At 46.0% G+C, this 71811-nt stretch overlaps 1 protein-coding gene across 1 annotated transcript; it reads left to right on the top strand.

Annotated features, from left to right (window-relative positions):
• Positions 1–31052: 31052 nt before the first annotated feature.
• CBLN4 (cerebellin 4 precursor) lies at positions 31053–36289 on the top strand. Its single transcript, XM_008141194.3, has 3 exons — positions 31053–31334; positions 34223–34339; positions 36092–36289. Exons 1-3 carry the CDS (start codon positions 31053–31055, stop codon positions 36287–36289), a joined length of 597 nt encoding a protein of 198 aa, XP_008139416.1.
• Positions 36290–71811: the final 35522 nt, after the last annotated feature.

Here is a 71811-nt window from a genome sequence, read left to right on the forward strand (position 1 = left end):
TTTTACTGTGAGTTTTACTACTGGTCAGCTTATCCACTAATCTTTAATTAAGGAAAGGGAATGTCTATTGAAAAAATATGGAGGTGCATGTCCTACTGAAGAAAAATCAATTTTTCCATTTGGTATGTAAAAAGGATAGTGACTCACTTATTATTTTGATTTTATCATGTGCTTTTAATGTTCCTTTCATGCATTCCACATGGATCCAAAAGTTCTGTGATGCTGAAGCCTCTTCACTCACGCCTTCTTCGATGTGCCTTCCCCAGACTTATTGTTTGACCTAACACTAGCACCCATATAATTCTAGCTGATTGAAATGGCCTCAGAGTGTTTGGGTTAGTTGCCTAGGACAGACAGAAAAATCACATACAAAATTAAGAATCCCCCTCCCCCTTTTTTTTTCCTGAAGAAAATTCCATCTAATAGTGGACCCTGGGTTGTGGAGTCCAAACCCTTTTTAATAGGATTTTTTTTTCCTTTGGCTAAGAAGAAAGTTTTTCTTAGGGTAATAGTATCCTTCATTTTCTTTAAAGAGCCAGTCCCCTCCCCCAATAAAGGAGCCCTGTTCTTTACTCCAAGGGTGGAGCTGGGGGGCCAGATCTAACCAATCTTGGACTCAAACTCTCCTGGCCACAGTGACTGGTCCAGGGGAGCCACATGATCCTTGATGGCCCATTTGGAGAGAATCACAGGACTTGTGAAGGAAGAACCAGCAAGAGAATCTATTTTTTACTGTCTGTAACTTGGGATGATGTAAGTCTGGAGCCACTGGGGACCACAGTGTGAACCTGAGGTTGGAATCCAAGACAGGGCAGAAAGGGAGAGAGGAGCCAAGTCCTGCTGCCATCACGTGAGTCCTAGACATAGCTGTCCAGCTGCCTCTGGATGTATTAGTTATGTAATAAATTGTCTCTTTTGTTTAAGACAGTTTGAACTAGGGTTTCTGTCACTTACAATGAATAGCAATGCTGAATTCTCTAAGCAAAGATGGCCAGCTTTGTAGAAGTCGTGATCCTGGAAAGTAATTCCAGTATTATTCACCTTAGATTTGCCCTCTCTGTGGAGCTTCCAGAGTATTTCTGTTAAATTCATTAGTCCTTTGGTGTCCCTTGTGAAAAAGATCAAGCTGAAAAAAGATGTGGAAATCCAATACAGTAATCAACGCTATATAGTTTTTTAACTTGCTGGCAATTTTCTGTGGATCATTAAATCCCCCAAATATGAAACTCCTTCATTGATATGTGGATCATGTAAAACAGCCTTGAATGCAATTGCTATTTCCATGGTATCCAGATCCCTGAGGCCCTGGACAGAATTTGCGCTGGTCATAATAATTTTTCTGTTTCTACCTCTGGTTTAACTCTTTAGCATGGGGTGGTCTAGTGCATTTAATGAAATGATTTCTGTAACACTGTGTGTGTATACACATGCAAACCCACAAATATTTTGTTTTCTTTTTCAGACTGACTTGGCGGCAGCCAGAAAATGTAAATGTCTTGTCACAGTTGTCAATGCCAACATCTGCACTGATATACCACCAGGTTGTTCATTTACAGAAGTCATTGCTCTTTGGGATCTTGGAAAAACCCAAAAGATAGATGATCAAGATGAATTGCTTTTGTAGTGACATGGGAATTTTTGTCATCTTACAGCACCCAGGGAGCCACAGGGAAGGTGGGGCTATGCCTTAAAAGCTGTACCATTTCAGGAGTTATGGTAGTTGTAAGACCGCCGTCGCCCAGCACAAGCCTGCATTCCTCCTTCATTTTGTCTCTGTTATGCACAGTGACTTTGTATTATGCAATTAGAAATGGTGGTCAAGAAAAATGGGGTGAATCCCTTACCCACACATCTCTAACTATTCTGCAGCTCCTTCCAGTTCTGTTCTAATTTCTCGGTATCTTGAGAGAGCCTGTCCATAAGCAGTGTGGTGGCTTTCTGATGTTTTCATCTGCCCAACACTTGTTTTGTCTTACTTTGGCAACAGCGTCTTTGCACATTGCCTCTTCCCACATTCCATCCACATGGATGACCCCACCCCACAAGGCCTTAGGATTGGTCACATGATCAAGTCCTGACCAATCAGCATATTTTATGCCTTTGGTCATGGAGATTGGGTCAAGGATAGACTTGTGTTCCAAATCAGTCCATTAAGTAAATCCAGGACTTCTCTTGAAACTATTGAGAAGGAAATTTACATTTTGATAGAAATATAAGCATAGTGTTCCTGTGTGCCATCTTGCTACCATCAGAAGACACCTGAGAATTGAGTCAATGCAAAGGAAAGTAGAATGAGTCAAAGAGACCTGGTCATGATGACATCATTTGAACCCCTGGGTGTAGCTATTCCTGAAGTCAGCTTATCGCCCTAGATTTTTCAGGTAGGTGAGTCAATAAATATTTTTTCCCTTAAACTAGTCTGAATTGGATTTCTGTCACTTGTGGCAACAAGAGCCCTGAGTTATACAAACAATCAGAGAACCAAGCTTTATTTGCTAGGGTCTCTCACCTGTGTCCAGCATCAATAAGTCGGCAAATGAAATACTCAGGATTACATAGACAGGAACTAGAGGAAATGTGAAAAGCAATTTAACACAAAAGGAGTGGAATAATTCCACAAAGGGGGGCTCCATTTAATAGGGAAGGAAATGAAGGCAGAGTGCTGTAAATTGCTTACTTGTAGAGCAAGTGGAATTCTACAGAATAACTGGGGCACTCAGCATATAAACACATTCTTCCCAAAGATAGCCCACGCTCAGGCTTTCATTGTGAATCTACATTAGTGGATGCTTCATTGATGGAGCTTTCCAATTCTTTCAGTTGTTGCAATGGTTTGTTCTATTGGAGGTACGTCCAAATTGTCCTCAAGTAGCCTCCCACAGCGGGCTGGGAGCTCCTCTAAGGTGGGACCATCCCTCACTCAACTTAGTTTACCAGCTGTTTATGCAAGACCATTTCTTAATGTTTAAGAGCAAGAGCTTGAGAGCTGAAGAACCAAGTTCAAGACCCTCCTCTGTAACTTTGGGTAAGTGACTTAATTAGTCTGAGCCTCAGTTTTCTTCTCTGTGAAACGCAGGTGGTATTAGCACCTACTTTGTGAGTCTTGGTAACAATCAACAGAGTTAATTTACTCTTTCAGTCATAGGGGTGATACATATACAGTTCTCAAGCCATTACTGGCACAGAAAGATGCTCAGTAAGGGAACCGAGGGCACTCATTTGAAGGCACTTGGTATTCCATTCACATCTTTGACTTTAACTCCACCATCTTTCCCATTTTTCCCCCTCAATTTTAAAAGATAACCCTATCTAATAATAGACAAATATGCAAATTGACCGCACCTTCGCTATGCCCAAGCCACGCCCACCAGCCAATCAGGACGAATATGCAAATTACTCCAACAAAGATGGTGGCTAATTTGCATATCAAGACAGCGTAGAAAGAAGCCAAGAGCTGCAGAAGGGAGCAAAGCTGCAGAGAAGCGAGCAAAGCTGCAGAGTAGCAAGCAAGCTGGGGGGGGGGAGGAGAAGGGAGGAGCAGAGGTGGGGCCGGGGGAGAAGGAAGTTGAGCAGGCGGGGCCGGGGGAGAAGGGGCGGGGCCGGGGGAGAAGGGAGGAGCAGAGGCGGGGCCGGGGGAGAAGGGATGAGCAGAGGCGGGGCCAGGGGAGAAGGAAGGAGAGCGGGCTGGCGGAGAATGCGGGGCGGGGGACAAGGGAGGAGAGCAGGCAGGGCAGGGTAGAGTGCAGCAGGAAACCCTATTGCAGGATTTTTCCTGCAATGGGAACGCTAGTAAGCATTATAAATATTAACACAATAACATGCATTATTATTGGGATGGCTTCTATTTATTGAATTCCCACTCTTTTCCAGGCACTGCATGACACTCTTCTGGGTTCTGTCGCATCAGGCACATTTGACAAATGAGGAAATGTTGGCTCAGAGAATATGGAGATTTGTTGAAGGTCATACAGCCAAGCAGAGATTGGGTTCAAACCCAAGTCTATCTGATTTTAATGCCAGTGATTTTCCATAATGTAAGTTTTATATTCAAAATGTGATCCATTGTCTGGAATGTAAAATCAAGACTTACTGAATTAGAATTTGTCCCCAAAGGGGACTTCTGTGGACACTGATTTTGTGAACCTCTTTGTACCTGACCTTTCAACTCTATGTCGATATTATCTACAAAATGTAGAATGTTTCAGTATTGCTTTTCATCATGACATGGGAGTATTTTGACAATTTCCAATTATTTTCAGATGGCAATGGGACTGTGCTTAAGATTATGTTTAAAGACATGAGTTTCATAGTTCATCCCCTATGGTCAACATTTTTTGATTTCCAAAAAGTTTCTCTTCTAATTGTTGGTGGCAAATGAGTTGAGGTGCTCTGGAGGCACTTGTCAGTTACTGTCCAGTTGATGAAGTGGATTAAAAAATAAGACTTTTGACCATTCCATGATGGATCCAGTTCTAGCATGTGGCTTATGGGTCAGAATTCTTGTCAGGTTCAGAATTACTTTAATGATGTGAAATTGGAGGTTATCGATTGAACCTAAATCTCTCCCCACCACCCAAATATAAAAACTTGTTGTTTGTAAAATTCCATGCCAATTGAAAATGCTCATATGAAGGGGAAAAACACCCTTGATTTATAGGAACCATTTCTCCTTCCTGCTCCCCTATTACTTTCTGCTGTTGTAAGTTTTAAAGAGCATTCATGGCTTAAAGGCTTCTTGCACAGTTTGTCTCTTGAGCTTTTTAGATGAAAAAAGGAAAAAGGGTAAGGAAAAAGTCACCACAAAGTATTGCATCTTAAGAAGAAGCTTCAGTCTGTTAAGGACGAGGCGGTGGGTGAGGAGGTGGATTCTGGAGCCATCCACCCAGGGTTGACTCCTCACTCCCCTTCTAACCAGCTGGACAAATTTGGACAGATGACTTAATCTTTCCTTGCCCCTATCTCCCTTAACATAAAATGAGCATAATACCACCTGCCTCTTAGTTGTTGGTGTGTGTGTGTGTGTGTGTGTGGGGGGGGGGTGTCAAAAGACTACGAAATGTAAGCACTCAGAAAAGTACTGAATAAATATGAAAACTCAAGATGCATCTCACATTGACTTGCGGTGTGTCAGACCTCCAGGTCTGTCTATTCAGATCCACCTACATTTATGAATTCCTGAAGGATAACTGTACTGAATCCGAGGGACAGATAACTGGCAGCAGCTCCCAGCTGCACCAGTGCCAGTTACATAGCAGACTACCTGAGTTCAAATCCTGCCTCTGCCACTTACTTATCAACAAGTTTTCCAACTCTTGGGCTGGTGTCTTCATCTGTATGTGGGAATGGTGGGACTTAGAGCGTTGTTGCGAGGATTCTACAAAAACACAGGCAAAGCATAGATAACATTGCCTTGTAAATAGTATGTACTCATTAACTGGCAGCTATCATCCTTACTGGTGTTTTTGTTATGAATTATATCCCCTTGTGAAATTTCTATCATAGCTTCTACATACCATCAATTCTCATTGAATGCAGTGTTAAAAATATGCCAACAAAATTTGGACATAAGATTATAAATGAAAACAAGGCTTAGGGAACATATCACATTTTAATATTTTTGTAGATTAATTTTTAGTTAACTCTGGCATGGAAAATGGTGCTGATAGCAATAAAAGAAGAAACAAAATAATAAATGTCCACCAGTCAAAAAGAAAGCAATAAAATGTTCCATAAGGGTGGCGAAGCTGCTCACACGCCTTCAAATTGGCATCTTCTATTATCTCCTTAAACCATATCAACGGGCAAATGGAAAAATGTCACTTACAAACACAAAACAAATGGGGGGAAACCCGAGAGCTACAAAATTAAGTCATCTAAAGCCAGGCGACAAATGTCTTGAATTCTAAAATTTTAGGAAATAGTTGAGCTGAAGATGAGTTGCATAATGTAACATACATATAGGTAGCAATACATGTTGTAATGAGACATAAAACAGGAAACAGAAATCAAAAGTGACCCAGAGAAAGAAGGAGTTTTGAGTAGAAGACTCAGGAATAACCTCTCTGAAGAAATGACACGGAGAAGTGGATGACAGGAGGAAGTGAGTATAGATAGCTGGGACAAACAGCCTTCTAGGCAAAAGGAAATGCAAATACAAAGGCCCTGAGGTAGGATGATGCTTGGAAACACTCAGGAGGCCAGGTTAGCAGCAACAGAGTGAGCGATAGTGTGGGATAGAGGCAAGAGCTTTGAGCTTGGCAGTCAGACAGCCTTTTTGGAAGCTGAGTAATTTGGGAGAGCTATTGAATTTCTCAAAGGCTCTGTTTGTTTTTGTCTTTTGGTTTGTTTGTTTATCTTTTGACCTCCCTGACAACTAAGAGGCAGGTGGTATTATGCTCATTTTACGTTAAGGGAGATAGAGGCAAGGAAAGACTAAGTCACTATATCACCAGCATGATTCTCATCAATGAAATAATTTGTGGAACATGTCTGATAAAGCTCTTGCAGGGTAGCAGGTGCCCAAAAAATTATAGCTGAAAAACAAACAAAATGGAAAATCCACAGATTTAGCAAGGGCAAGTAGCTGAACCAACCTCACATTCAGTTCCTCTGTGTTCATTTCATATTTACTATGTGCAACTTGTGTGGTCACAAAGGTAGGTCCATGGATGCCTTTGTTCTCTAGGAGCTCTGTCTGGCAAAGGTGACAGATGGACAGGGGGCTTGCCTAGGAAAAAAGGACTTGGGTTCCACATGGGACTGCAAATTCTCTGAGGCTCCTGTTTTATAGGGTCCTTTTAATTTCTTTATTTAAAAAATCCTCACTTGAAGATATGCTTTTCATTGATGAGAGAGAGAGAGAGAGAGAGAGAGAGAGAGAGAGAGAGAGAGAGAAAGGAAGAGGGAGAAACATCAATGTATGTGAGAGAGAAACATTGATCAGTTGCCTCATGCATTGGCCCTTGTCCAAGGATTGAACCTGCAATGTGGGTATGTGCCCTGATGGAGAATCGAACCTGGGATCCTTGGGTGCAAAGGATGACGCTCTAACCACTGAAAAACACAGGCCAGGATCCTTTAATTTCTGGACAGGGAGATCTTGCAAAGATGCTATTGTCATAGGAAGCTGAATATAGGTCTTAATAGAATTTGTATTGATGGTTTGAGGATTTGATAAGTAACCTTTTCATTTTTCTACCAACAAAGTGGGGAGGGGCATCTGCCAATACTTTCCATTTCCAGGTTTATCATGGGGTTAGGTGGAAAAATCAGAGGTATTGTAATACCACAGACTCGGTGAGTAAACAAAAGGATATCTGTGTGACACTGGAGGAGGGAGGCAGCTGAAGACACTCTGCAGAGCAGTAGTTAGTATTCATGAGTTTCTCCAGTGATCGGCTGATGCGCTTAATAAAAACAGCGCATGTTACTGAGGCTAGGAAATACATTTAATTCTTTAAAGTAGCCTGGGACCATGCAAAGGATGAGAAATGTGCTTTGAAAATAAACGTTCCCAGAAGCTCTAAGCATAAGAACTGTCTTCTCAAATGTCCTCAAATGTGTTGCCATTGTGGCAATAATGTGGGGCTTTGAGGCAATGTGACTGATTTTCAACAAGCATTCAATATTAGTACATGAAAAAAAAAAGCTAAGCCTACCAGAATAATCTTTGGGGGAACAGAACCTCTGCTCTTTGCCTCTCCATGGAGTGGTCACTGCATTTGGAAAATAGATGGGCTCTTGGCTCAGGGTGAATGAAACTGTGAGGTGTTTAAATGCATTTGCTGAGAGGGAAAGTCTGTAGGTTTTCTAAATTATCAAGGATAATTTAAAAACATTAAGAACCAATGATTTAGAAGCTGAGCATTGTCGATGGTGGATTTTTTTTTCTTTGAAAGTGGACTTGATGTTTAGAAAGATCTGGAAACCATTTAGGATCTTCTCTGATGACCTGAACACCTTGCAGGAGCCTAAACTCCCACATCTAATGGAACTCAAACCCTCCCAGCCATACTTAATTCTTTGACCACCTGTTCACCTGCTGTAGGTACATTGATGCTTTGAGGGGAAGATAGTAAGAGGTTTAGAGGGGTCTGAGGCTTACATAATCTGAGGGCATTCCATTTTAAAAAGTATACACAAATATCTTGCGTTTGCAAATGTTAACAACCATATGACCATGTGAGCTTATTAAGACCCTTACGAAAGCCTTGGATGGGGTCTCCCTGCAAGGAACCCCATCCAAGTTCAAGTGCCATAAACTTAAGATCCATGGCTTCATGGCACGCCCACTTCCACTCCCATCTTCAGCATCCAATTCTGCCTTTTTTATTTCAAAAATACACCTCGAATGCATACATTTCTCCCCACAGTAAGTCGAGTTCTCTTGTCCCAGCAGTGATCCTTTTGCCTGGGTCACTGTAATAGGTTCCTTTCTGGTATCCTTAGACCCACTTTTGTGCTTAGGGCTAGGGGTTGTGCCTAAGTACATGCCCTTTTTCCAAAGAGCATCCTGAATGCCTGGTTGAAAATGTAAATCCACGTTCCTCCCGCCCCAGCTTAAAACTCTGCAGCCATTTCCCTGTGCATTTAGGAGAGTATCGTCCACTGGGATCTGAGTAGGAGCGTTCCCTAAAATTATTCTCTATTACCATGTCATGTTCATCGCCTTTGTAGCATTTGTCAGAATGTGCAATTATCTATTTATCTGGTGTATTTTCTTGGCCACTTGTTATTGTTTGTCTCTCTGCTATGTTGTAAGTGCCAACATGTCAGGGAGCCTATCTATTTAATTCGAACGCATACTCAGTTGAGCATAGCTGTTCATACATAACATAGCAAGTGTTACATTGAATAAAGAAGGGATTTAACAAGCGGAGTGTGGCTGTATTGTTCAAAAACAAGGGTAGCCTGTAAGAAAAATGAGAGGTTTTCCAGGGTGAATGGTTGGACTGCTCTGAAAGCAGTCCCCAGAGTGAAGATTCAAGAATGACCTGACAAATGGTCTCACCCTTTGGAGGAAGTATGCAGCCTTTGTAAGTGGCCACGTGGAAAAAAAACAAAAACCCCAGCACAGAGCCTGGTGGTAGACAGGTTTCAGTGTGTGCCAAAAAGTCAGCTTCCTGTCTCTGCAGCCACACTGTTCATCATTTGAAAGGTTTTGAAAAGGGATATGAAACAGGAAACCCGAGCTAGGGCATATGTGGAGGAATAGGAGAAGGTTTGTGAAGGAGGACGAGTTCCATTGCAATGAAAATAATACGTAGCCCAGCCCGAATGGCTCAGTGGTTGAGTGTCGACCTATGAACCAGGAGATCATGGTTCAATTCCCGGTTAGGGCATCTGCCTGGGTTGTGGGCTTGATCCCTGGAGGGGGGTGTGCAGGAGGCAGCCGATCAATGACACTCTTTCATCATTGATGTTTCTATCTCTCTCCCTCTCCCTTCCTCTCTGAAATTAATACAAATATTAAAAAAAGAATGTGTAGTGTTTCTGAATGCTAACCACATGGTGGGCATCACACTGGTGCTTCATCCAATCTTTCACCAGCCCTAGGACGTAAGTAGCATTGTTTTCTCCGTTTTGTAGATGAAGTTGCTGAGGCTTTGATAGCTTAAGGACCTTGTCTGAAGTCCCAGAGCTAAAGTCCCAGGGTCTAAAGTCACACGCTGCAGAGCAATATTTAGTATTCATGGATTCAAGGAGCCAGAATTTAACCTGCAACTCCCCATAAGTACTTCACTTCAAAAAGAAACTTACATCAGTTAAGTTAAAAAAGCTGAACAAATAACAAGCATGAGTTATCTTAGCTTCTTTCAATTTTTTGAAAAGTTTAGACACATTTTTCTCTCTTGGGAGGATAGGTAGGCATGGCCAATAAACCTAATTTATAAAGTCTACAATTTCCCAGTTATCTCTTTGGCAACTTATTACTAACATAAAAATATCCTGCTCACCAAAATACTATTGCTCTCTTATTTCCAAAGCTGTTAACAAGAAAAATTGCTGCTATTTTAAGAACTTTCTTAAAATATTGTCAAGAATTCCTGCCTTCCTCTTCAACGTATAATTTTCTCATTATAAACACCCTTCAAGTTTTTTTTTTTTCTCTCTCTTTCAAACTTTCTTTTGCTCTTGGAATGACACATTATTGATGCTGATGATAATAACGACAAACAGATTGTGTCATTGCTTCCAAAAAAGTCCAGAAGGCTGAAAGTAAGTCAGGCACATCCAGTTATACACATTGACTTCCTAAATGGTCAGAGACCCGAGGCCTTTCACTTAAGATTCTCCAAGTGACCACATCTCTTTTCATGCCATTGGGCCTAGAAACCTTTGGACCAATGAATGTTCTGAGCATTTTGAGTTTTGTTTAAGATTCCTTTACGAGTGATAGCATTGTGATTTGGGCACATCTTGATTTCTTATTTGGCTGTCTAAATTTAAAAACTCAAATGGTGCTCTGGCCTAGTGGCTCAGTCAGTTGGAGCATTGTCCCATACACTGAAAGGCTGTGGGTTTGATTCCTAGTCAGGTCATATACCTATGTTTCAGGTTCAATCCCCTGCTGGGTTGCATACAGGAGGCAACTGATTGATATTTCTCTCTTACACCTCTCTCTCTTTCTCTTTTTCTCTCCTCCCCCCCTTCCTCTCCCTCTCTAAAATCAATAAAAACATCTTTGGGTGAGGATTAAAAAACCCCCAAAACACCTCAAATGGTAACAAAAACAACAACAAACAAAATATTCCTTTTTATTCTGGAGCTTCCATTGCTAGAGTCTCCTTATCAAAAGAGAGAATGAATGTAATATTTTCAAATGCAGCAGGTTTTATAGTTAGGGAAACACCAACTCAATAGTCTGGCTTATAAACAAGGAAGGTCTGGCTGATTAGCACCTCCAGAGCTTCTCTCAAGAGTCTTGTCTCTGTGTTTGTTTTCTTGAGAACCATGGCTACAGATGGCCTTAGGGCTAGGGGTTGTGCCTAAGTACATGCCAAACCTTTGGTGCCTTATTAGTCAGTTTAACAATTGCCTTCGCTTCCTCATCAAACATTGGTTGACTATATTTATGCAGGTCTATTTCTGGGTTTTGTATGCTACTCCATTGTTTTTTCACCAATACTGCACTGTCTTGGTTACTGTAGCTTTCTAGTAAGTCTTGAAATCGGGTAGTGTGATTCTTTAAATTTGTCATCTTTAGTATTGTGCTGGCTAGGCTTTTGTCTTTCCACATAAACTTTAGAATTAGTTTATCATTATCTATAAACTAGCTTGCTGGAATTTTGATTGAATTACATTGAGTCTATAGATCAAGCTGTAGATAATTAACATCTTAACAACCTTGAATCTTTCAATCCATGAACATGAAATATGTCTCCATTTATTTTGTTTTTCTTTGATATTTTTCATCAGACTTTTGTAGGTTTGTTGTTGTTGTTTTTTTGCATAGAGATCCTGTTTATATTTGGTTACATTGATCTGTAAGGATTTATTTTGGGTGCTATTGTAAATGATATTGCTTTTGTAATTTTAAATTCTAGTTGTTTATTGCTGATATATAAGAAAGAAATTGGCCTTTGTATATTAACCTCATATCTGGAAATCTTTCTATTTGTACTTGCTTATTAGTTCCAGGAAGGTTTTTCTTTTTTGTGTTTTTGGTTACTCCTTTCAGATTTTCTACATAGACAAGCATGTCATTTATGAATAAAGACAGTTTAACTTATCTTTTCCGATCTATATGCCTTTTATTTCCATTTCTTGTCTTATTGCATTAGCCAGGACTTGCAGTATGATATTGTATTGGGAGTGGCAAGAGAGGACAATCTTGCTTTGTTCTCCATATTAGAGGTGAAAGCATCTTCGCTGCTTTTCACAGTAAAGTATGATCTGAGTAGTAGATTTTTTTGTAGATGTTATTCAATCTGAATTGAGAAATTGACTTATTTTCCCTCTATTTCTAGTTTGCTGAGAGTTTTTATCACAAGTGGGTGTTGGATATTGTCAAGTGCTTTGTCTGTGTCAATTTATATGATTTTATGATTTTTCTTCTTTATCCGGTTAACGTGGTAGGTTACAATGATTGATTTTCAAATGTCAAACCAGATTTATATATCTGGAATAAATCCCACTTAGTTGTGAGATTTGTATACATTAATGAATATGATGAATATGATTTGCTGATATTTGATGAAGATTTTTGCAGATATTGGTCCATAGTTCTCCTTTCTTAAACTTCTTCATCTAGTTTTTGTATTAGAATGTGGTAAGAAATGTTTCCTTTGCTTTCAATTTTTTGAATAAATTATAGAAACTTGATGTCATTTCTTCCTTTAATATTTTGTAGAATTCACTAGTGAGACCATATATGCCTGGTGCTTCCTTTCTTAGAAGATAATTAGTTTTTGATTCAATTAGTAGATGAAGGCATACTGAGTTTATTAATTTCTACTTGTGTAAATTCTGGAAGTTTGCACCTTTTAAGGATTTGGTCCACTTTATCTATGTTATCAAATTTGTGGGCAAGTAGTTGTTCATAATAGGAAATCATATTTTTAGCACATTTAATTTTAGATTGATGTTCAAATGTGTTTTGTAGTCTACATGCCAACTTTTTGTTCTTAAATATTTACTTTACTTAGTCATCATGAAAAAGAATAGGACTTGAATAAATGCTGATACAATGGTGGAAAATGAAGAAATATTTAACAAAGATATTCAAAGTCCAAAGTGATGTGAGTTTTTTTAAAAGGACATCTCTATGAGGATACATTTTATATTGGGAAATTAGTCAATTTTTGACCATAATCCTCTCTGACTCTGTTCTTATCAGTTAAGATAGAGCAATTTCCCTTCATTTAGAATATTTTTGAAAGAAATGGCCACAGGAAAAGGGCCCAGTTAATAACCTAGTTGTTATACAAGCTGTAAATTTAGATTAGCTACTGGTCTATACTAATTCAGAATACCAATGAAAAAATGCAAATAAAGCCCAGTGCAAAGGCAGTGTATTCCTTTTCAAATTCATCCAGCTTTTGTTCTTGACATCTTTGTAGCTGCACTTTGAACTCCGTCTTTTCCATCTTGGGTAACCGTTCATGAAGTTTTCATTTTGGCATAAAATAACTCATGGAATTATCCACTCATCAAGAAATAGCTTAGCTAGAGAGAATTTGGCTTGGTGGAATGTAATGAAAGGCATTTATTCCTCACTGTCATCTCCCCTTCATCCACACCAGGCCCTGCTCATAGACCTATAAACTTTTAACATGTGCATGAAGAAGTTTATAAATAACATCAATTAGAAATAATAGCTTGTATTTATTGAGTATGTGCCAAGCATTATGACATGTGCTTTATGTGCTGCCTCATTTAACACTTACTGAGTGTTAAATGTTAATAATACAAAACCTATCTCAGCAATGCTTAATAATAATATAATGTTTTGTATTATTATCTACTAGAGGCCCAGTGCAGGAAATTTGTGCACTCGGCGGGGGGGATGTCCCTCAGCCTGGCCTGCTCCCTCTTGCAGTCCAGGAGCCCTTGGGGATGTCTGACTGATGGCTTAGGCCTACTCCCCATGGGGAGCGGGGAGCGGGCCTAAGTCGTCAGTCGGATATCCTTAGTGCTGCCATGGAGGTGGGAGAGGCTCCCACCATGGCTGCTGTGCTTGCCAGCCGTGAGCCCAGCTTCTGGCTGAGCAACACTCCCCCTATGGGAGTGCACTGACCACCAGGGGGCAGCTCCTGAGTTGAGCGTCTCCCTCCTGGTGGTCATAGCAACCGGTTGTTCCACTGTTCGGTCGATTTGCATATTAGCCTTTTATTATATAGGATCTTATAAATTGAGGAAATAAGGACCAGACAGGGTAATGAAATTATTTCCGGGCACACAGCTAGTGAATGGTTGAATAGAATGAACATTAGTCTTCACAGTTGTGATTGCTTATGAAAACAACGCCAAACAGTCTCCTTTCTGTATCACGCTCCTGGAATTGTGACTTTGAAGCTCCTCTTGTCATGGAGAGGAGGCTATTTTCCCTCTGAACAGGGCTTGCTGTGTGACCTGTTTTGGCTAACAGAGTGTGAAGAATGTGACTATGGGTGGAAGGATGCATGGCCCCATTTGCCACCATTCTTAGTGACCCACCCAGGAAGTTTCTAGTCCCACCCCAACTACTTTGGGTTCTTCTTGGGCATGAGTACCTCCTTGAATTTTTCATCTTGGTGCTTTATTTGCCCCATTTTAGCCCCAGCCCTCATCCACATTATTACTCGGCTCATAGTTTTACTGTTAACTGACTTACAGCCTGTTTTCCACTTCCAAATTTCCAAGATAGTAGGATTGAGAGAGTATAGAGTAGCAACTACCAGGAGTTAGACTCTTGGGTTCCAGTCCAGCTTGCCCACACTCAGATCATCTGCGCCTGGACTGATACTTAGCTCTCTGGAACATAGTTAGTTTCTCTAAAATGGCAGTAATTATCATTCTAATCCTATGAGTTTGAGAAGGAGGGTTAAATGAGGGAATACATGTAATAGGCATATCACAGTAGCAGGCACAATAAGTACTCAGACACTGATAGGTATAATTTTTATTGTTATTACTACAACAGTTACTGCCACTGTCACTAGTAAGCTACGATTTCTTCTTAGGGTTCCTGGGAAGATTTAATGAGGTTAGTTAGCTTGGTGCTCAGTGGATGCTTGATAAGTGGTTGTTATTAACTTAAACACAAAAGCCAGTAAAAAGGGCTGCACATTAAGCTTATTGTTATCTATTTTACAAAGCTGCTGAGTACAGGACATCCACGCAGATCAGCAGTATTTCTGCTTCTGTTCCCCTGTCACCATCGTCATGCTAGATGATATTCTTTGACACATTTACAGTGTGCCAAGCCCTCTATACATATTACTTCATTTAATCCTCAGGCCAATTCTGGAGGTAAATGCTACCACTATTGCCATTTTTCAGATGAGGAAACTAAGGTCAAGTTTAACATATCAATGGTCTTCCTGTGGTGCTTGTGCATTTAACCACTTTCTTGTCCAAATTATAAGCTCATCACCATGGATTGTTTACTAGGCACTTCTCTGAGATGAAGAGGAAGGGAGGGCCTTCACATGGCAAGGGCATGTGGAAAGAAGTAGGTCCAGAGGGTGACTATGATTTATACAAATCCTGAGTCTTAACCCTTTGCACGCGCTTGCTTTTTTCGATTCCTTTATTCTACTGCTAACCGTGTCGAGTCACACTCGACATCCGAGTGCAAATTAACGATAGGCAGTTAAGCTAGTATCAGATACAAGACCTTTCCAAGTTTAACTTCATTACAGTTAGTCTCAGTGTAGCCCTTCCATCATTCCACTTCTCATACAATGTATTTGATGGGATGGCCAAGTGAACCCTTGTGCCCTTTTGCTGTGGTTTACTTTGTTCTGAAAGAACAGTGTGTGCTGAAAAAGTCGCAAAAGTTATTACCAAAAGTAATAAGAAGTAAAAGATAATTATACATTGATATTAAATCTCTCTGATCCCCATTTTATTAGCTGCTAGGTTGCATAAATCAGAGGTGGAGTGATTATTGGGAATGTCGCTCATTGTTTGAGGCCCCAGATTTTAACTTTCAGTCTGGAAAGCTTTCCAGTCCTGGCAAAATATAAAGTCACCCCGTGACTTGTTTCAGAGGTTGCATGTAGATTGTATTGGTTCTGTGTATGTCTTAATGCAGGGGCAGAACTGTGCTCTGTTAAAATTTCATAGCATATTTGATCTTTGATCTATAAATTACTGTCATTTAGTGAAATGATTTAGTGAAAGTAATTGTGGGGACAAGATGGTCTCAAGTAACACCTAGAACTTTCTACCCAGCGAACCTTTCTGTAATTTCCTATTTAGAGGTGAAATCTACACAGTGCATAAGTTTGAAGGCACTTATAGACTTAGAGAAGAATAAATCCAGGCTCAGAAGTGCGCAGTGATTTCCTGAAGTCACATAGACACAGAATCTCTTGCATTCATTGATTCATTCACTCATTCACAAATATTACTGTCCACTGTGTATCAGAAACTTGTCCAGGGCCTCAGGGTCAACGTGGAACAAAACAGACCTGACCCCTGATTCATGGAAGTTGCCGACTAGTGGGGGAAATGGAAAATAAGCAAATAATCATACTAATAACATCTAATGTTTCTGATGAATCCCATGATTAAAAAGTGCAGGGATGCCTGGCCAGTGTGGCTCAGTGGTTGAACATCAACCCATGTACAAAGAGGTTGTTGGTTTGATACTTGTTCAGGGCACGTACCCGGGTTTCAGGCTCGACCCAAGCAGGGGCATTCAGGAGGTGGCTGGTTGATGTTGATGCTTCTCTCTCACTGATGTTTCTATCTCTCTCTCATTTTCCCTGCCTCTCTATGAAAATCAACAAAAAACCCATATTTTTTAAAAAAGTGCAGAGTTAACATATATCTTCCTAGAAGCAGAGGATGAAGAAAGGCATTTGAACTGAATTCCGGAGCTGCACCGCCCAATCTGGTAGTCCCTGGCCACATGTGGTTATTTAAATTTAAAGTTAAATTAATTTTAAAATTCAATTCCTCAGTTGCATTAGCTACATTTCAAGAGCTCAGTGGCTACTGGCTGCCATGTTGGACAGTGCAGGTCTAGAACATTCCTGTTATCACAGGATGTTCTGTTGGACTGTGGTGCTTATAAAAATGATTGGGATTTAACCAAGTGATGAGGGAGAGGGTTGTAGGATTAGAGACTATTTAATGTGCAGTTCCTCTGGGGACCTGCAGAGAACTGTGGATGGAGAGGCAGGGGAGAGTCAGAAGCTCTGCAGTGTTGGGTCGAGCCTCAGTGTTTCTTCTATGGGCAACAGGAACGGCACTTGGTTCTAAGCCGAGGAGGTTGCTCTCAGTCATTGGAGGAGGAGAGATGAAGGAATCAGGGGAACCACAGGGAATGAAGTCCAGCCCAGCAGGGCTCCTCTGAGCAAGCACTTACATCCCTGAAGCATGTTCTGGGCACTAAGTGAACACTGTGGCCCAGTTTGAATTAGTCACAAAGCTCTTCTTCACTTGCTAATGGACTACGTGTGCTGCCCATTCTCCCATATCATCCCTGACCTTGCATTGAAGCTGTGCCTTGTGATTCTTCTACTATGACCTTAACCACCTTTGCCAAGGCCAAGTCTACTTCTAACCCCGGCTTGATTCTCCCAGCTGTCTTGGATAACGCCTGCCCTGATGTGGCTCCTGGAGTCTTTCAGTCTCAGTTCTTAAGCCCATCTTCAGAGATAACTTTTCCTCCTTGCATATTTCCTGCCTTCATCTTGAGCGCAGAGGTCTGGACAATATGTAGATTGGGACTTAACAGACACGTATATTTGGGTGAGTAGAAATCTGGCAGGGGACACTATTCTCATGCAGATTTAACTTGTGTGCATGCCCTACAACACAACAGGCTGAAGACCAAGGTGTTAGCCACCAAGGGATTTATGACCAAGGTGCTGACTTCCAGAAACTATTAATTCACCTATTCATTTAACAACAAAATTATTGAATTCCTACTGTGTGCCAGGCACTTTCTCATACAAATATGAGCAAGACTGAGATGATCACAGGGCTCACGGAGTTCACAAACTATCAGAAAATAGACTATTCTGATTAATAGTAATGAAGACAATGAATAAGAAAAGCAAAACTAGTGGGTCTGGGAGGGGAGGGCAACCTGGGGTGGGGAAGGGGTCCCATGAGGAGGTGCCATTTAAGAATCCTGAGGAAATGTGGGAGGGGCCTGGGGAAAGAGGCGAGCGTGGGGCGGATCATTTCTGGCAGTGGGAGGGGTGTGCACATAAGCCTGCATGGGAACAGTCAAAGGTGGATGTGAAGGGCTGCGTGGACTCAGCTTGTGTGGCTGGACAAGGAGCGTGAAGAGCACAGAGGAGTGCGCCCTGCGCTGAGGTGGGGGTGACGAGTGAACATTGCAGGACAGGTGAGGACTTGGGGTTTTACCTACCGGCAATGGGAAACTAATGAAACACTTTCCGCAGGGGAATGGTACAGTCAAACATGAGTTTTTAAAAGCCCTCTGGCACTGATCAAGAGAATGGAAAAGGGGGTCCCCTGGATTCAGGTGACCTGTTAGCTCTGCTGAGCAATGGTGGTTGATGATGAACATGGAGAAGGGGAGGCCGATCTTCTAGAAGAAATTCTAGGGGACCATTGAGATGTGCCCACTCCCACCTCTAGACAAGTCAGAGATTCCCTGTCTCTGCCAACTCGTCATCATAGACTCAGATACTGTGTGTAGAACTATAGCAGTGATGCCTTACTTATTCCAAAGAAAGTTACAATTTCAGAACTTTTTGACTGGAGGAGAAATGAAAAGGGGACTTCAAGAACTTGAGAAGGAAGGGTGTTCGAGGTGGTGAAGCGAATATTGAAAACCCAGGAGGGGATCAGAAAGAGCTTGATGACACTTTTCTCTCGCCTGTTTCATCTGTCAAACAGGCCGCACCCTGAGACCAAAGCCAGATGACTTTGTAGATCCTCTTTATGAAGGTATTTTCAACCATCTCCCTTAGAAAAGCCTGCCTCCTGTCAATCTGAAGTTCAGAGGGTGGGTGTATACAGCAGATTTCTTCAAGGTTGTGTGTGCAATGTGCATGTGTGCATATGTGTACAGGTGTGGGCATGTATGTGTGCACGTGTGTGTGTGTATGTGTATGTGAGAATATGCCCACATGCCTACACACATACGGATTCAACAGTTTGTGTAGAACTTGAGAATAACTCCTGTGTATTTATTTTGTTCTGTTGACAGGACAGTGTTTCCATAGCAATGTGAACTTGAGTTTTCAAGAGGCTATTTTGAGGGGCTTTGGCAAACCAGGTGAAATCATTAATTGTGCATCACGAGTCTGGCTGTTGGCACCGGCTTGTTATAAAGAAAGCTGTAGGTAGACTGGATTAATGGGTTTCAGAATGACACCTTTAGGTCCCACAGACATCTGGGATGGAAACCACGTCTTTCCTTCCCTTCAATACTGTGGCTTGGCTTCCTCCCTGTGCTGCCCACGCTGGGCACAGAGCAACAGGAGGTACAGGCAGCAAAGACTGGCTTCTTTGGGCAAAGATTTGGAGACTGCTGGGTTCACTATTGATTACATTTCATCATTCTAATTGTCTCTGTTAAGGACATCCTTTCTTCCAAGTCATTTAGGATGAAGTCCTTACCCCATTGCCCTCAAAAGGTCACTCTGTGCCTACACAGCCCTTTCTTGTCACCAAACCAAGTCAGACTGGCCTCCTTATTAACATTTCCTTGCAAACATCTGGTGAGAGCTGAGAATATGAAATGATCAGTAGGCAAATGTTCATTTCATGTTGATTACCTAAATGCAGACAGTTTATTTGCCCCTGTATCCTTTTACTCTTTTCTACTGAAAGCAAAATACAGCCTTATTTATTATTATAAAGATTTTGGTTGTCTGGGGCAGAAATCCAACTTGATCCACTTTGAATAGAAAAAAGATGCATGGGGTCTTTCGAGCAAGTGACATCTGTGGCCTGTCCCCAGGAGCCCAAGTCCCACCACTTCTGCCCACTGTGTGTTGATATCAGAGTCACCAAGGAAAACACACCCCAGTCAAGCTTGGATGGCACAAGTTTTCCTCACATGGAGAAGAGACACACACTAACTTTAGTAGTGGCTGTCAGTCCCCTTGGCCACGGGGTCACTCCCAGCAGCCTCCTCAGGGCCATTGGCGTACATGCACCCATCTTGTGCTCCAGCTTGTTATGAAGGAAGCTGTAGGGAGACTGGATTGGTGGGCTTCTCACCACAGCAGTGGGGTTTCCGGGTGCCACATGACACACACACTTAAGTAGAACAAAGGAGCACACACTGAGTTTGCAATGGAAAGTAAGTCCCACACAAGGAAATAAGCTAAGACAGGCTGTGAAGACTTGTCTTGTGAAGGAAGTGCTTTAGGCCCAAGGACCATCCTTCTATGGCCTAGAGGGGGCTCAAAAGTCTGAATTTCCCAATAGGCTCCATTTTGGCCAAGATCTAATATGGAGGGGGCCTCATGTATGTGAGCAGACATAGGAAGAAGATTTTAATCTCCATTTCTCTGTTTCTTGTCTAAGTTTCCTTAACTTGGCATCATTCTCTAGCACTGCTGCCCAAGAAAACTTTCATCAGCTGGCCTCAGTTCCTGCCCACCCAGGTGCCCTGAAGGCAAAGGCAGGATCCTTTTTCTTCTGCTTCCAAATATCAAATCCTCATGGGCTTACTCTGATGGCTTTTGCTTGGATCAATCATCATGGCCAAGAGCATGGAGCATCATGATCGGCGTGGCCAGGGTAACAGTTCCTTTTTGGGGAATAGGAGGAAGGTACTATAATCAGCATTGCTCCTGTCTATCATGGCGTTGAAATGGAATGAAAGCAGCTTTCCAGTGGACAGGCATGTGCTTGCATGTAAAAAGAAGATGATCACCATGCTCAGCAGGCACGATTTAATCCAAGGGCACCTTTTCCATATTCAAAATCAAACGATATCCACATGGGGCTGAACATTAAGATCACCAAAGAAGCTTTAATATGGATTTCCAGGACTCCATCCTCAGAGTATTTGATCCAGTGGTTCTGGGCTTGCCTGCTGAATCAATAACATTTTTAGTGCTTTCTGGTTATCCTGATAAATATATTATTCTGAGAAACATGGTGTGTACAATTGCAGTAGAATGACAAAGTGTAGAATCTTCCAAAAAGATTAAATTGAGCTAGTGTATGTTCAGCATGTGATATTTAATTGCATTTAAATTCTTCAGAAATCATAGCCTATTTTTATTAGATAATGCCTGCTCCTTCCCATGCTGATGGAGAGGCAGGAGGGGAATAAAGTTTAAGAATGAAAATGTGGAGAAGGGTCATGGAAGTGTAAGGCAAGGAGGAGTAGTGAAGGTTCACCATATTTTTGGCCATCTGCATTTAAACCCCTTTCCATTTGGGGGGAATTATACATCTTTTGAGTCTTGGTGAGAGGAACAATCACCTCTCACTTTAGAAGCTGAAAATGCCAAGAACATACCTGTCCAGCCTCCCTTGCAGCTATGGCTGAGATGCAGGTCCAACCAATGAGATGCACCATCCTCAGACTTTAGCTTGTGAGGTTGTGACATTAAATAGCATGGCCTGTGGCTAAGAGGAGAGCACGGTTGCCTGGTTGGAGCAGAAACATCAGGAGATGGTTCTCTGAGACAGAGGGCAACACTCCAGGCTAGAGATTTTGCATGATTCAAGCCTTTTGATTGGCTGGGTGGGTTTGATCCAGACCATATGAGCAGTTGTGGTAGTTTGGAATTAGCATATGTTATTTTCCATTCACACTATCCTGGCCCCCAACAATTTACTATGCAAATCTATGAGTTAGCTTGAGTTCTTGTAAAATGTAGAGTTCCAGTGGGTAATAAGAAAGTTACTACAAAGAAGCCTCTCTATGACAGAGATCCTGAAATGCTTCTTTTAAGTAAAACAATAAAAAATAAAGAGGATGCCAAGGTGGTTCTGGAGCCAGTGTAGCCCATGGCCATGTTTTGGAAAGCCCACAGCCATTTTTTAACTCGTTGTTAATGTCTAAAAGTGGGGGTTTCACCAAAAAAAGTCTGAATTTATTTTTCTATGGAAAAATCAAATACTTGGCATTACTAGGCTCACCTCGTACAAGGTTTATTAGCAGCTGCCTAAGGGGTGAAGCATGGGGCTCCACCTTTCCACAGTTTTGTTCTGCTGATGTCACCACTTACGGTCCTTGATTGGCCTCAGTATCCACCTGGACTCTTATCTGCAAGCAACCAATGCTGACTCTGACTAATTTTAGTAAAATATTTATTAAAGTATATTCAGTGTTTCACAGAATACCTTAGAGTGTAGGAGAACTGGGTGAGAAGTGACGCAGGCAGGAATGATACCCCGGCTTAGCTGGTGCTACAGAAATGAGACCCCAGAGATGGCCGTGGTTCCTGAGCACACCCCCCACAGCTTGCTGCACACATGGCATCTTCTCTGATGAGAGGTGCTGTTTACTGCCCCAGAACCGCTGCACCCATTGCCTCTTTTCCATAAAGGGTTCTTCAAGGTCTCTGCTCCCGCGCTGGAGTGGGTCTGTCTGTCTGCAGAGCTTGGTTCACATGCTTGCACCCTAGCTGCAAGGGAAGCTGGAAAATGAGTGTGATATTTTCAGCTTCTGTGGTGGGAGGCAGGCTCTGCTTCATAAGGTAAAAGAGTCCCCAGACATAGGAAGGGGTTTCTGATATTGAGCAACCAGAAAGAATAGCAGGTATCCCACAAAGGCACTTGGGGCTGCTACCCTCACCGAGCACACACAAAGATCTAATTAAATATTGGTTGAATGGACCATAAGACTAGGAAATTTTGTAAAAAATTATAGCAAGAGGGTTAGAAAAGAAGAAAAGCAGAGGAAATGTGGAAGGCAAAAGGGAGAGAGTGTGAAACACAGCCATAAAGGGGAAAAATTCAAAGTCACTCATGCCTTAAAAAGCTTTGCTCTAAAGCACAGTCCATCTAGTTCCTCATTCATTTTGCTTTTCTTATCTACTTTGCTTTATGAAGACACTACAAAGCCTGTGCAAAACCCTATGAAATTTATTTTTTCTCTTGTGGTCAGGAAATACTGGACCCAGCCCAGAAGTTGTTCAGCTCAGTCAATTGCCAAGACACCAGCTGCCTAAGTGAGGAGTTGGTCTATTCAAGAAGTAGTTATTTAGCCAACAGACAGATGGCCAAGAAAGCCAACTTAGTTGGTGTATTGTTTGCCACGTGGGAGGCACACAGCCAGCTGCAATAGCCAGCAGCCAACAGATTCAGAAGCCATAGACCATGACTTTGGATTAGTTCCTGGAATCCTACAGGTACCCAACTGGTAGGTAAGGGAAGAGCAGGGAGGATTTTGCTTCACTGAGCCCACAACCTAGTGAGTGGTAGATAAGAAAGTGGCTGGGCTGGTGGCATGGCCAAAAGCAAAGCACTCAGAACCCAGCGTGAAGAATGTGAAACAAGACACAGCTGTGAAAACAGTGTCCTGGGAAAGGAAGGGCCACTTCCAGCACTTTCCCCAGAAATGTATTAAATTTAGAAGTACAGGAGGCTGGCTTATTACACATCATAAATGATTAATGAGAGTCAGAGAACACGTAAGTTAGTTTTTGAAACTATCTAGTGTTATAATTGGAAATACACTCAGAGGGGGCAGCCAAAGTTAGAATCTGTGCCACACAACTTTATTCCTTACTTCAGCAAACAGCCAGCAGGCCTGTACCAGGTGCCAGGAGCTGTCCTGGGATCAATCGTGGTGAGCACAGACCAGCCCACTCTGCCTCCGTGGGACTCACGGTGGAGTGGGGAAGACACTCTTCGCCAAATAGCAAGACCAAGGAATGTCATGCTGCAGCTTTGGTGAGCATTAGAGACGGAAAGCACGTAATGTTATGAGGAGATTGTAAGGTGATCTAACCACTTATTTAGTTATATGTGTAATATGTTCAGTACATATTTTATTTAATATATATTTTATATATGTATATTATATATATATATGTGTATATACAGGGGTGGGCAAAAGTAGGTCTTCAGTTGTTTGTATGGAAGATAATACAATAATTAATAAGTACACTCTGTGTTTCCCATACTCACCACTCTAAATCTACGTTTGCTCACCCTTGTATATGTGTGTACATATACATACACACATTTTGCATATATAGGGTGTCCCAAAAAATGTATATACACACTTTGAATAATTATAAAGGCAGTGTTTATTAAAATACATTTCATTTTCAAAATTGAATTATCAGCTGTTAAAGTGGGTATACATTTTTTGGGGACACCCTGTATATTAAAATATATATACAAATTTATATTTTAACATGTATATACTATGTGTGTATATTTGTTTGTGTATATATTTCAATACATATACAAACACACACGTATTAATATACATACCTGTGTGTATTTGTGTATACATAGATACATAAACCCTGGGTTTATGGTCAATAGCTTTTATTAAAAATTCTGTGATTTAAAGCCTGTCTCTTTCCTCTGTCATAAGTTTCATTCCCACTTGCCATCTACTGATATTAATAATTCCAGGAAAGCAGTCAGTTTCTCCTCTGAATTTGGTGTCATCAACTCACAGAAAGTAGTCTGGACATACTAGAAGCCCCTTGCGTTTTGTTTCAGCCTTTCTCGTGTGGTCCAGGGGAAAGGCCTTTGAACATGAACACATGTCCCGCCAGCAGATGCAACCCAGGCACCTGTTAGCAGAGTGTCCTTTGGCGGCAGCCTCTCAGACCCTCTGTCTCCTCCTCTGTGAAATGGGAGTAATGTGATTTACTTCTCAGAGGAGTGGGGATAATAAAATGGGAGATGTTCTCAGCCACTGAATTCCCCCCAAAAAGAAGGGAAAAGGACAGTGGAGTTGGACTGTATCAAGGGTTAGAGTCTGAAGTTGGTGCACAGGGAGAAGAAATCACTCAGAGTCAGACTCACCCTGGAAAATCCTCTCGGAATTCTCACCGTGGCGTCCAACCCACCAGCTGGCAAGGAGCCCACTGCAGCCAGTTCTTCCTCCAGAGTCCGAACAGATTGCTGTTTCTTCAGCTGAGCACAAGATTAAGTGCTTGGCTTGCTTTTAGTGGCCATGTTGCAAGACAACACTTCTCTTTAAACACTGGAATCACACTCAACGATGCAAGATGCTCCCGTGGGAGAGGCAGCGGCTTGTCCATGGCATGCAGTGGCCAGGAGACGTACCTCTAGGACTGAAACAGCCTCCCTCCCAGTCCTCCCCGCTCCCCGCCCCCGAAATGCACACAGTTAAACCCAGGAAAGTTAAAAGTCTCTAAGACCCTCCAGCTGCCAAATAAGTAGTTGGATGGTCCCCAGGTTCTTAAGATTCCTCTGTCTGCTCCAAACACCTCGAGCATGTAGCACCCATAGCATTTTCCTCCCATCCCTGCATGGCTTTCTGATTCCTTTGTTGCAGTGATGACTGTTCTGACCAACTGTTCTTGATTTTCCATATAATTTTCACTTCGGAGAATCCATCGATTTCTGCTAAATGCTGCTTTCAGACGCTCTGAGTGATGAGACCCAGTGACTAAGACAATGGGGATGAAAGAAATTAAAGGAAAACGAAACTCTGTCTGCCTCTCGCAGGGAGCTCACAGACCTGCCTGCTGCCCCGGCTTCATTGGAGAGCTCAGCCTGTGGGGTTTTCTGGGGACTAACTCACTGCAGCCTCCTCACTCTACTGCTCCTCCACCACCATGGCTGTGCCCGCAAACTTGGCTCTGATGACTGCACTAGGAGTCTGAACCTTGCTTCTTTCTCACCCTTGGGCATGCTGCATCCTGCCCCAGTACAGTGCCTGAGAGTTAGGTCCTAGCCAATGTTCACCAACAGTTGGTGGGCTCCCAAGCACCACTCTCCTTTGGTCATTAATATATTTCATAAGTTAATGAGAATAATCACAACCTTTAATTACGCACCTCCTGTGTGTCCAATACTGTGCGAAGTGCCCTGCTTATAGTTCCCCAACCAAATCCCACAACCAGCTATGGACTGGGTATTATTTTTGTGATTGAAATTTTCCTGGTTGAAGGGAGGTTTGCAACTTTCCCCATGGTCATAAAGTAGATGAAGCTGATTCTAAATACCCTGTGTGTGTTTTTTTTGTGTGTTTATAAAATATTTTTAAATTGATTTTTAGAGAGGTAGGAAGGGTGAGAGAGAGATAGAAACATCAGTGGAATGTGCCCTGATGGGGAATCGGATCTGCAACCTTTTGGTACACTGTATGTCATCCAACCAACTGAGCCACGCCAGCCAGGACCTAAATACCCTGTTTTTAACCAAAGGGCCAATGGGTCAGACTACAGATGGACCCTTGGTGGATGCACTCCACCAACGGCATCTCCAAAGCGCTGTCTGCCTCAGCTTCAGCCGGGTGCTAGTTCATAAACGGATGCCCAGTTCGTGGGCAGAAGCGTCCTCTCAGGGTCTGCATTGATAATAGTCTTCCCAGCAGCTTCTTACAAGTGGGAGCTGTTGGCTAGGTCTCTCCATGCAGAGCTCCCTATGTGTGCAACAGAAACTAAAGTGCTCAGGCACTTACCATGCCCCCGGCACTGGACTCAGGTCTAACACGGTTTATAAAGAGCCAAGTTGAATCTAAGACGCAATCAGAAATTTTGATATTACTCATGAGCTTTACCAGTTTCAATGTAATTTTTTCCTAAATGCACTGTGAGGCTTTATACGCCTGGGCATCTTCCTAGCCTTTGAGTGAATGAGTTTTTAGAGCTGGATCAATATAACAAAAGAAAGAAAATTGCTCTTCAACCAATGCCACGTATGGGAAAGAACATTAGTTCCTTTTTCTCTCCAAACTTTAATTAAGCTTAAATTATGAAAAAAAAAAGTTCCATGTAGTAGATTCCTACTGAATGGTCTCTACTCAGAACCTCTTTCCTTTAAAAATGTTTTTTAAATGTGAATCACAATGTAATACATAATTGCTGTGACCATTCAAATAGTAAATACTTACGTCCAATGAATAGGATTTTCTTCCCTTCTTTTCCGATCCTCTAAAATTGACAATCTGCTCTCTAGCTTTTCATGTTTTTTTGTCCCCTCTGCTTAATCAGACCTGCACAGACCTCAGATTATTAACTGGAGACTTACCTCTTGCACAGACCATATCTGCACAGACCTCAGATTATTAACATAGAATCACATATCTGCACAGACCTCAGATTATTAACATAGAATCACACAATACAAATTGATTTGCATCTTTCCCCTTTTCACTTCAGCTCATATTGCTCGCACCACTTTTCTAGGAGTTGTCTCCTCTCCCTCCCCCTCCCCCACCTGTTCCTACAACATACCTGGTTGCTGGGACTTGGTTGTCTGTGCATTGTATGCTGCTTCTCTGGCCGATGGGTGGACATGTCTGATCCTAGATAGGGCAATGAGTCTCTTCCCTGGGATTTTGGGGTATCCTCTGGGTGGATGGATCTATTTATTATATGTAACAATTGGGTTTGTGAGTTGCCATTGTTTACCTTCTAGGCATCACAGAAAATTAGGTTGCATAAGCAAAACAATAATGCAGATGTACCTAGAAGAGAAAGAAAGATAGAGACAGAGAGAGAGATGGAGATGGACATAAAGATGGAGATAGAGATACAGAGATAGAGAAAGGAGAGGCAATATTTTAGGTTCTCCACAAGACTTCATTCCATGCCCAAGGCTCGGTTCTGCTCCTGGACTTCAAATAAATCCCTATATGCCCCAATTGGCATTCCATTCTTAGTAACTAAGGGTGAACAAAACATTTTAAGACTACACATTTTTTTGAGAAAATTTATGTTTCCTATCATACTTATAGTGAGTCATTGTATATTATTTCCCTTGTGAGAAATAAGGGCAATGATGTTACTTTATTCAGTAAACTTCTTTTGGCATACCTACTCTCTGCTAAATTCTATGCTCCCCAAAAGTTGATAATCCATGGAGAATACAACAAAGAAATCAACAATTTCAGAAAATTGTGTTATAGGTAATGTCTGGGATGAGCACAGGTGATCTGGGAAGGCCAAAAAGAGGCATCAAAATATATCTGCAACCCTAACCTGGAGGTCTAACTGATCCCTGTCACCTTAGCCACATCCCTTGTTGGTGATTGGAGGACACTGCAGATGAACTGTCTCCAACAATTTTTAAATTATAAAATCAATTAAAAGTGGTTTCCAAATCATCCATGTACTTTTCCCCATAAATACCATCTTCATGCAAAGCAAGTCAGTCATGCGGCCATTCCCAAAGGGAGTCCTGAGGACTCACTCAACCCTTCGCTGCAACTGGACGCAAGCTCCTAATCCTCCCTCAAAGAAGAGCATTAGCTGGGGCTGATAAGCATCACTCAGACAGCCGGGGTAGTTCAGTGACCCAGTGGGCCCTGGTGTGGCTACAACAGGAGTCTCACTGCTCTTTCTCTCTCAGTTTTCTACCTTCTGCACGACTCACCTGGGCTCTGTCTCTACATGATGCGTGGGGTCTTCTTTCATTCAACACCAGGGTCATTTTCCTGGCAGGGTCCTTCGAACTGAATACCTGGTGTGTCTGTCTTTGTCTTCTTAGGGACATTTTCTTTAGACACAGAAAACCACTCATGGATCCTTACTGTCTTGGGCTTGCTCAAGACTTGGTTTCTCAACTCTAACAAGCAGTTATGGAGTTTACTGACCACAGGAGTATTGCTTTCCCATGCAAGACCAGTTCTTGCAGGAAGGAAGACTCTTGGGGAAGAAAGGGGTGCAGAGGGTATACTGGGGTTGGTGGGAAGATGGATTATTGAATATTTGACAATTCTGTAGTCAACAGAGCTTTCCCCCCAAACTTCTTCCAGCCTAAAATTGAACAGCCCAGGTGGAAGTGACTAAACAGTTGTCCGGGAAAGAAAGGAAGAGTGCTTATCCCTGCAAGAGAAAAAGAACAATGACACCTGGCCCTCAGCCTCAAAATACATTATCCAATGTGAGGAAATTGTCGCTGCTGTCAGGCAGACTGAAAGAAGCCTGCAGAGAGGTCCCCAGTGGGGCAAGGGTTCAGGTGATAGGCTGCTGGTCTCGGGTGGGGCATCAGCACCTGGGGTAGGGGATGGCCGTCAGAAGGCACCAGGTCACCTGTATGGTTGCAGCTTAGATTAGTGAAACTCAACATCATAACAAACAGCATGGCCTGAGCACCTGCCAGTTAGAGCGGGTCCTGGCCCCTTGGGAACAGAGTCTGGAAGCCTCTATGGCTCTAGGCACCAACTCATTAGTTGCAAGATTATAGAGCAGTAGGGCAGGGGGTCAGGGTGGTGTGGGGGTAGGGTGGGGGAGGACACACAAATACCAATGTTAACAGTTGGAACTGCAGTGTGGTGCTTGTGGCTCAATACCCCGCCCTCCTGGCTTCTGTTGGGGTGGGGGTCTTGAATTCATGCTGATGAGGAGGTCCTCCATCCAGGCAGGGATAGGGAGCCACCCAGGGCTGATGTTGCTCAACAAACACCCCTTCAGTGAATACTTAGTACATTTCTAGGAGCTCCGAATGGCTGACTGGGAGGCTGTTTTGATGGAAGATGCACTGCTTGCCTGCCCTCTGGCAGCTGGAAGTCTAGAAGGAACTTGGGAAGGGGTGACATGACCCACAGCATCACAGAGCTGGAGGGCAGAGCGGACTTTAGTTAGTGGCCTCGCCCTCTCAGGAAGGCTCAGTGACTGGGCCAAGTTCACCCAGCTGGTCACAGACAAGCCCAGCCCTTCCTCCCAGCCCAGGCTGCGGAAGATCAAGCTTGCCAGTCCCAGGGGCAGCCAGGTGGCACCGGGGCGGGGGCACCTCCAGAAGGGAGGAAAGTGCTGTGTTTTCAGGAGTGGGGTTGGCTTTTCTTAGGGGCACGGACTTGGAAGACTCATTCTTGCTGAGTTCACTCCCTCTTTCACTCTTTGTTTCTGGCCTTGCCTGGGGTGGATTCGCTGCGTGAGTGGGGAGATGTGCCCCTAGGCTTCCCAGGCTGCTCTTCCCTGAGCAGAAGGCATGGAGCACCTCCTCCCAGCGGTCCTCACCGGCTTTGGTCCGCCCGAGGCTCCCCAGGCCCCAGCGCTCTCTGTGGGGCAGGTGCTGGGCCAGGTGCGGTCGGGACTCCCGCAGGTCCCCGGGTCCCAGGAAGAGCGCCGCGCAGGAGCCTCTGCCTCCAATTCCGCTCCGCAGCCGCCTGGCAGCGCCGCGCTCCGTTTGGAGGGCGCTGGGCTGCGGAGTCCGGCGCAGGGAGGGGCAGGGAGAGCCGCAGCCCCTTCCACCCCCCTTTCCCCAGACCTAGGAGGGGCGAGCAGGCACCGAACTGGGGCCAGCACAGGGCCGCAGGCGCCCCTCCCTGCGCACACGCTCCCGGCGCCGCGCACTCCCCAGGGCCGAGTGGCCTCGGACTGTGGCACTAGAAGGCGGTGCACCCGCCTGCTTACGGATGCCTTAAGCGCCAGGCGGGAGCTGTTCAGATCGGGTCACCAGACTCCTTCTCCCCCTTCCCCCGGAGCCCACGGGCTGAGCTGGAAACCAACGCCAGCCGACGCTGCGCTCCTATAAATAGCGCGCTCGCTCTGGCTTCGCGCTCTCCTGGTTGCGGAGGACAGAGAAAGTTGCGCGCAGGGACTCTGGGCGTGGGGCGTGCGGGTGCGGCACAGGCAGGAGAGGACCCCGCCGGCCCAGCTGCCCTGCACCTGGAACTAATCCTGCAAATTTGCGCTTCCAAGCTGGGCTTCTGGCTAGTCGCTGCCTACCTGCGGCATCCGAGCCACACCGAGCTGTGGGGAATTTTTGACCAAGCAAAAGTGGCAGCCGCTTGAGTCCCGGCCATGAACACAGCCTCGCTTTCCTCTCCGCCCGGGAAACACCTTCCGCTGCTGTAATCCGTCCCTGCCGCTGGCCAGACGCGACAGGACAGCTTCGGCCCTGCTCCGCGCCCACCGCCCCGTGGCCTCTCTGAGCCCCCTTCGTTCTTCCTGATCCGCGGTTCACCAGGGGGTGCTTGGGTTTGGGGTGAGCATTTACTGCCAGTTTCTCCTTTGAGGCGTGAATGTGAGGGTTTGGAGACTTCTAGATGTCTGGCAACAAGGGGGGCGGGTGAAGGAGCCCCAGGCAGGGCTGACTCTGGGGCGGAGGAGGGTGAGGTAGGGGGTTCTGCATGAGCTCCTTAAAGGACAAAGGTAACCGAGCTGGCGAGAGAGCGCGAGGGAGACTCTGATTTCAAACCAGAGAATCGGTGGAAGTGAGAGCGCCGCCGCCGCTGTGCCTGCAGCGCTGTCCATCTAACCGCCGGCATCTTCCCCGCCGGTCCCGGGGAGCAGGCGACGCAGGCGAGCCAAGCGCCAGCCGCTGCCGCTGCACTCGCGCTCACCATGGGCTCGGCGCGCCGGGCGCTGTCCATGGTGCCAGCCGTGCTGCTGGCCCTCACGCTGCCCGTCTGGGCGCAGAACGACACGGAGCCCATCGTGCTGGAGGGCAAATGCCTGGTGGTGTGTGACTCGAACCCAGCCACGGACTCCAAGGGCTCCTCTTCCTCCCCTCTGGGGATCTCGGTGCGGGCGGCCAACTCCAAGGTCGCCTTCTCGGCGGTGCGGAGCACCAACCACGAGCCCTCGGAGATGAGCAACAAGACGCGCATCATTTACTTCGATCAGGTCAGATCCCGAGGGATATGGGGCACCGGGGGCGGGGCGGGGGGGCGGCATTGCCGGGCGGTTCAGACCTGGCTGCCTGCTAGGGCTGAGCTCATCTGATTGGGATGTGGGGGATCATTTAGGCACTCACCTCCCCAAATATGCCTGGGACTGAAACTTCCAATGTCTCTCCCACGCCAGCCCCTGGCGCCCCCATTCCCCCCCCCCCTGGCTTCTGGGAAAGGCTGCTGGGCGGTGGGACAAAGGCTGAGAACACAGGGCTGGGCAGCAAGAGCTCAGGACAAGTTTAGCAGCAACAGGTCCAAGGAGCTGGTGGGAGTCTGGTGCCTGGACTTTGAAATCTCTTGGCCAGAGCCTGGCCCCTGCCTCCGACCGCTGTCTGCAAGTGCCCACAGGCCGTCCCGTGGGGCCCTCCACACGCAGGGTAAATGATTTGTTTCTCCCAGGTGGGTGGGCACTCTGCAGAGATCTTGCAGGTGGCCGGAGAGGGTGCGCAGTGGCCAGGGTCGGTCTCGCTCACCTTTGGCTGCTGGGATCCCCACACACGTCGCAGGCTCCGCTGCGGGGGAAGCCCTTCCGCTGGCGCTTGCAGAAAAGTTGCGGAGGCGGAGGGAAAGGAATTGGGCAGCTGCGCTGAGCTGAGCTGAGCGGCAGAGGGAAGCGCTGGAGGGCCGCCGGCTCTCCCTTCCCCTGCCTGTCCTTTCAGAAAATTGCAAATTACTGGGAAAGACAGGCTTTGGGGCTGAGGGTAGGGGCTGGTGGAGGAGCTGATGAAATCCATGGCTGCTTTTAGAGACCTGGAGCTCAGACTTTGGCTGATGAAAAACCCCAGGATATCAGCTCAGCCTTAGCGAGGAGGAGTCATCTCTGAAAACTGATTCCGGGGTTTTAATTTCCACCCCAGGTGCACCCAGAACCTTTTGATTTCCAAAGTCACACGCGTAGCCCACAGTTGTGCGAAAAGCCACAGGCGTGAGAGCGCAGGTGAAGAGGCACTACCTTCGCATGTGCTAGGGAAGGAATAAGGTGACAGTATGTTCCTTGTTAATGTTTCCTAAGCAATGCACTCCCGCTGGCGGGAGACAGACCGGGTGCCCCTGGGGCTTCCTATGGGGTAGCCACAATTCAGCAGCCCCTTTAGGAGTGCAGTGCTTTCTACCTTGACAGAAACCAAGGCTAGCCCCTCCTCTGGTTTGTATTTCAGCGCATTAATGAAGTGGGCATTGCACTGTCCTGTACAGTGCATTCTTCCCAATGACCTCCCCGTCCATTAGGAGAGGAGAAGGGCTTCTGCCTCTGCTCGGGAGCCATGCATCTTCCAGACAACAGACACATTTAGTGGCAAATCTCGATGTGCCTGGATCTCTAATTACAACGTCGACCTCCAGCCTTGTGTGCAGTCAACACTCACCAGCCGTTTCCCTTATTACTAATGAATTATGCTACTTGTATCTGACTCAGGAAGTCCCCACCAAGTTTCTCAAATCACTTTAAATGTGCTTGGGAGGAATCTTTGTAAAGCGTCTGCCGGGGATTACTGTGTGGCTGGGGATTTGCTGTCGGAAGGTCCTGGATCATTCAGGTCAGAGAAAGAAATCTGGTGCTGACTTGGAAGAACGTGAAATCTCAGAATCACATTGTCCACATACATGCAGTTTCAGTCAGGGGTCGAACCTGACTGTGACTATATTCTAGTGCATTTCTTAGAGGTAAAAGTGTGTCTTTAGGGAATTATGCTAAAGCGTTAATATTGGTATGAATGTGTTGTTTAAAAGAGATAGTAGCAGATTGCCTTTGATATAGGGGAAATGTGTCCTTTAGGGACATCTGGTTTTTTTGAATGCCACCTATAGATTTATCTCTTGAGGAGAAATGGAAGAAATCCTAGTTATTTTTCAACTCTCTCCCCTCCCCCCAACTCTATCTCCTCTCTCTCTCAGAAAGGAAGGGACTTACCTATGAGATGTTTGCAATTTGGTTTAAGAGATCACTTGTTGAAATTCAAAGTTCATTTCACAACCAGTAGATACAGATTGAGTGTCTTCGAAAACAAAATGCATTGTGGCTTTCTTTGGGAACAGTACCCGATTTCATGCTTAATCTTTGACCACTGAACTTTTTAAATAAAGAGCAGGTGGCTGATCAGAGGGTGACGGCCAACCCTGGGAGGAGCAGGAGAAGGCCACTTAGGTCACAGTCTGCTCTGATTCACGCGCTCCTCTGTGGCAGTCTCTAAAAGCTGAGTCATTGCCAAGATAGAATTAAGGCCTAGATGGCCCAGGGATGAAAAACGGCCAAGGCTCTCAGGAGAGGTTTGGCGGAGACTCCAGGGAGGGCCAGCCTCCAGATCACTCGGTGCACCAGCTGCTCAGTGTCATGGATTATGGCACGTGCGGAGGGGGTGCCCAGGCTCTGTGTGGTGTGTCCAGGGAGGACTGCAGGGCGCCCACGGATGCGGATTGGCTGTGTGGGAAACACCATCGCTGGACACTGGGAAGGCTTGTCGAGGGTGGGAATGTAAATACATGGCAGGTTGCTTTTATCTGACTCTCACAGTACAGCTGATAAATCCACAAGCCCTCACATGTTACCTCGATGTTCCCAGAGCCATCAGGCCTTGCTGGAAATTGAGGCATGAATACAAAGCAGTTACTTTATATTTTCCTCTATCATTTAGGAGACAGAAGATCCTTCCAATATACAAATCCATTTTTCAAGTCGCTAAAGAGAAAAGGAATAGAACTCAATGTTTTATTCTCTATAGTTTCTTAAGCTAGTTGTATATTAGGAAAATAAAAAAAAAAAAGAAAAGGGAGGAAGAAAGGAAACATACTTACAGAGGAGAATATTGTAATAATTTACTGTTATTTATTATTTTTTACTTGTAGATCCTAGTAAATGTGGGCAATTTTTTCACCCTGGAGTCTGTCTTTGTAGCACCAAGAAAAGGAATTTACAGTTTCAGTTTTCACGTAATTAAAGTCTACCAGAGCCAAACAATCCAGGTATGTGTTTTGACCTGTTACCTTTCTATCCCCAAACAACAGTGTTTATTGGTTGTGGGTTATATATTTATGTATTTATCCAAATATGTGCTGTCACTGTAAAAATAAACAACCATCCACAGTAGTTTATTTTTAAAACACTTAACTTCTAATCTTCTCCTTTATAGCCTCTATTAGGCATGTGACAAGAGCATATAGAAAAATTAAAAATTGAACTTATTACCTTAATAACAACCAGCCATTTTAAAAAACATAGCTTTGGATAGATGGTGATGAACAGAGGCTTGACTTGGGTTGGTGAACACACAATACTGTGTATAGATGATGTGTTATGGAATTGTGCAACTGAAACCTGTATAATGTTGTTAACCAGTGTCACCGCAATAAATTCAATGAAAAGGAAAAAAACATGGCTTAGTAAAAACTCAGTGACACAAATCTCCATAAGATCTTGATTTCATTTAGTGCATGTGCAAAATTATTTCAACTTGTAGGGATAAAACTTGTAAGACCAGTAGAGTTTTGCAAGTGCTTATTAAAAAAAACACACAAATTTGCTATCATTGTTAAGAATTAGGAGAAACAGTTTACTAGTAAGAATACATTTATGAGTAACTAACAATTATCCAATATACCTTTTTAACAAGAGTGTGCTACGCTTATGCTTTAGTTCACCCTCAGTTACTCTGATCCTGGTGAATTCTCACCAATTGCAATTCCACAGTTAACAATATATTTTGTGTTGTGCTTTCTAAGTAATGGCTTGAGCTTACACTCAAAGGCAACCATGGACTAGTTCCTATAATGTTTAAATGTGTAAACACCCAATGACACCAATACGTGTCTATGGAATTCTAGGAACATGTTATCTTTTGCTCAATATTTGTACTGTGTCCTATGTCCATGTGAAAGATAGATTCTCTCGTCTACCACTTTTACATTTCCTAGTGAATGGATAAATTGATCGACCTCAGATTTAATTTATTCAGTATTATTTTTTAACGTAAAAAAGATGAACAGCTAGAAAACAAATTCACTGCCATAGGAAAGCTTTTCCAGCCCCACTGTTTGGAAGGAAGTTAGTGTAATGTTTAACACAGTCTGATCAAAATTGTAGTATGAAGAAAAGCGAATATATGTCGAGCTTATTATTTGTTAATAATTTTGAGTTTATTAATGATTAATTCTTTGCTAATTAGCCATCATTAACATCTTCAATGGTAGTGGTGATTATTATTTTAAATACATGTTTCTTATCAAGGAAAACAGAAAAGAAACCACAGCGCACACATAGTCCATGATTTAAGATGATTTTCAGCAGAATGCATGTCACGGCTGCATAGTGACCTGCCCAGAAGTTGGTAGAACTTCCCTATATCTGGTTTATCAGGGTGGAGGAGGCTACAGGCTTGCTTCCTTACAGAAAGATTGCTAATGAATCTCAGAGGTAAATAAAGTAGTAAGCTTAAGTTACATGTGATGGGTAGCCAGTTTCCACACGGCTAGGCTGATCTCCATAGATGGTATTCTCGTAGGCATTTAAGGACATTTCTATGGAAGAAACTCAATTTTACTTTGAACAGACCCCAACCCTAGCTTAGCATACTAAGTCTAGCCACTGCACTTGGCTGATTTGAAAGGAAAGAGATATATTTACTAAACATCAGATATTTCCCCTTGGACATTATTTGTTAACCCTAGCAGATTTTTTTGACTTTAAGGAGAGCTTAGTGACTTTTTTTTTTCTTGTAGGTTAACCTGATGTTAAATGGAAAACCGGTAATATCTGCCTTTGCTGGGGACAAAGATGTTACTCGTGAAGCTGCCACCAATGGAGTCTTGCTCTACCTGGATAAGGAGGATAAGGTTTACCTAAAACTGGAGAAAGGTAACCTGGTCGGAGGCTGGCAGTATTCCACGTTCTCGGGCTTCCTGGTGTTCCCCCTATAGAATCAGTTTCTCCGTGGCGGTCACCAGGTGAGGGGCGGCTCACCGCTGAGTTATTGGAAGATCATTTTCTCATCCTCGGAGTGATGTCTTTTATTGGTTTCATGGGTCAGTATGGATTCTCTTTCAGGATCCCAGGCCTGTCAGGACCAACCCAGCTTTACCGATTACTTTTATGTGCGTGCGCTCCCTATGTGTGGATCAGGACTCGGCAGACAATTTCTATCTGTGCGTCTGTGTAACCGTTATAAACTGTCTGCAGATTTCTTCTGAATTTAATTTCCTGGAATTACTGAATTCGTTGCAGATGTGGAATTTTATCTATTTGGTTTTGAAAGACTGGCAAGTGGGTCTAAGAATGAGAAAATGCAAGAGTTCTGACTTCAATCAACGGTTAGTGCGAAGCTGCCAAAGAACTTACCTGTGTTGGTATATTGGTCACGTGTGTTCTTACTCCTTTGGACTCGGTTTGTTTTGTTCAGTGTAGGAACCTGGGAATTGTTTTGCAGTGACTGGTTTTGTGTTTTCTCTGCCAATAGGGTAATGAATGGCTTGTCCGCAAACTTACCCTCTGAGATCCCCAACATGACTTCCCTTGAAAAAAAGAATGCTTCATAGTTTTATTTTAATTATATATGTGAAAGAGTCATATTTTCCAAATTATATTTTCTAATAGGAAGAATAGGTCATAAATCTGACAAGGAAAAGGTTGCTTACCCGAGTTCTACCTGCTCAACCCCCAAACCTCCCCAAACTGCTCTCCCCACGGGAAATCTTATACTTTGTTGCTCGACTTTAATTAACATGATTGATGATAATCACTTTATTAAAAACCTAAGGGATTTTCCCCTTAACCATGGCCACTTTATTAACAGGAGATGGGATGCCCTTGTTTTTAATTATACCTATGTTTCCAACCTTCTGTTGTGTTTGAAGTATCATCTGGTTTTGCCTTAACTCCTTGAATTGTATATATTTATCTGTTTAGCTGATATGAAATCCAAATATCCCATATCTAAACTTAGTGCAATATTTATTTTGTCTTTTGTACAGATCATATGAATTCATAAAATTATTTATGTCTCTGTTATAGAATAAAGGTTAATATATGTTAGTTGAATTTTGTCCATTCGTTTTGGAAATGTGTATTCTGCTGAATTTATTTCCCCTCTCTCACCAATCTTTTCCCCCTTCCTTTCTTCCTTCCATCCTTCCTTTCATTTCTTTTTCCTGGAGTTGAATGAAAACTTTCTGGATTTTCAGGGGCAGTCCTCTGAATTGGCATGTGGAACCTTTACTGTGTTTAACCCTGTCCAACCGGGAGCTGTGCGCCTGCCGGCAGAGGGCCCATGAACTTAGCAACTCTTCTGCCAGAGGACTTATTGTTAGGAAGTTACATTAAAAAAATCCCCTAAAATTCATTTACTGAGGGTGCTTAGTAAACAAATGAGTGGTGATGAGTATAAAGAACTATATTCTCAAACTGAGGACTTGAGGAATGAGTTCTCCCCTTTTCTCAACACCGAGAGGCGAGCAGAACGCCGTGGGCTGCTTTTTAGGGGGAACTTAGCACAGGTGTCTCTTCTGGAGATTTGGCTCCATTTCCTGGTCTGTTGTAATTAACACAATTTTGGAAGCCCCCCTTCTGAAGCTAGTGGCAGCGAGGAGGGTGTTATGGGGTCCTGTGGGAGAAAACACGCAGGCAGGGCTTCCAGTATAATGGTGATTCATCACCAAGTCAGAATATTCATTCATCACAGGAAGGCTCCCCAAGACAAATTATCTGGCGATGTTGGTGCTGGATCCTCAATGTTTTGCTTGGCAAGATATCCCTCAGCTGACTTTCAGTTAAAAACTGTCTCTCCTTTGTGATCATGAAAGACAATGGATTTTATCTCCGTGTGAGTGGCTTGCTCTGAAAGTGGACCTGCCCTAAGGTAGGCTCTGCCATAGTCTGTGTTCAGAGCTCGAGTCTGTATGTGGCAGCTGAGCGGCTCTTTCTGGAATGAGTGTACCATTCATCATCATTTTAGCAGAATGGCTTGAGTACTGGAATTACCAATAGATACCTGCAATGGGCCGGAGAGTTTGGTGTGTAACAAAACAGACCAGTGTGGAAATGGCTGTTATATACATGCCTGTGGCCATCCTTTGGGGCTTGCCTTTAACCTTCCTGATTTTTCCTGATCATAAAAGAACATCGGCAGAAGGCTTACTTTTAATTCCTAAGCCCCACTGTATATATATTGTTGCAGAAAACATTCAGAACCTTCAAGACAAAACCTATATGAAAAGGCAGTGAAGCTGTGGCTATCAAATGTGGGGGTGCCTGCGACAGGGGACCCCAGTGGAGGGATGAGATCACTGATTAACAAAGCCAGAATGAAAGCCATAGGTGCCTACCCCAAAGTAGGTGTAGGAAGTAAGAGCTACCCAGAACATAGTGGCTAGACAGAGGAGACCGAAGTGAGGGAACGTAGCTATAAGGGACAGAATGACTTAGCCAGGGGAGCATGAATTTTGGAGAGAAGAGGATGGAATTCCACAGCCTTCATTTATAAGCGCTGTGACCTTGGACAGGTTTCTTCACCTCTCAGAGCATCAGTGAGTTGTTTCATATGTAAACAGAAATGGTTGTGAGGATTAAAGAAGACGTTCAGTGCCTGGCACATAGTAGGGACTCAACTAAGGGCCTGTGGTTATTACTAGACTCTAAAGCCTTCACACAGGCAAGTAAGGCAGAGGGAGGATATAAAGTTGGCCCGAGGAAGGCATAGAAAGTGAGTTGGGGTGGGACTGGTTGGAGGCGGGAGGCAGTGGTGTCAGAAGTATTTCCAGAAATGGAGCCAGATGCTCTGCGTATTCCATGGCTTGAAAAATAGTTTTCAGAAACTGCTCGGTCCACAAAAATGCTAATTGAACGCAGTATTTGCATTGGCTCTGTCCGCATTCATCAATGCCAGCGCCATCCCTTCCTGGATGCTCCCATCTCCTTTGACTGCTCCTTGATCTATTGATCAACAAAGGCGAGCGTGGTCTGTAGCAAGCACTTTCTCTGACAGAATCCCGGGAAAACAACACTGAAGGAAACACAGAGCCTGTACCTCAGATCTCACTGAGTCAACTGTGTGTTTTTTTTGGGGGGGGGGGGCGGGGGAGATGAGGAGGGTTCCTCATGATCTCAGATTCTGCTAGAGCCTGATTATCTCATTAAAATTTAATTTCAATTTTTTTCTTTTTAAATGTAGGTTGTGTTCTCATTTCCTTTTGCTTCTCAGTCTTCTTTCGGCCTCTAGATTTAGCAAGTTAGTGCTTTAAATCTCCAAGTAAACATCTTTAACCGCTATTGATTAAATTTTCCTTATAATGTGTCCCGTGCTTTGCTAGGTGCTGAGTTTATAGAAGTGGGGACATCCACCCTTTTTAGGTCTTCCTGAAGGTCAAACGGCTACAATTTTTTCAAGAGCCCAGCGGTCTGAGTGCCTGGCTCCTTCTCTCCTTCTGAGGGTACTAGGGTTTATCAGTCCTCCTTCACCATGTAACTGCATGCCCCCAGAACTATGGCAGTCTATTGGTTACAGCAGGGTCCCCAAATTGGCTGATCTAATGACCATAGAGAAGTAATGAAAACCAAGAAAGGTGACTGCAATGTAAGCGGTTCACACTCAGAGCTGTGGAGCTGAAGCTGAATTCTTGTCCCATGTGGTATCGCAGGGCGGGAGCTGGGATTTAAGAGGCTCATTTCCAAATAGTTTACTCTGTTCCCTCCAACCCAGGCAGACCTTTAATGTGGGTTTCAAATCTCTTAGAATGAAAAAGATGCTTTTCCTTGGCCCCCTCTGACCATTCTGTGGGAAACAACTTTGAGAATCTGGTCCTGAAGTTTTCCTTTGTCATCTTCTCAAACTAATGGGCATAGAATTGTCTGGAAACTTAATGAAAGGCAGATTCTGATGTCTCAGGTCTGGGGTGGGGCCCTAGAGCTACATTTCTAAGGATCCTCAGAGGATGCTGATGGTGCTGGCCTGGGGACCACACATAAAAGAGTGAGACCTTCCATCACAGTTCCCTAAAGCCTGTCACTCAAAGCATGGCTATGGACCAGTGGTGTCCACCTCATGGTGGGGGGAGTAGGGGGAAGGGGAGAGGGAGGTAGACTCATCCAGACCCACTGAGTCAGAATCCGCACTTTAACCAGATCTTTTTTCTGCTCCGTGACGTCTTAGCACAGTAAAGTTGACAAAGCTCTGTCTTTGAGTGAAACCCAAGGGCCACCTTTGTCAGAACCACCTGTGCTGGGTCTCAGGCAGCTGCAGTTTCACGGGGTCCCTGTGATTCTTGTCACCTCGGTCCATCCTGGTGCAGGGAGGACACTGCCGCTGCAGGGACCAGGACAACAGTGCTCCTGTCCTCCTTCCTGTTTTGAACTCAGTGAGCCCACCTCAGTGAGCCGGGACTTTCCCTCAGGTAAGCAGGAGCTGGTTCTGTGATGGCCGAGGCTCGAGGGATGCTGCCAGTGTGTGAGAGGAAGGACCCCAGGAAAAAGTATCTAGGGAAAAGGTGGGGACGCTGGCAGGAAAGCTAAGGTAGGTCACCCACGGACAGTGGTTGTCTTGTGAAGAAGGAAAGCCCCTAGTGGCATTCCTCACCTTACCTTGCCAGCACGTGCTCCGAAATGAAGATGCAGTTACTTCTTACTTCTGTCGAGGTACAGTTGGCATTCAGGTTCTGAAGACATTGCTCAACTGAGTGAGGGGTGTGTGTGTGTGTGTGTGTGTGTGTGTGTGTGTGTGTGTGAGAGAGAGAGAGAGAGAGAGAGAGAGAGAGAGAGAGAGAGAGAAATATATTCATAAGGATCGAGGACACCAACAATTTCTAGCAGGCCAGTCAGTACGTTTAAAATTCATCTAGGGGCAGAAGCCTTTCTTAAAATGTTTTGGTCCAACTGATGATATTGACAATGCGAAAGTACATTGCCATAGGTACTGAGCTAAGGTCTTCATTTCTCATTTTCACCTGGAGAGTAGGAGTTTTGACCTCTGACTTTGCAGGAACTGTAGTTTTTGAGGAAGCCCGAGGGCATGAGTCTGGCAGTTCCCAGGGAAGTGGGTCTTGACAGGTAACCCCTCTGTGCTCACAGTTTAGGGGGAGAGACTTGGGCTGTCTCTCTTCCTCTGTCTCTCCTTCTTTCTTTTTCTTTTTGGGTCATGTTTTAGCTTTGATGTCAAGACACAGTCAATGAAAGAAAGAAAATGTAGGGAAATGGATGCAGGTTGAGTGGCTATTTCCACATTACTTTTCCCCCCCGCAAGAAAAGAGGAGAACATGGCTTAAAGTGACCTAGTGCGCCAGAGAGAAGGGGACTGGATAAGCCAGCGCAGGCTGGGGCCCTGTTAGGGTGGGAGTCTGGTGACCCGCGCGGCCAATGAGGCTGAAGATCATGGCGTTGGAAACCAGTGCTGGTGGGTGTGGACATGACCGATGACAAGGGACAAGGCTTTATCGTAAGGCTAGGGTGTCGTCATACAGGAAAGAGGGCTGGTACCATTGGCCAAGGAATTGAAGGGACGCATCCACACTGGACACTCAGGTCAGAACATATGTCTGGGCCTGAGATGACACCATCTCTGTTCTATACCCTGTCCCCCACTGTTTTGACTGCCCCGTTATCTTGTTTAACCAATGACTGTGGCCAGTCTGCATGGTTCAGCCCTGGGGATGGGATTTGGGTTCTTGGATCATGTTCTGTGTTTCCACAAACGGATCCACCTCCCTTTGTAAGTTGTGCGGGGGCTTTCTTCTACCTCCCTGAGCTATCTGGAAACACTTAAATGGGGAGGAGTGTTTCTTTTAAAGTATCTTGGCTTTTACGTTGAGTCTTAGCTTTTTAACACCACAGTGAAATGAGTCATGATTTTTCTCCCGTGATGCAAACAAAAATGGAGCAACGACTAGCAGGAGAGGCATTTGATAAAAGAAATAATGTTCAAGGATAAGAAAGTTCCACAAAACACAGAGGAAAAAACGACTGATACAGTTTCATTGGTATCTGACATGCCAGTTAAATGGAAAGGGCTAAAACTGACTCTGGTTTCTGTTCGAGTTGTTTTCCCTTCTTCTCTCAGAGCATCACAGTCAGTTGCCTGCAGGTGGGATTCCGTTTCACCAGCAGGGATTTCAGCTCCTCTTCATCAGGCCGACTGTGGACAGGGACAGCGTCAGGAAGCGTAGAGTCTGCCCTTCCATCCCTAGGCTGGCCCAATGGAAGGAAACATGCTGCCCCCAGGGCCTGGGAACTTCTCTCTGGGGAGAGGAATGCCTCACGGTTCAGTAATTCCAGGAAGCTGATTCTGAGCTCAGAAGGAGGCCATAGTCAGCTCTCTGCCCCCCATTTCCAAGAGAGGTCATTGGAACAGGAGGCACCAGGGAGCTGTGAGAGTTGGACCAACGTCAGAACGCCTGGGGAGGTCTCGGGGGAGAGAGGACTTTGCCTTTTGCCCTCTCATGAGATGAGACATAAGTATCCATAAAGGGAGTCCATAGAGCCATTAGAAAGTCCTATTTTGCAAGATTTCCTTTTTTTTTTTTTAAATTGGTTGTTAAATTAAAGAAAAAAACATCAAGTCTTCCTTTACTACTAGAAATTGTCACCATACCATGAGTTGAAGTTGGCAATTTTGTTCATGATTTTCAGAGAGGTAGAGGCAGCAACCTTCTCTCGGGGTTTGGGTGCACCCATTCTTTACTGATTAAACAAACGTGCTATTGTGGACCTACTGTGTGCACTGTACATTCTGTAAACTGCATCTGCTCTTTTGTCTTTCCTACAAGTTCAAAACCTCTTTGCAGACGCTTCTTCACTTTATGAGTGGAAATCCCGCAGCTGGCAGCAGATCGGTGTTCGCATGCACGGAGCCAAATGAGCTGCATGTGGGGCAACACAACCTGCTCCAGGGGCTCAGAGAGGAGCCTTGTGACAGTGAAGAGTGGCACAGGATGCCCTGGACAGTGTGGGCCATGCCCTGTGCTGTCCCGGGGTGCCCCTTCTGTCACAGACACCCCAGCACCATTTATCTATCTGTTACTGTGGTTTTCTAGCAGAAGGCAGCCAACTGCCACACTAACACAATGAATCTGTGTGACAAGCTTCTGACAGATGGAAGCACCTTCCATAAGGAGCTCTTCCTCCTCATTTGCACAGAAGTGCTCCAAAGGTTAGCGGTGGCTTCTCTGTGTCCTGTCATGTCTTATGTCTAAAGAATGTCCCTGGTTATGGGAAGGAGGGCTCAGGCCTGCATCATGTGGTCTGTGGGAGACGATTGGGTGCTCCAGCTCCGCTAAGTCCGCCTGGCGCCCTGGCCTCTGACCCAGTCCCGGGAAGTCCCTGCCTGGCGCTCAGTCCTCTGACCCAGTCCCGGGAAGTCCCTGCCTGGCGCTCAGTCCTCTGACCCAGTCCCGGGAAGTCCCTGCCTGGCGCTCAGTCCTCTGACCCAGTCCCGGGAAGTCCCTGCCTGGCGCTCAGTCCTCTGACCCAGTCCCGGGAAGTCCCTGCCTGGCGCTCAGTCCTCTGACCCAGTCCCGGGAAGTCCCTGCCTGGCGCTCAGTCCTCTGACCCAGTCCCGGGAAGTCCCTGCCTGGCGCTCAGTCCTCTGACCCAGTCCCGGGAAGTCCCTGCCTGGCGCTCAGTCCTCTGACCCAGTCCCGGGAAGTCCCTGCCTGGCGCTCAGTCCTCTGACCCAGTCCTCGGAAGTCTCCATCACCACCTAGAGCCAGAGGCAAGGGGCTTGTTCTCCATGAGAGGCAGCTGCGCCTTCTGAGCCAATAAACCAACTTCCTGAAAATCTGAGCAGGTGAAACGTGAACCCAGAGGCTGAGGTTTGCAAGAAAAAACCCTTCTTTGGGGATCTCTTGTAACTCAACCATATTTCTGTCTCCATCCCACTCCCAATGGGACTGGCTGGTGGGACTCTCTCTCAATCTTTCCTGTTCCTCCCCGTCGCTCCCCCACAGATGTGGACAACATCTGGGGCTTATGAGCTGGGAAAGGGAGAGCTTGCTTGGTCATGGGTTCATGTGGATTTGGTGAGGTGACTGGAAGACTCACGGGCCATTTGCTGTCTGCTTGTGCTTCTCTTGAGAAGATAAGTGAAAAGGGAGGGAGGAGGAGTTCACTCTGTTCGGCTATCCTTCTAGCACCTGTCTGGTTACTGAGCCACGGGTGGGTTTGGCGAGGGCAGGCAGCCCTGCTGGGTTCCCAGGACTGTGCACCCACAGGACATCCCGCCCTGGGACTTCCTGTCTGGTCTAAGCTTTGGTTCACACCCCAGGCTGCCTGCTGGGTGCGCATCCACCTCCTTTCTGCTGGAGTCTGGGCTCCCAGACCTGGGACGAGGGGGTAAGTGGCCTTGGAGACCCTGCCTTTCAGAAAGCAACTCCAGCAGAGCAGCTGAGAGGACCTCCCGCATCATCTCGGGGAACAGAACTTCTGGAAGAATCTGGCTCACAGGTCCTGGTCTCCTTTGGCAGGCATTTGGTCTTCTTTCCATTTCTTGGCTGAAACTGCAGGAGCAAAAGGGCGCTCCTCCAGGACCTGCTTGGGGGTCCCGAGCAGCTCTGCCCTTGATGCTGCAGGTTCTGGGAAAGTCACGCCTCCGCGACCTCAGGAGGTCGAGTGTCCTCTCTGCTTGCCTCCCGGAGGAGTCAGGTGCTCTTAAAGATATTTCCCCATAGATTTCTAGAGAGAGTGGAAGGGAGGGGGAGAGAGAGAGAGAAACATTGATGTGAAAGAGACACATTGATAGGTTGACTCCTGCATGTGCCCCTACCAAGGGCCAGGGATTGAGCTTGCCACCAAGGCATGTGCCCTTGACTGGAATTGAACCTGGGACTCTTCAGTCTGCAGGCCGACACTCTATCCACTGAGCCAAACCGGCCAGGGCTCTTATGGTGTTTTTGGACTTTGCTGTGCATAGGTACCCCCTGGGATGCTCGTTAAAAATGTTACGATGTCTTTCTCATCAGCAGAATTTCTGGTTCGATAAGCCTGGGCAGGACCCAGGAAATGTGCATTTTTGATCAGCACCATGGGGGATTCTGATGCTGTGGTGTCTGTCCCACCTTTTGAGTATTATTTAAGTAAAAATACCGCCTGGGCTATACATGCTCACGTGGAGAACTGGTCTTGGTGCTAAGTTAGGAGTGACTGACCGATCACTGCCCATTGTCTTTCTAATGTGGCCACTAGTCTGAGCCAAGTGGATGAGTCTGAAAGTGGGAGGTTGCTCTTCAAGTTACCAACCTAGAAAGTCACGTTTTAAAAAATAGTTTTCATGGTGTTTTTACTTTTTCCCTTTGTATGTTTTCTGAATGACCAAATTAATGCATGTTTGCTTAAGAAATTGCAAACGATGCTGCCACGTGTAGGGTAATACCGGAATGACCTCTCAGCCTGCTGCTTCCACTCGGGCCCCTGGCTCACTGGGGTCCCTGGGATGCGGGTGGGAGCCCACGCCTGTCCTAGTTCACGGTTTGTCCAGCTGATTCCAACGCTCCAGAGAGACTGCTGACGGAGTCCTGGTGTGCGGGCACCAGAGCACCTGCTTCTAAAGCAGCTTTGGGACAGCAGCCAGGCGCCTCTGTCCCCAGCGCCTCTGGGTGCGAGTGAGGGGACAAGACCGATGCTCCTTGACAGTCCCCAACACTCCATCCCGGGGAGTAGACTGAGTGGAGGTCCTGAGTGAGCACCCAGCCTCCTGGCTTCCTGTGCACTGGACATTCTTGGTGGATATGTACCCGCCTCCACACTCTGCGGACAGGAAAGTCCTCACTCTGGGCTGTCCGTGGTCCATGCTGGTAATACACACAGCAGCCTGCTCATCGCGACGCATCGCAGGGGCTTCTCCTGGGGATTCTGGAGATGCCTTTTGAGCACCAGGCAGAATGAGGTGAGCCCCTGGATGCAGAGTCAACCTGTCCCATGGCTTACCCTGCCCCAATCCTGCTGCCCCGTGAAGCTGGGAGCTGTGCAAGGCTGTAGCTGAAAAGGAAGATGCTGGGAGAAGCCCATGAGGCGCTGAGAACCGCCAACCCTCATGGTTCTCTTTGCAACACTTTCTCATCGCAAAAGGCATCCCCATTCAAGGCTGTGAATTTTAGGTGATTCAGGAGCTACGACCACGAAATTTCTAGGCCTAATCTTACTACCTAGAGATGACCGCCATTAACATTGCAGGTGTGTGTGTGTGTGTGTGTGTGTGTGTGTGTGTGACCACATTTCTTTTTTTTAAATTGCAGTCATATCATTCAGTTCTGTATCTTTCTTGTTCTCTTAATATATCATTAACATTTTTCATATTTTTTATAAAAAAAACTTTGAATATTTTTCTGTTATTTTTAAGCAATAAATACTTACAAAAGTTGTCCGTGCAGTACTGAGTTCTTTTTCCCAAACCATTTGAGGGTAAGTGTGTCCCTTCACCCCCCACCCCCAAATATTTTAGTATGTATTTCTTACCAACAAGGAAATTCTCCTACATAGCTATTATACAACCATAAAATCAGAAAATCAATAACAACCATCTAATAGCCCTCAGATCCCATTCAAGGTCTCACCAATCGTCCCAATAATGTCCTTCACAGCAAAAGGTCAAAGTCATACATCACATTCTGTTGTCAGGACCCTTCATACCCCTTTAGCCCAGGGGTGTCCTCAGTCTGCGGCCGACTCTTGTGAGGACCGAATGCTGGTGTTTTATTTTGCAGCACGTCCCTCCCTTTGGGTGTGTCTGAGGCCTCCTCACGACTGATTTTAGGTTATGCATCTCTGCCAGGGACATCACAGAAGTGATTCTGCCTTGCCTTCTAGCAGGGGGCACGCACTTTTACTTTGTTCCATCGCTGATAATGTTCCCTCTGATTGTTAATCTACTAACTGACCAGTCCCTCTGTGTATAACCAATCTCCGGTTTCTACCATTGCCCTTCCCTGCATGGATGCCCTCCTTACCTCACTTGTGATCCAACATCTCCTGCTGGACAGCCCCCATCTCCCCACACCAATGTAGAGGCCTTTCTCACCCCACCCAGACTGACATGGGGTGCTTCCCCATGGAAAATCTCTCCGTACCCATTTGGGCTTCAACATTGCAAAGCAGGTGGCTCGCCCACCTGAATAGCTTCCTTCCTCATCTTGAGCACCCATATGCGCTCTCTCTTCTCTCTCTCTCTCTCTCTCTCTCTCTCTCTCTCTCTCTCTCTCTCCTGTCTTGTATATGTACTACCGAACACTCATTACATGGTTGATTTATCTACTGACTTGTTTTATCTTTTGCCTAACTCCTTTCTTTGAATGTAACTCCCATCATGGAGTGAGTTTGCTTCTCTCATCACTGCAAGTCATGACCTAGCAGGGGCTCAATAAATAGCCACTGATTGACAGTATGCTAAAGCCCTTTGCCCACTTTCACAGGGTAATGTCTCCTCATCAGGTGGCCTTGGAGGATGAGGTTGGCCATTGAGCCTTTATAGGAGACCATTCTCATGGCCCACAAGATAATTCTGGTTCTTCTCCCTGGTAGGCATGTGGTAGACCACATGATAAGTAGATGTTGAGTGACATGCTGATACAATGAGAGCAGACGTGACGCGTGTCGCTTCCATGAAGTCACTTTCAAAGCTATGTGCAATATGCTTTATTCCCATCTCTTTCCTGTGCTGACCATAGAAAAACCTACTACGTCTCCCTCAGTCCAGGAGCCGAGTCATCATGAACACCGCCCCCTGCTGACCTGTGATGGGCATGTAGTGTGAGAAAGAAACACCCAATGTGTGAAGCTTTGAGATTCATATTTTGTTGTTGTTGCCATTATGCACCATAGACTGTGTTCATGAACCGCAACTTCAAGAAAACAACAAAAATAGGACACCTTACTTCTTAGGAACATTTCACTACCACTTGCAAGAAAAAGTTTGCAGGTGGGAGAGCAGAATGTGGACTCTGACCTTCGCAGGAGGGAGAAGCTAAGGAGCAAGGGTGAACTGACTCCTGAAAATCACTTCAACTAGGCAGTGCCACAAAACCCTACAAAACATACACCAGAGACCCGCAGCACAGGCAGGTGATGAGGCCGGTGACCTGCCACGCCTCCCATTTCCTTCTCTAATTTCTGTGATTATCAAAACGATGAAGTGTGGCCAGTTCATTAAAACCCCTCCTGGAAGGCTGACCCGAGGCTCCTGGCACGTCTCTGTCCACACTGCGCCCGAGTGATAAATGCCTGAATTATCCTTCCCGCCACCTGGCTCAGGGGCCAAGGGTCACGCCTCCTGTCCGGGGCTCATTATACCGGCTCTCCTGCTTTGAATCCCATCTTCTTGGGTTCTTCTCATTTATTCTCTTGTTTATCAGCGGACAGTTACCGGACTGGGGAGGGGACAGATGGCCGTGACAGGGCTGCGTGAGGGTGGGAACGCCCAGCTGCTGTTGAATGAGAATTTGCTCCAGGACTATGTCCTCGGGACCCGGGCAGTGAGTTGTTTTCCTTCTCTGAGCATCAAGCCTTTTCTCCAAAATCAAAGACGTCCATTTTCTAATCAGTGGGGTGAGAACCAGTGGATCCATTTTCTTCCTCAAGCTCTCTCATTCGACATCGAAGGTAAACTCAACCAGTGCCGGACCAGGGCTCCCCTTCCTTCCCACGCAGGCGTGGGCCAGCAGCTGGGGCAGGTACCAATGACCAGAGCAGCGCTTACTGACATCCACGCGTTCTTGTTAAAAATCAGATTCCTCCCCCGTGGGTCTGGGGTGGGGCCAGAGATTTCCCAACTTAGATCCGCTGACACTCACGGTGCTGATTCACTGAGACCAAGAAGAGAGGCGCGCTCGGCCCTGGGCCTGCTCCGATGGAGTTGTCATCCCAAGGAGAAGGCCAGGGAAGCCAGGAGCTGGAGACAGACCTCGGGGCGGAGGTGGGAGGAGAGGGAGCACAGGGTGAGGCCTCCACACACTGTCCTCCGGCATCAGATGTCAAGGGGGCGTCTCTAACAGTGAGATCACTGCGCTCTCAGGAAGTGGACACTGAGACAGAGTTTGGGGCGTAAAATATCTGAGAGATCAGCATAGGAAAGGCCGGGAGGGAAGCAGGAGTGGGCACAAGCCATCCTTTCCTTCAGCAAATATAATTATTGCTCTCCGGCCCCCGAGTGCTGGGAGGCGGGGGTGAGCAGGAGCTTACGGCTGCCGGGGGATCGGGGATCAGGGATCGCAAGGTGTGGCCAGGGGAGGAAGTGTGTCACTGGGACAAACATCACTAAGACACTGTGTGCCCATGCATGTGTGCATGCGTGTTTGTGTGTACATATGTGCATATAAGTGACTGGTGAAGTCATTTGGGCTGGAAAGTGGTCTAAGTCAAGCACCGGACATGGCGTATTCCAAAATGTAGTTTGGGGGCCCGAGGCCAAACCACACGGACTGGAAAGGGCGGTGGAAGGTGACCTTGACTCAGCGGGATCCTCTGCCCAGAAGTAGCCGTGTTACTTTCCGGACCATGGTTGGCAAGTGAGTTTCCCCAATCCCTTCTGCTGCCTCGAGTGTTTGTACAACCCAGCGTTGACTCTTTCCCCCCACTCCCCACCCCAGAACCCCGAAGTCATACATTTTTAATTGGAGTTTTCCAGCCAAAGAGCAGACTGGCTGCTGCCCAACTTCTGGGTGAAGATGTCAAGAGAGAAAACCTCACCTTCTGTCCTGCTGGCAGCAGATGAAAACAAACCAGCCTCTCCCTCTCCCAGCTGCTTTCTCTCCAACACGGCGACTCTATTTAAAGTGCTGGCTCCTTCACGGGTTTTAAGCCAAGGAATAGAATTCAATGGCCTCTGCTTTGTCTTCCTCTGGCTGGGGATGCTTCTAGAACTTACAGCTCCCCGGTCCCCACTTCCCACCTCTGGTTCCTGGCAAATTCAGCTTTAAAATGTGCTGTTGTGTTGTTGTTGTTGTGTGTGTGTGTGTGTTGGGGGGTGTTAAGGTGCCCCCGGTCCCCATTTCCCACCTCTGGTTCCTGGCAAATTCAGCTTAAAAATGTGCTGTTGTGCTGTTGTGTGTGTGTGTGTGTGTGTGTGTGTGTGTTGGGGGGTGTTAAGGCTCCCCCAAAAGCAATAGTTGAAACCACAGTTGATAACTTTTATTTCTAATTCCTTAAAGTCATCTTTAAAGGGAACTAAAGCCTGCCACCTACACAGCACCCCCGTAGGGACAGCCTTTCTTTGGCTCAGTTTGGTAATTCAATTGTGATACGTAAAGTTGTGCAGTCGTAGCAAAAGAGAGAGGAAGAAATAAAAGCGAAAAGGAGGGAGGGAAACGCCCGCCAGCAGCTGTCATCTGTCTTGTGAGAAGTAGAAAGTGCTTACCCGTGGCAGAGAGAGGATCCTACCTGCCTTATTAAATAAGTGCAGTCCTTCACACAGGAGAGGGGCCTTTGGAATATCTGGGAAATCTCGCAGGCTTGGAAATGGAATAAAGATTGATTTATGGGGAGTTTCTCTCATATGTGTGTTTTTCTTCCCTCTGACACAAAGAACAGTAACCAGGACACAAGATTCATTTTAAAGACCGAGGGAAGGAATTGGGTGTTGGGACTCTGGGTGTTTTATGCATCTTCCTTTTAAATGCAGGACCACAGGGTTCATCGTAGAGCCAGAAGTTTGATGGTGTGGACATTGCAGGGCTGTTTCAAGGAATGGCGCTCATGTACGTCAAGGGCCTGGCCTGCAGTCTGTCACATAGTAGGTGTTCAAAAATGGTAGCTATTTTGCCTAATTAAGGATTTTCATCTGTGTTTTTTACTTTATTGATCCTCACCTGAGGATATTTTTACCTTGAGATTTTTTAGAGAGAGTGGAAGAGAGAGAGAAAGACAGAGAGAAACACATCAGTTGGTTGCCTCTGGCACATGTCCCAACCGAGGCCTGGGCCAGGTAGGAGCCTGCAACCAAGGTACATGCCCTTGACCAGAATTGAACCTGGCACACTTTTGATCCATAGGCCGAGGCTCTATTCACTGAGCCAAACCTGCTGGGCTGTGTTTTTTACTTTATTTGTTTTATAATCTGCCTTGAACCAAGGTAATTTAAGACTGCCCTGTTAGTCATGGTCATTGCAATTGCAGATGATACAAACCCAAATCAAACTGGTTTAATTAAAAAAACAACTCAGCTCAAGAAACTAAAAAGTTTGTGGGGTAGTTGGCCTCAGGTATGGCTGGATCTAGGTTCTTAAATAATAGCAACAGGGTTCTTTCTTGTCTCTTGGATCTAACTGCATGTAATTGGCTTTAGTATTCTAGTAAGGCTTCCTCTAGTGGTGGCCCCAAGCAACTTCAGACTCCATTCTTCAGCTTTACTCCTTCCCAGGCACTGAACCAGCCAGCAGCTCAGTGTCCCTGGAAGGAGTAGGGCCCCTATGACCTCATTTAACTTTAATTACTTAAAGAAAAACCTATCTAATAAAAGAGTAATATGCAAATTGACCATCACTCCAAGACACAAGATGGCTGCCCCCATGTGGACAAAGATGGCTGCCCCCATGTGGACACAAGATGGCCACCACAAGATGGCTGGCAGGGGAGGGCAGTTGGGGGCAGTTGGTCGTGACCAGGTTGGCAGAGGAGGGCAGTTGGGGGAGACCAGGCCAGCAAGGGAGGGCAATTGCAGGGGACCAGGCCTGCAGGGGAAGGCAGTTGGGGGGACCAGGCCTGCAGGGAAGGGCAATTGGGGGGGACCATGTCTGCAGGGGAGAGCAGTTGTGGGAGATCAGGTCAACAAGGATAACAGTTAGGGGTGACCAGGCCTGCAGGAGAGGACAGTTGGGGGTGGGGGGAACTAGGCCTGCAGTGGAGGGCAGTTGAGAGGGAACCAGGCCTGCAGGGGAGGGCAGTTGTGGGCAATCAGGCAAGCAGGGAGGGCAGTTAGGTGTGACTGGGCCTGCAGGGGAGGGCAGTTGAGGGGGAACCAGGCCTGCAGTGTAGGAAAGTTGCGGGGGGAACCCAGGCTTGCAGGGGAGGGCAGTTGGGGGGGACCCAGGCCTACAGGGAAGGAAAGTTGTGGGGGACCAGGCCTGCAGGGGAGGACAGTTAGGGGTGACTGTGCCAGCAGGGGAGGCAGTTAGGGGCAATTGGGTCAGCCTGGGACCAGTTAGGTGTCAATCAGGCTGGCAGTGGAGTGGTTAGGGGCAATCAGGCAGAGTCAAGTGAGCAGTTGGGAGCCAGCAGTCCTGGATTGTGAGAGGGATGTCTGACTGCCCATTTAGGCCCTATCCAATGGGATCGGGCCTAAAAGGGGAGTCAGACATCCCTCAAGGGGTCCCAGATTGGAGAGGGTGCAGGCTGGGCATGAATTTTGTGCACTGGGCCTCGAGTGTGTGTGTGTGTGTGTGTGTGTGTGTGTGTGTATATATATATATATATATATATATATATATATATATATATATATATATATATTGATTTCAGAGAGGAAGGGAGAGGGAGAGAGAGATAGAAACATCAATGATGAGAGCGATTCATTGATTGGCTGCCTCCTGCATGCCACCTACTGGGGATTGAGCCCGAAACCCAGGCATGTGCTTTTGACAGTAATCAAACCTGGGACCCTTCAGTTTGCAGACTGACACTCTATCCACTGAGCCAAACCAGCTAGGGTCTTAATTACTTTTTAAAGGCACTATTTTCAAATACAGGCACATTGGGGACTAGGCTTGAACCTATGAATTTGGGGGCACATAATTCAGTGCATAACAGATGGCATGCTGGGTGGAGACCCTTTGGTCTATTTCAGTGGGGATATGTTAAAATGTTGGGGTCACTGAGAAATGCATCCCTTCCAAAGTGTGGCTCCCGTAGCACGGATGCCACCAGAACAGACCAAGACCAGCATGGGCCAGGCAGGTGGCATGTCTCTGGGCAGGTAGGGCCAAAGGTGGACACTGGCAACAGGGATCTCTTAGCCTCTTTCCTTCTCTGGCCTGCGGGAGGCATGGCTGCGGAGAGGCATTGCTCACTCTAATAAAAACAGCAGAACCACTGCCGGGATACATGGAAGCGGGCCTTTGCCCTTGCTGAGTGATGGAGAGATAGTAACGAGTGGTGTGGACTGGGGCACACTCGGCCTTCATGCCATCCGAGAGGATGAGCCACTCTGTAGATATGTGGACTTCCTGCTGTCAGACACTGATTTCCCCTTGCCCACCCCCCCTTCCCAAGAAATATTGGAAATCTGGATTTATTTTTTTGGTGAAACCTCTTGATTTGTAGATATTGGTAACATTCAATAATGTTCAAAATTCTTGTGGGCCACATGAAACACAGTTTGAGATTTCTGGGCCACAAGCTTCTTCAAGATAGAGTTCTGTGCCACACAAATTAGGGACACAATTGATACTGTACCCAGTGTGCAGGTTTAAAGACTTCCCCAGCAATCAAACGATCTGAGGAGCACTGAGTAAACACACCTTTAGTCTGAGGTAACCTTACATATCTGCAACCTTTCAATCCACACATTCCTCCCAGGCCTCGGCGCCCCCAGGACTCTGTTGCTGGACCAGTGTCTACCAGTGGGCCCAGCATCAGGCTCTAGAGGGCACCATTCAAACGTGGCCTCCTCCTCCAAGGGTGGAAGGACTCCCTGCCATCCTTCATGTCAGGGGATCCCTGTGGCCTTACAATTGTCCGGAGGGCGTTGTTGGACAGGGCGTCATTGGCTACACCAAAGGGTGGTGAGGCGTTCTGATTCGGTTTGGGAGTGGACCCTGGGGAAGGCCGCTGCTGAGGGTGCATCCAGCAGTCAGAGCAAGCTGCCTCCCAGCTGTGGGCTCACAGTGCCCTGGTCCCTGCTGGCGACGTGGAGGGGCGAAGCGGCCCCTCGCGGGAGGGCTGGGGGCCAGCTGCCATCACCTCCCTCCACGGCGTCTTCAGCATTTCCTGGTGGGGGTTCGAGCTTTGGTCCTGGCATCCGGTTTCCTCCGCATCTCCTCTGGGCCTCTGCCCGCTTGCAACCTCTCCTTCATCCCCCCACATCGGGGAGGACCTGTGGCACGCAGCCGGTGCCCAGGGGGGCCTCGAAGGAGGAGCCTCCGCCTGGAGCTGACCCTGCACTTGCACAGCTGAGAGGCGGCCCACCTCCAGTCTGCACCCCACAGGCCTCGCTCACTTCACCTCGGAGACCCTGCGCCTTTCTCTCCCCTCATAATTGCATTACTCGGCTGATCAAGAGGAGCTTCCATCACCCATCAACCCTGGACTCCGAATCATTAACAAACAGCTTTTCCTGGAGGGCAGGCAGAGTCCTGTAGTAAGAAAACACTCTTCCCTTCCGTTTCATTCCGTCCTGGGGGAGGATAGCGCCGGCCCAAAGACGTCAATGCGGTTAAAGACAGAAAAGCATTTTCTCTACATGAAAGCGCCGAGCGTTTCTTTCCTCCCACGCTTCGTGAGTCGCCGTAAAAGGGTTGAAAATGTAGGATTAGGAGTCACACCCTGGATTTGAATCCCAGCCCAGCCATTTATTAGGAACACGACTTTGACAAATTCATGGAACCACCAAATGTTTCTGTCTGCTGTCTGTACATCTACTTCATAGAGTTGCTGAGGGATCCGACTGAATAGGTGATGCTCACAGAGCACATTAGGTAACCGGTGTGTTGGCCACGAAGTCCCTGTAAATGTTGCTTCACTGGCGTCAGCACATGGAAGGCTTTTGCTCTGTGCTCTGCAAACAGGACTGGCTCAAGTGCCTCTGTCCCTGCCTTCAGCTGCTGCCCATCCGGTGGGGGAAGAGGAAGATTAAATCAGCACCAATACACTGGACAAGTGTCCTGTTGGGGGGATACCAATGTTTGGCTGGTAAAGGTTGGAGTCTGCAATCTAGCGGGGAATCTGGGACAGCTTCCTGGTGGAAGTGTCCTTTACTCTGCTTCCTCTGGGGTGAGTGCAGGGGTGGGGTTGGGAGTGGGGTGGGAGGTTGGAATAGTCTAGGCCAGTGGTCGGCAAACTCATTAGTCAACAGAGCCAAATATCAACAGTACAACGATTAAAATTTCTTTTGAGAGCCAAATTTTGTAAACTTAAACTTCTAACGCCACTTCTTCAAAATAGACTGGCCCAGGCCGTGGTATTTTGTGGAAGAGCCACACTCAAGGGGCCAAAGAGCCGCATGTGGCTTGTGAGCCGCGGTTTGCCGACCACTGGTCTAGGCAGAGGGCAGACACTGGGACCACATCTAGGGGGCAGTACCCATTGTATTTTATTGTCACTTAAACCAATAGGGACTTTTAATTTTGTTTCATTTTAAATAAAACTGCACATCACAGGTGATTTCTAACCGTGTCGTGGGTCAGGGCCTTTTCAGTAGCGCCATTTGGCGTGAGGGTTTGGAGCCAGCGCTGGAGTGACATCAGCATATCTAAGAGACATCCTTCTGGGAGAGTTGGGAAAAGTCATTAACATAGCCGAGAGGAAGTGAAGGACATTTCTGAGCAATTTCCAATTTCAGATCCCAATTTCTGCTCGCAGTATTTTGACCTTTCTGTTCTATTTATTTAAAAAATTAAATTTTCGACTGAATTCAGTCCTTCACAATGGGAACTCTATTATTGCTGACCTGAGTCAAAACATAATTCAGTCTTCGGTCCCTTGTTCTGGAAGTTGATGTGACAGTAATGCAGAGCCTGCTCTGCGGCTGCTGTGGGTAATCCACAGCGGGGCCCGTCAGCCCCAAGCACCCCCAATCCCACCAAACCGCTGCTTCCCCCGCTCTGAAATAGCAGCGATGCCAGGGGGAGCATTTTGGAACTTGTGCCCACTGATTGTGGTTGTGGCTGCACGGGCTGGTGCAGACAAGCCAGGCGCCATCAAAGGTCCGAAGTTAACTTCGGGTCCCAGAATGGGGCAGCAAGTCTTTCTGGGTTCCAAGCGAGGTGCCAGTCGGCCTGGATGTCGGCATGCAAAGTGCCCGTAGTTAGATGCCCAGGAGATGAGAGGAAAACCTCCGCATTGCAGGGGGACGGGGCAAGGAGCACTGTCAGAGGGGGACGTTCATTTGTTTCTTCATTCATGCAGCAATCATGTACCGGAGACCTACTACATGCAGGAGTAGGGGTACAGAAATGGTTGAACCAGACAAAAATCTCTGCCCTCACGAAGCTCCTGCTCCAGTCGGGTGACACGGGTCAACAGAATGTTTATCTGAGGTGCGGTGCGTGGGAGCAGTGAGGCAGGGACGAGGCGGGGCAGCGCGCTCGCTGAGTGCCTGTTCATGTCTGTGTGTGCAGCTTCAGTCGGCGTGATCAAGGAGAGTGTGGAAAGGTAAGGTGTGACCATGGACTTGCAGGTGTCAGGGAAGGAGCCACGTGGGCACTCAGTGGAAGAGCTCCCCAGACAGCGTGTACAGCAAGTGCAAAGGCCCTGAGGTGGGGACATTCATGGAGGATTGAAAAGCAGCAAGGAGATCTGTCTGGATGGAGTGGAGAAAGCAGGTACGTGCGAGCAGTCATGGAGGGGAGATGGAGGGGACATTGCGAGGGTGTGGGAGAATCTGGGGGCAGAGGAGAGATTTGCTCAAGTTCATACTGAGAGAAGTTATGGTGAGTCTATGCCATGGAGGGCACCATACAGCTTCAGAGTGAACGTGATAGGTTTGTGTGTTGTGTGCTGACTTGCTACGTGGCTGGTTCATTCATTTTTTGAACAATATTTGTTTGGCCACTAGAAAGAAGGCTTATACCAATGGCTGGGGAGGAAATGGTCATTGAAGCCCGGCTAGTTCAGACCTGGTGGAGCTTACAGTCTAGCAGAGGAGCCGGAATAAAAATGAGGAGGCTATACAAACAAGCAAATAGCCCTGGCTGGTGTGGCTCAGTGGGTTGGGTGTTGTCCTGTGCACCAAAGGGTTGCTGGTTCGATTCCTGGTCAGGACACATGCCTGGGTTTTGGGCTCCATCCCCGATGGGGGGGTAGGTGCAGAAAGCAGCCAATTGATGTTTCACATTGATGTTTCTCTCTCTCTCTTCCACTCTCTTCCTCGATCTCTAAAAATCAATTAAAAATTTAAAGAACAAATAAACAAAAATAATTCCACTCTGTGGTATATACTCAAATGGTTGAAAATAGGTATTTGTACAAAAATTGTGCATGAATGTTTATAGCAGCACTATTCACAATAGCTAAAGGCAGAACCCACCCCACTGCCTATCAATGGATAAACAAAATAGGGCATATACATAGGATGAAATTTATATAGTACTAGAGGCCTGGTGTATGAAATTCGTGCACGGGTGTGTGTGTGTCTCTCAGCCCAGCCTGCACACTCTCCAATCTGGGACCCCTTGAGAGATGTCCGACTGTCCATTTAGGCCCCATCCCAGTGGGATCAGGCCTAAACGGGCAGTCAGACATCCCTCTCAAAATCCAGGACTGCTGGCTCCCAACTGCTTGCCTGCCTGCCTGCCTGCCTGATTGCCCCTAACTGCTTCTGTCTGCCAGCCTAATCACCTCCTAACCACTCCCCTGCCAGCCTGTTCAACACCTAACTGCTCCCCTGCCAGCCTGATTGCCCCTAACTGCCTCCCCTGCCGGCCTGGTCACCACTAACTGTCCTCCCCTGCAGGCCTGGTCCCCTCCAACAGCCCTCCCTTGCAGGCCTTGTCCCCCACAACTGCCCTCCCTTGCAGGCCTTGTCCCTCCCAACTGCCCTCCCCTGCAGGCCTTGTCCCTCCCAACTGCCCTCTCCTGCGGGCCTGGTCACCCCTAACTGCCCTTCCTTGCCGGCCATCTTATGTCCACATGGGGGTGGCCATCTTGTGTGTTGGAGTGATGGTCAATTTGCATATTACCTCTTTATTATATAGGATTCTGCTACCATGTGAATGAATCTTAAAACTTCATGTAAATGGGAGAAGATAGACATAGAAGGCCACACACGGTATCATTCCATGTGTATGAAATGTCCGCATAGGCAAATCCATAGAAACAAGCAGATTGGTGACTGTCAGGGGCTGGGGCCGAGGGGAGGGGGTGGCTGCTTAGTAGGCTCTGGTTTCCCTTCGGGGAGATGAAGACATTGGAACTAGGCACAGCTTTGCGAATGCACCACATACCACCATCCTCACACTTTAAGATGGTTTCTTTTATGTTGTGGAACTTTACCTCAATCAAAGAAAACTAAGTAAATCATTGTGCCCCGAAGTAGAGATTTTGTTAAGTGCTCTGGAGGAAATAAATAACATATGTGATCCTAAGAGGGACTTGTGGGGGGGGGGGCGGCGTGCAGAAGGGGGGCTACGGCAGGTGATATGGCCAGGGAAGATATATTGTCCCGAGAAAAACAGTGTTTCCACTCGTCAATGGACACGGCCATTTGCATACAAATGGAAGATTGCTGGGTGAATAAGCAGGAACAACAGTGCTTGTTGTGGGGAGGTGTCAGGGGAGGCGATAGGGATCTGATCAGGGGTCAGAGGAGGGAAATTTACTTTTTATTTCTGGAGATCTCTTTGCTTTATTTTTAGAGAACTGTTTATTATGGACAAATATTAAACACCCACGCAAATAGCAGAGTAGTGTGAATCCTGGTGTCACAGTTGCTCAGCTCCGGCAATTTCCATTCACCGCCGGCCTTGTTTCACCCGTGTCCTCACCAAATCCCCCATAACATTTTGAAGCAAATCCCTTTTGCTTATACATATTCTAGTGTGTCTCTCTAAGAGGTGAGTGTGACAATAGCACGGTTAACAATGGTAGTTTTACTTTTATTGTATATATTTTTGCAGTTTTAATATTTGATGAAAATTTATTTTTTAATGTTGTTTAAAGGGAAGAGGGATTATATTTTTTCCGAATGTGGTCTGCAGAGGCACCAAATGCAGTCACTCACCACACGCTCCCCACTGCACGCCTCGGTGCTGCGGTGGAGAGCATAGCATTCGGCGGCAGATAATGCTGGGTTCAAACCTCACCTCTCCCACTTGCTCTCTATATGACCTTGGGCAAAATCCTGATCCTGTGTGAGTTGCATTTTCTTCATGTAAACTCAACCTAGTGAGTACCTAGCTCATTGCGAGAATGAAATGAAATCTTGCAAGAAAGGATGATGGCCTTGAGCATGGGGGTGAGACACACTGCAAGCTCTCTAAAGACTCACTTCCTTTGGTAACTGGCTGTCCTGGACCATTTTGGTGGCAAGTTTGGATTCTGGAGCCCATATCCCTAGCCACTAACTGGGTAACTTTTTGTTAAGGGATTGAAAAGTGCCTATAATGTGTTCAACTCAAACTACGGCAGCTACAATGACCACCATATACTTAGTCCGTAACACTTCTGCATCCGAAAGTGTAGATGGACCCCAGTTGAGGGTGGAAGAGCATAAAGTTTCCCAAAGTTGTTGAGGTTCAATTCCCACAAATAGCACTGTCAGATTGAAAAATAAGGACAACATTCACCCTTGACTGGAATCTACGCTTCAACTTGTAGTGATAGAAGCGGAGAGAGGGTCTCCCTGATGCCCATAGCATCCTAACCAGCTCTCCTTCCCTTGGGGGTGAGGGTCAGGCTAGGCAATAAATGCAAGGACCTTTTTCTGTGGCTTTGACATGCAAAGGATGGAGGGACAGGGCTGAAACATCTGGAATCCTGTTGAACAGTAAACTTCAGGAAAAGTTTATAGTTTTCCTTTCTTCCAGCATTGTCCCTTTTATGTCCAAGCATGGAGATTACTTGTCCATTGGAGGATAATAATATTACCATTAGAGGGATGCCTTTAGTGAGAAGATGTGAGGAAGCACTTGTACTGAGGCAAAGCGCTCATAAAGTAAAGAATTAGCTATTGCCATAACTGTCGTTGTGATTGTGATCTGTGCATGGATGGCTGTGATGCTGGCAGAGAGCAATGTGCATCTAATGAAAATACAAATGAGAAGGGGTGAGAGTTTAGAGAAGAAAGGGTTTGCTTCCAACTTAAATATGGATGGCAAAGGTCTCGAGGAAAGGAAATTAAAAATGATTCTAAGAGGAGGTGGAATTTCAAATGACCCATGAATGGAGGCAAGCATTTGGACATGTGATGAGGAGGAGAAGTTAGGAGAAACCAGTGTGAACAGAATGTTTGGGGTGTGTGTCAGAAGCGTGGCTTAGCTGAGGTGTGGCTTCCACGAAGACGGAGTTGCAAGAATTAAAGTGGGGACTACAGATCATGGCTGAGTCACAGAGGGCCCTCAAGGAAGGCCGAGAGCTACAGGATTTCAGTTCTGGGTCAGTGGTTCATAAACTTCTGTCTCCACACACCTGATGGGTGGCATTCATATCTCCCCTCCTATAGGAGGAGCCAGGGCTTTGCGCGATCCTATGTAATTTCATTCCTTTTTTTATTCAAGGGGACACATTAGATGGCAAAGGAGAGAGAATGACATTTCTGCAGGGGTGGATTCCATGTGATTCATTGTAAACAAATTAATCATTCCCAAGTTGTGGGATTCTAATGCTAATTTACAGCTGACCAAATGCCACTGGTTAAGATGATGATCTCAGGGGCCTGACTGCGTGGGTTGGATTCCCAACTCCCCTCCTTACTACCTGGATGATGTTGGATGTATCAGTCCCTCTCTGACTCTTTGTCCTCATCTGCCAAATGGGGAGAAATACTCTGTCACCAGGCTGTTGGGAGGATTAAATGAGGTATTGCATGTGACATGCTTGGCATAGAGTATGGGCTACAAAATGTTAGGTATTACAGCTGTGTGCCACCTTACAGGGGGTGACAGCCATTGCTCTCAGCTGAAGGATTTCGGGCAGGATGATGGCAAGATCAAAGGTGCAGAGTGGGTAAGCAGCCCAGACCAGACTGAGATGTGGGCTCTGGAGCCAGCAGTGTTCGAATCCTGACCTTACTACTCACTGGCTGTGCAGCTTTGGGCAAGTAGAATAAAATCTCGAATTCTCAGTTTCCTTCCTTATATAAAATGAATACAGTAATAATAGCACCTACTTCACAGACTGGTGTTGAGAGTTTAGTGAAATGATGCCTGTGAAGCATCAGTCATAGTCTCTGGGGAGTCTATTAGTTACCCATGGTGGTAGCAAATTACCACAAATGTTGCAGCTTAAAACAACACACAGTTGGCAAGTTTCTGTGGGAACCATCTATTTAGGTTCTCTGCAAGGCTGCAACCAGGGTGTCAGCCTGGGCTGGGTATCATCTGAACGCTTGACTGGGGAAAGAAACACTTCCAAATTCACATGGTTGTGGCAGAATTTAGTTTTTTGCCGCTGTCAGCTGGATAGCACCATGAGCTCTCCGCTAGTGGTTGAATGAAGGCCATCCTCAAGGCCTTGACACATGGACCTCTCCTGTATGACTGCATGCTTCATCAAAGTCAGCCAGGGAGAGTCTCCTCCAACGTGGGCCTTGCCATCTTACATAAGGTAATGGCATCCATGTAGTCATGTCCTTCTGTCCCCTTTGCCATATTCTGTTGGTTAAAAGCAGTTCCCAGATCTTGCCTGCACTTGGAGATGGTGTGCACACACTGGCTAGAAATGATGATTTAGTTAGACTCAGATCTTGTTTTTATGGGAAGATTCCTGTTGAACAATCTCTCACCTACGAGCATCTGATTGTTTTTACGAGCCACCTATTTTCTTGACAGTAAAGTCTAAATGTTTAGTATCTGGGCTGTACATCTAACTTTTCTGAGCTTGCAGTCAATTGGAGATAACTATGAAGGTTAAAGTGGTGTGGACAATTGCTGAATGGCCCCAATGCCTCATTTCTCCCCATATTCATGCCTTTTGCAGCAACTGTGCAATTTTTTCCTCCAAAAGGTCAGAACCCATTTCCCTGCCCTTAACCGTGGGTCTGTCCATTGATTTTCTTTGGCAAGTGGAATGTTAGTGGACATGGTACAAGTAGAGTTATGAAAATGCTTATGTGGTTTGACTGGCCCTCTGGCATTTCAGCCATGAAAATAACACATCTGGGCTGGCCTGCTGGTCCAGGAGGAGGGGGAAGGACAGGTTGACAGAGTCAAACTGCCTCCATCCATTCTTGTCTTGTGGGGGTGAGCTCAGCTGAGGTCAGTAGAGTCACCAGGCAGAGCCATGACCACTCAAATGTAAGAATAAAGGATTAGTGGTTTGTTATGTGGAGTCACTGTGGCTACAGTCAACTGGTCCAAGTGGTAAGGAGACAAACAGGAATGTCACAGCTTATTCTTGCACTCACTCCACTAACAGGATTAAATGTGTGCTCTGTGGGAGGACTGGGGTCTTGAATAAGACCAGTTATGACTAAGCCAAGACACAGTTTCTAACCTCCTGCTCGCTCACCACCACCCAAATTTCAGAGTTACCCACAAACATGGAGAAGACCAATCTTGAGTGAGATCCTTGCATGTCATCCCACACTTTCTCTTTGTGGCTGTTTAGTCAGGGTGTTTTTGATTGCAATGAAAGAAACCCAATCAAATTGACTTAAGCACAAAGGAAAAGGGATTTACAGACTCGTGTGGCTGAAAAGACTAACTCAGGGCTCAGCTGCAATCAGGAGCCATGAGGACTCAGCCACGTCCACATGACCCCGCTGCTGCTGGGCTGTTCCCCATGCTCAGCCTGACTCAGATTTCAGGGGGCCTTTTGGCAGAACATTCCCACTATGGTCTTGTCACTGGAAAGATGTGTTGCCTGCTCATCTTAGAACTAATCACACAGGCGGATGGCAACACCTGGCATGTGTGTATCCCTAAAGCCTGGGAAGGGTGTGTCAACCCACTGAACCGCACTGCCTAAGAGGTGGGTCTCCAAAATGGAAGAAAAAAAATTGGGGGTGCTGCTATTATTAAGAGAGAAAATGGAGTTAGAGATACAAGACCAATACAAGTTCACCGGAGTGGAACGTATTGCACATTTAATTATGCAAAGTTAGTTATGTATTTTCCTTTAGTATATTCATCTCTCCCAGCAGACTGCAGGCCCAGAGGAAGGTAGACTGTGCATCTATTTTGCTCAGCTCTAAATATCCAGTGTCTTATACCGGCTGATGCTTAATAGGAGGCCAATAAATATTTCTTGAATGCATAAATGAAGCTTATGGTCTGCTGGGAGAAGATTAAGGTAAAACATGGTCAAACTCAATGAGCTAAGTCAGATTTTAGATGGCAAGAAAGGCAGAAAATTATGTTTATAGTATTAAAGAATATACTAGAATGGGCTTTATATATGAGCATTTAAGGGTCTATAAACTTTGATAAAAAGCATAGCAGCAACAAAAAACATTCTCCTCCATATCTCCCTCTTCATCTTGGCATTCCAGCTTGTGGGATACACAAAATGAACGTTCTGAGACTACTGGGATTTGTGTGTGCACGCCTATGCCCCCACCCAGGCATAGAGAGACGAGTGGTGTGGAGGATAGTGTACACCCACCTGGAGAATAGCTGAGTTCATTTTTCATCTAGTCCTTTCAGCCCACTCTTGTTTATTATGTCTGTTGTGATGAGCCAACATTTCACGTCTTTAGAGTGGGCAGCCACTGTAAACAGCACAAAGGCTGGGCTGGCAGGAGACCTGGAGAGCTGGTGGCTTCCAGGGCACGGAGGAGCTGAGCTTGGGAGGGAAAGGCTACCATTTGCATTGGGAAGATTTTGGTGAGTGAGAATCTGGGTTCTCTCATCCAGGGGTGGGGTGGGGAGGGAAGAGATATCTTGAAAATCAGAGTACCTCAGCAGATCATCGCCAAAAGGAACAAAAAATGACAACAAAGCACCATCTTCCCATGTCTGCTTCCGTCACTTTCTTCATAGAATCAAACCAGACCTAGGGCAGCAGACAAGCCACATTTTAAATAGATTTAGTAGAAAATCCAGTCTCCAAATAGAAATTATACAGACTCTTATGCTCTTGAAAATAATATTCTGTCTTCAAAATAGCTCCCCACTTGGAGATGTGCAATATCATGTGGTGCAAAGCCCTCAGCAGTATCAGGCTTGCCACTCAGCAGGGAGCTGCCACACTGAACTCCACTTCAGCAGGTGGTAAGGGCGCATTAAAGGGGCAGGTTCTGCCACCCTGGCTGGGTAGTTCAGTGGGTTAGAGTGTTGGCTGGATATGCCAAGGTTGCAGGTTCTAGCCCTGGTCAGAGCATATACAAGAATCAACCAACAAATGCAAAAATAGGTGGAACAACAAATTGAGTTTCTCTCCCTCTCAAAAAATCAATAAAAACAAACAAACAAACAAACAAAAAAACAGGGAAGGTTCTGGAGCTGGAGTTGAACCCAACTTTCCCTCTTACTCCATGAATGATCTTGGCCAGCTACTTAATCTCTTGTGCCTCAGTTTTCTCATCTGCAAAATAGTAATAATAGTAACAACACATATATCATAGAATCATCAAAAGGATTAAATCAGTTAATAAAATAAAGCCCTTTATCTTTTTCTTTTTATCGAGTAGAGAGGGGGAGGGGAGAGAGAGAGAGAGACAGACAGAGAGAGAGAGAGAGAGAGATAGAGAGAGAGAGAGAAAGAGAATTTTAATTGCACAGCTGATACTGCCAGAGATTCTAATGAATGCATTTCTGCCAGGAATAAACATGTAATGGGAGAAGTTCATCGCCTTTACTTTCAGTCCATTTTATTATGTTCAAGTATTTCATACAATCATTCTAGGATGTAATGATTTATATACTTCATACAGTATGACCTCTAAATGTAAACTGGAACTCTGTCTGGGGCTCTACCCAAGGAAGAGCAACTTATTCCAACACTGGAGGGAAGATCTACATTGGACTTGGTGAGAGATGTTCTTTATATGTGGGGGATCATGTCATTTTTCATCTAAATCAAGACACTTGACAGTGAAAGAGGAGACTTTTAATCATTAAAGATCAAGGTCTCTCCCCAAAGCAGGTCTGCAGCAGCCAGCTAGGTCCCATACTTAGGAAAGTATCCATATCTTAATTAGAATGAAAATCCTTGCTCTATCATGAACATGCGGGCATGCTGCCCCAGGACCTTTGCATCTGCTGTCTTTCCTGCCTGTAACATTCTTCCCCCTGTTACCAAGATGACTTGCTTCCTCATCCATGTCAGAGATTGTCTCTGAAGCTTTTCCTGGCCACCTGTAACCTCTGCAATGCCAGGTACTAGCTGTGCTCTCTACAGAGAGGGTAGCCTGAGGCAGGCTGAGATCCAGCCCTCGCTCTGCCTTGCACACACTCCTGGAGAGGGCAGGAGAGGGAGGGACATCTTTTTCTAATTGACCCACCCAGAGGGAGCACCTTCACATGTTTCTAAGGTGCAAAGGTGCTGGCTGCACCTGTGGCCTCCCTACACACTGACATGCTATCCTTGCTACTTGCATGTTAGCTCTTTCCCTGCAGAGTGCGAGCTCCAGGATGGTGGAGGTTTTTGTCTGTTTTGTTCACTGCTAAATCCTTAGCATTATACCTGGCACACAGTAGGGCTCCAGAAATACTGTTTGAATGAATGCATGCATGCATTTACATTAAAAAGCAATAGAAACCAAGCTCAGCTTTAGCTCTTGGGGTTACGTTCTTAGTTTAGTTGTGGTTTGTCGTGTAGCTGCTCAACCCTCGAGCTCAGTGCACCCGGATCCTGGGAGTTACCTGCAGCATCACGTGCTTTTTGTCCCTCTGCAGTTTCATTTAGAGACGTGAAAATGAGCTGCTGCTTTTTTTTCCAGTTCTTCTTTTGAGGCCTCTCTTTTTCCTACATCAGATGTAATGGAAGCCCCAATAATGGGATGGAAATATCACCGGGTTATAAGACGAAGGCATAAGCAACACAAAGGCCCCACACCTCCGTTTCACTAAGGTAAACCTGAACCGCCCTCTCAGTGCCTCGAACAGGAAATCCTTTCTTCTCTGGGGCTCCCCGGGTGCCCCCTCTTAGACATGAGTTTGCCAGGAACATCACGGCTTGAGAATAAATATCCCCCAAGCAGTTTCTGGTGTCTGGGTTGGTTGACTTTTCCAAATCTGAGGTACTCTTAAAAAAAACCACCCCAAGTCTTTGCATTAACTTTTCTGAGTGCATGCTTGTAGCAACACACATGTTGAAATGCCCACCGGTGTTGGGAGGTGGATGCCCCTTTAACTCTTGAGACTGAAGTTCTGTGCCAGGCCAGAACGGTGCTACTAACATGGAAAGGTAATTCCCTCCTCTGTCACCCGAATGTCACCGCCAAGTTTCCTCCCAATGAAAAGAGGCGCAATTCTCCAGCCCAGCCGGCTGGACAGCTCCGGCTCCCCACCAAGCCAGCTCTGGAGTCCAAGTGGCCTAAATCCCTAAACTGATTGCTTCGGTGTCTTTTAAGGTTTGGGCACTAATTTAATTGACTGCTGTGTGCAACCCCAGGGAAGCGGGTGAGAAATCCATTCAAATCCTCACCGTTAAATAAAATCCTCCAGCAAATTACTGGCAGCTGAGGGGTTTGCAAAGCCGAGACCATCAGCGAAGACCTCAGTCCAGGGGCTGCCCCACATTCCCCTGACAAAACGAGCACTTTTTAGCTTCCCTGTTGGGGAGGCCAGTTATCACGTTTGGCCATAAAGCTCTCACGGTGGTTTTCACACGTTTTATTTATCTGATCTGCGGTCAGATCTGTGCTGCTCACGTGTGGCTGCCTTTCTGAGGCTCCGTCAATGCCATCGATTTCACGTTAAATGCAAAGATTGCACCGTCCAGCCTTAATTGTGGACCTCGTCGCCGGGGGCTGGCTCTCGGAGGCTGGTGGTGCTGTTTTTCTGCCGATAAGTCACCTTTTACTGATGAACATCAGCTGGGTTGGACCTGTCTTTGTTAGCGAGGGAGAAAGTGCATCGAGCAGGCGACTGAGGGAGGCATTTCTGCGAGGTTAGTGTTTTATTACATCTCAATAAAGGTGTTAAAGGAAAGGTTAATCTAAAGGGCCCTGGGGAACCATTTGAAAAGGGTGTAACCATGTTCAAGGTTGTTATATAAAACCACCTGTCTTAAGGGCAAGGGTGTCCTGGGCCGTTAAAGTTAATAGAGACCCCCTTCCTTCTTCCCTCATAATTTACCAATCTGTTGCTTTATTGGGCTCTATTCACTCACTGGCTTACTGATTCATTGATTGAAATTAGCCAGAACCGGGTGAGCTTAAATGTGGCTTTGACACTTGTTAGACCTGCATCAGGTCTTCTCAAGTGCATTCGTCCTTTGTCAATGGAGAACGACAATGACCATGTCCCAGACTTTGCCAGGTCTCACTGCATAAGGCACACAGGGTTAGGGTGAGGCCTGGCTCACCGGGAGGACAGAATCAATGTCGTCACTCGTGTCAGTGGCAAGGGGCCAGTCCCTGTGCTGCTTCCATCCCCAGGGAGCCGTGCTCTGATCAAGAGAATTCTAGGCAGAGGGCATGTTGCCCAGGTGAGGACCGGGGCTATCGGGGAGAGGGGAGAAGGTTGGGATGACAGGGATGCAGGAGGGAGGGTGCCCAACCGCAGATGGAGTCTGAGAGGGAGGTTGGGGTTGGGCAGCGAGGGCCATGTGTGGAGTGAGGAGTAGGGTTGTATTCTGCGGCACCCTCAGCCCAGTGGGGAGGGGCCAGCTCTGTTCCTCAGAAGGTGACACAGGCAGCCAGGTGACTGGAGAGAGTCAGGATTGCCAGCGGTTGGCAGACTTCTTCTGCAAAGGGTCAGGCAATCAATGTATTAGGTTTTGTGGGCCACCTGGTCCAGAGCAGGGGCATATAGGAAGCAGCTGATTGATGTTACACTCTCACATCTATGTTTCTCTCCCTTCCTCTCTCTCTAAAAATCAATAAACTATTCTTTTAAAAAAAGACCAGAGGTGACTTGTCCAGAAGCTATATTCATATAGCAAGCATGTAATTTTATTTATATTATAACTTTGAGGAGGCTTCAAAGGGCCAATGGAGAAGCTTCTGAAAGTCAACTGTCACCTGCTAAAGAGACATGAATGATCTGGCAGGTATCAAGGAGTGTGAAGGAGCTGAGATTTCTCTCCATTTGCAAGCTAACCAGTGACCTGCCACAGTTTTACAGGTGTTGTGGATGACACAAGATTCCTGGGTCAGAGGCACAGGAAGGTTTTACTACGCATAGCGATGGCAGAAACCAGAGCATCAGCACCTGTCTGGGCTCTCTGAGCTCAAATTCCCGCAGGGTCACACACACAGGGCCCACTGATGTCTGCAGGATTGTGAGTTGTTACCAGGAGGAACTCCAGATTTAAAAAACCCTAATCTATAATAATAAAAGAATAATATGCTGATTAGACCGGATGTCCTTCCTGATGTCCTTCCTAATGAAGCTGGGGCTGTGAGGGAAGCCTGGGGCCCGGGTGCCTGCCAGCGGCCAGAGGGAAGCCCAGGTCCCGGGTGCCAGAGGGCAGCCGGTGCCAGCAGCTGGGGGAAGGAAGGCCTACTGTTGCACGAATTTTGTGCATCGGGCCTCTAGTCTTTTATAATGGGCAATATCTGCCCTTTGCCCCAGAGGGAGACAGTAGCTTTATTATTTTGAACCATAAACAAACCTGTCCAGTGTTCTGTAAGGACACACCATCTCTGTCTTGTAAGACCGCTTACTACACATAATGCTTGAGAGAATCACCTGCTACACGGCAGCCAGTGGCCCTGCTCACAAGACATGAAGACATGCAAGAGTTGCTCCACGGCAGGCTTTATATTCTGCATTTCAATTAGTATCCAACAGGAAGCTGAGAGAACCGCCATGTTGCTGGGACAGTGGAACTTTCAGCAGCTGCGAGCAAGTAGGCAACTTGCTTCTTTGAAGAACAACAGGATCCCTGGAGCTCTGGCTCACTTTGTCTGCTTTGACCTCTAGCTGACTGTCCGGAGTCTGTCTGCCTGCTTCGGTGGTTAGAATGATTTCTATCGTGTTGAAGGGCTGTTTTCACACATCCGAAGTTTGAAGAGAGACCTTCGTTGCAAACACACTTGATAAATGATCTGAAAACATGCCAAAGAGTTTCAAGCGAGGATGAATCACTTTTGAGGAATGCTCCTGTAAAACGTTGCAGGAAGATAGCCTTTCTTTTCAGACCCGGTGTTAAACCATCTGAGTTACTGTGAGTCACTGGGGCCTTTGATTGGACGTGAGGTAGTCATGTTGTCAGGGGCCCAGAACAAATCCTAATTTCTGGGTGAGTATGAAAGATACAGCTCAGTGAAAGTGGAAAGCTAAGATTCTCTTCAAGTCAAGAGGTTCTCTCTTGATATTGCAATAACTGTGTATGGTACCAGGCAGGTGCTTGGGATAACAGAGGGAGCACTTTGTAGGGTATATGATTGTCTGACCGCTAAGCTGTACCCCCGAAACTGGTACAAAACAGGATTGAATGTAAACTGTAATTAAAAAAATGAAAAATAAATTAAAATAAAAGAAGTAGAATCTAGTGTACTAGTGAAAAAATGTGAGGTGTAGTAAAGGCTAACTGATCAGGAGGTGCTTGCCATTGAACAGGTAGTTTGATACTCACGGTTCCCAGAGGAGGGGCCACACCATGTCTTGGAATTGGAGGCTGGGGCTAGTCAGCTCAGAAGGGGGCGCTATGGTCAGATCCTCTACTGTGGTTTCTGAGGGAAGGAACAGGTCAGGCAGGATGGACAGGTTAGGCTAGTCTGAATACTTCCAGCAGCCTCAGGAGGCCTGGTCTGGAGTGATAAGGGTGGGTGATAGGGGCCTGCAGTGTGAGAACATGAGGAGGGAGAGGGTTGGCTTGCATTTGAAAAGCGCCCAGTGGGTGGGTGGTAATGAGGGAAGCTGCAGGCCAAGGCAGGTGACTCAGGCATAGAGTAGGGTTGTCCAGAACATGGTGTGTCCATACATTTGCAAGTAGAACAGATGTTAAAGTGCCAAGTTTATAGAAGCTAGAAGGGTGGTTAACACAACCCATCCAAGAGCTGTGTAGTAAGATGAAAGAGGGGGGTGGGTGTAGAATGGGAAAGCAAGAATGCAGAAGACAAGGTCATGGCCTTGGCTTTCTACTTCCTTTTATTTTGCTTTGCCAGGACTGTGTCTCCATTTCCTGAGAGGCAGGACTTGACAGTCCTGTTCCATTAGATGGCTTCAGGCAGTAAGGAAACATGCCATCAAATAACATCAAATCACAGAAGATGACTTACCTTTTTTTAATTCTCACCCAAGGATATGTTTCCATTGATTTTAGAGAGAGATGAAGGGAGAGGGAGAGAGAGAGAAACATCCATGTGAGAGAGAAACATTGATTGCTTACCTCCCGTACACACCCCGACTGGGGATTGAACTCGAAACCTGGTTATGTGCCCCGATGGGGAATTGAACCAACCTTTCGGTGCGCCAACCAACTGAGCCACATGAGGGAGGTTAAAAGATTACTTAGTACTTTTAAACTTATTCCGAGCTTTCTAATTGCTCCAAAGAGAAAGTCTCAGTTTGGTGCTATTTTGCCATTAGCAGCTCTTTAACTCTTGTTACTTTCATTTGAACAAAAAATGGATCTTGGCCTTAGCTGCTGTGACAGGCATATCAACCCTGTTCTTGGTTATAAACGACAGGAGTCACTGGAGAAAATAAATTGGGTAGCTCCCAGAAGGTGAGAGGGCAAGGCCAGAAAATGTTAATTACCAACAGGACGCTGGCTGGGACTCCAAACGGAGCGCCTTCAATTGGGATGTTCTTTCCTCCTTATAGCTATTGAGTTGGTGGATTTTCTATTGTCAAAAATAGTGGTTCCTCAGCCTCCTTGTGCTTTTGCATTAGATTTTGGTATTTCAAATTGTAAAAGGCTTTTTTGGGGGGACATTACAAGTGATATCAGTGATTTTATTGAAGCAACTGCATTGAAATTCACTTGGGTTTTCTCTTGTTATCAAATTTTATTCCAAACAAGTATTCAGTGCATCTGAATGGATTGCCAGCATGCTATAGGTTTTTTATAAAACATTCTATGTGTGGTCTACATAGAAAAACAGCTTGCATAAGATAGTCTTGGTTACCATCTAAAATATTTCTCAATGTTCTTTACATGAAAGTTTATGTTGTATTTTTAAACCTTTTGGAGCTTTACCTATTTTTCTAAGTCAGTTAACTCTATCTTAAAAAAGTATTTTGTATCTACTTTTGTCACTTCATCAGAATAAAATATATTAAAATAAAGAAATGAAAAAAAATTCTAATAGGCATAGCTCAGACATATGGAAATCCATATTATCACAAGGGGCATCCCTAGACCCAGCATGTTAGTTTCTTAAGGCTGCTGTAACCAATGACCTCAAACTTGATGGCTTAAAACAACAGAATTGTATTCTCTCCTAGTTCTGGAGGCTACGATTGGCTTAGTGTGCCAGCAGGTCACATTCTCCAAAGCCTCTGGGGAGAATCTTCCCTTGCCCCTTCCAGTGTCCTGGCTTTCCTGGGCTTGTGGCTGCATCCCTCCAATCTCTGTCTCTGTCTTCTTCACATCATCTTCTCCTCTGTGT

Source organism: Eptesicus fuscus, chromosome 12, assembly GCF_027574615.1.
Source record: "Eptesicus fuscus isolate TK198812 chromosome 12, DD_ASM_mEF_20220401, whole genome shotgun sequence".
Classification (NCBI taxonomy): domain Eukaryota; kingdom Metazoa; phylum Chordata; class Mammalia; order Chiroptera; family Vespertilionidae; genus Eptesicus; species Eptesicus fuscus.

What these genes read in the sequence shown, in the direction of transcription:
- CBLN4 (XM_008141194.3), top strand. Translation starts at nt 31,053, where the DNA reads ATGGGCTCGGCGCGCCGGGCGCTGTCCATGGTGCCAGCCGTGCTGCTG. An exon ending in GCATCATTTACTTCGATCAG is followed by an intron (nt 31,335 to 34,222) that starts GTCAGATCCCGA and finishes TTTTACTTGTAG; the next exon opens with ATCCTAGTAAATGTGGGCAA. An exon ending in ACCAGAGCCAAACAATCCAG is followed by an intron (nt 34,340 to 36,091) that starts GTATGTGTTTTG and finishes TTTTTCTTGTAG; the next exon opens with GTTAACCTGATGTTAAATGG.